At 38.6% G+C, this 72,089-nt stretch overlaps 3 protein-coding genes across 6 annotated transcripts; all 3 read left to right on the forward strand.

The window, feature by feature from the left end:
* Nucleotides 1-3,503: 3,503 nt before the first annotated feature.
* On the forward strand, nt 3,504-4,867 carry tomboy40. Its single transcript, XM_017087870.4, has one exon. The coding sequence runs from the start codon at nt 3,630-3,632 to the stop codon at nt 4,653-4,655; it is 1,026 nt and encodes a 341-aa protein (XP_016943359.3). The 5' UTR covers nt 3,504-3,629; the 3' UTR covers nt 4,656-4,867.
* A 10,256-nt stretch (nt 4,868-15,123) lies between these two features.
* Nucleotides 15,124-24,943, forward strand: bin3 (bicoid-interacting protein 3). Its single transcript, XM_017087867.4, has 6 exons — nt 15,124-15,920; nt 16,225-17,536; nt 19,739-19,937; nt 19,999-21,092; nt 23,001-23,147; nt 23,220-24,943. Exons 1-6 carry the CDS (start codon nt 15,307-15,309, stop codon nt 23,997-23,999), a joined length of 4,146 nt encoding a protein of 1,381 aa, XP_016943356.4. The 5' UTR covers nt 15,124-15,306; the 3' UTR covers nt 24,000-24,943.
* Nucleotides 24,944-28,214: 3,271 nt separating this feature from the next.
* On the forward strand, nt 28,215-54,849 carry Pld (Phospholipase D). 4 transcript variants are annotated; one of them, XM_017087937.4, is made up of 10 exons: nt 28,215-28,863; nt 33,455-33,496; nt 47,239-47,842; nt 48,730-49,228; nt 49,922-50,698; nt 51,103-52,340; nt 52,402-52,527; nt 52,623-52,960; nt 53,022-53,266; nt 54,293-54,849. In XM_017087937.4, exons 3-10 carry the CDS (start codon nt 47,346-47,348, stop codon nt 54,392-54,394), a joined length of 3,822 nt encoding a protein of 1,273 aa, XP_016943426.3. In that variant the 5' UTR covers nt 28,215-28,863; nt 33,455-33,496; nt 47,239-47,345; the 3' UTR covers nt 54,395-54,849. The 4 variants fall into 4 exon arrangements, with proteins under 4 accessions (XP_016943426.3, XP_016943422.3, XP_070850979.1 ...); XM_017087933.4 differs by lacking the exons at nt 28,215-28,863; nt 33,455-33,496 and adding exons at nt 38,992-39,126; nt 40,000-40,315; XM_070994878.1 differs by lacking the exons at nt 28,215-28,863; nt 33,455-33,496 and adding exons at nt 39,112-39,126; nt 40,009-40,315.
* The last annotated feature ends 17,240 nt before the right edge of the window (nt 54,850-72,089 follow it).

The following is a 72,089-nucleotide window of genomic DNA, read 5'->3' on the forward strand; positions in this document are numbered from 1 at the left end:
GACGTGCGAGTCTTGTTTTGAAAAAAATTACGCCACCTATGTTTTTTTACTGCTGGTTACGGATCTTGGTATTTAATTGTCTTTGCTTTAACCACTCTAATTCCAGTTTAGTAGGTAATCTAAATTTTAAAGTTGTATTTTTAAAACTACAAAATACATGAAGATAAATTGGAAACAACAAAATTCAAGAAAAACAAAAGAAATCACTATAGTCGATAGCCTCGACTTTAGCAAATCTGCTTTTTTCACTTACACACCTAGCCTACAGCGCCACCTATCTTCTTCTTCTATAGTCTATATAGTCGGAACCGCTGCCTTTAATCTCTTACATACTTTCCGACGAATATAGTATTCCCTTAACTCTACGAGTAACGGGTATAAAAAGAATTAGTTGTGTTATAATTTTTAAATAGCGAAATATTTGGAAAAAAGGTGCAGTTTCGCTGGCACCGGTGTGTGCCTTTGGCGTATGTGGTTGGGGTATCCTACCATTTCTCTGAGTGCTTAATTGTGTGTAAGCTGGTGTGCGGTTTAAGCTTTTGTAACGGTCCACAGACGCATTCGGCTTCTGACACGGAACCAACGGCGGCGTCTCCACACAAAAAGCGGATGTATGTTATTTACGTGGCAAGTTTGCTACCCAATCTCTACCTTTAAGCAACCCATGGTGGTCCACTATTTTCAGTACCCTGAATCTTGGGACAAAGTTGGGTTATAGTTTTAAGTCGATGAGCTTTTTTTGTGTACGGATGAGTCGCTGGGGGTGCAGATGAAACTTTCTTACTGTTTGTGGGAAAATAAAGTTTCTCGACATTTGCTCTTCCAATACTGGGCTAAAAGTATATTAAGTCTGTGGTACATGAGTGGGCCAGAAGGAGAAGTTTTTAGCTTGATAGGCATAGCATACATATTCCTGCGTCCGTTTTAGTCACTTTAGGAAAATATTTTATAAGTAACGGAAAGTTACGTTACTTGCCAGGACTTCGGCTTGCGAATGCTCAAAAACGTTGTAAAGCGGTAAAAAGAACACAAAAATAATTTCAACACAATTTCATTAAAAGAACAGTAGTTATGTTAATATATATATACATTTAATGTGTGTATGATAAGAGTAAATAAATAAATAAGTTTAGATTGAAAAACAAATTAAAATTAACAAGAGAGAACGCTGTAGTCGATGCCATCGACTATTAGATACCCGCTTCTCAGCTAAGAGGAGTGCGAGGGAGATGGAGACATGCAAGTCGCAAAGCGAATGTTCTTAAGGTTGCACATTTTGTTTGCGTTTAACTTTTTAATGAATGGTCCGATTTGAACCGTTCGATTTTTCTCATGTAGATGGATATTGATAATCAAAAGAAAATATCATTTAAACTAAATAAATATTAACTTCGGCACTCCAAAGTTTCTTGCATGTCGTTTCCGTGGGAGCATTCTATGTACAGAGCTTTCTGATTTTAGAAAACTAAACAATTATAAAAATTTTAGATAATGTTCCATTTCAATTTACTGCCGTACATACATGTTTACAGAAAAGGAAATATAACAGTCTATGTATTATTTTGAAATTAATTCTAAAATATGTCAAAAAAACCAAAGTTATAATTTTTCAAACAAAAAAATCTACTATTTTTCCGATTATTCCTATGAGAGCCATTGAATATAAATCTCCGATATTTCTAAAATTTTATTCAAAATTCTTAAATATTAAAAGAATGATATTCCCAAGAGTAGAAGGTAATATGTCAAAACACCAAAGTTAAAATTTTTCTTACATTTTTTCAAAAAAGTTTTTGATTATTCCTATGGGAGCTATATTTTATAGTTGTCCGATCCGGGGAAGGTTTCATACCGGTGGCTTCAAAACTGAGAGACTGGGTAAACGTCTCCTTCACTGCGTTGCAAACTTCTGATTGAAATCATAATACCCTCTGCAAAGGTATAAAAATGTGGGTGCTGGACAGGTTTTACCGTTATGGGCGTTAGACTGGGCGTGTGCCACGTGCTGAAATAAACTCGCACTATATCAGAAATCAGAATTTTTTGGCTTGATTTAGCCTTAACCCATTTGCATCTGCCCAATCAAATATTTGCTTAATTTCGTTGTACACTCACTAATTAGACTTAGAATTCGACTAACATATAATTGGGCATCTTCTGCATATAGGTAGGTGCACATCACTTACAGAAATACATTTAGGAAGATCAATTACATACAACGAGCAATGCAGTGGACTTAAAACTGGGCCTTGTCGGACTCCCTGAGTGAGAGGTAGAAATGACGAATTAAGCGACCCGGAGACATTGGCACGAACTTGACGTGAAATTGTACAGTGCGGATCTTTGTACACAGAAGTTCAAGATTAGTCGAGTCAAACGCTTTGCTAAAACCAAGAAGTGTTAGGAGAGTTACTTTGCGTTACATTTTTAAAATGGCAGTTGTATAGCTTTTGTGCTTTAAGAACCTCATTGTTTGGAACTAAGAAGTTTATTGTTCTCCAGGTAAGTTTGCATTTGCAGGGCAACAATTAAGATAGTTACGTTCACTTGATGTGTGTATTTTGTTATTGAAAAAGTAAATAGTTATTTAACTATCAAAAATAGTTATCCTAACGTAAAATCTTCCACACAAAAGTATGCAACAACAGCTTTGTTGTTTATAATTCCCAACTGGGTCTAGCGTCTTGTAAACCTAAACCTAGACTCCCCAGCCGAATTCTGAAAACTTAAAACATATTCTCTGAAGTCTTCAGCACACTTCCACACTAGCTGAAAGTCACTTTTAAAAAGTGCAATACTACCCTTTTTATAGTTACATACAATTTGTATACTAACCCTTACGCTTACGTATTACGTCAGAGTAACTTTTTGATGGTTGGGAACCGTTTTACTATTATATTGATCAGTCTTACCAACCAGTTTTTTGTGTGTAAGGCCCATCCGCTATAAATTGATTACTATGAAACCTTTGCAAGTTTATACCCATCAATTCGGATTTGCCTAAGTACAGACATGTGTACGTCAAGGCAATGCAGTTCTGGAAATAAATATATTAATAAACCATTTTTATATTATGCAGCTGTGCTCTAAAATAATACATCTGTTTTTTTATGCATAAAATTAATGCATACTAAATGTTAAAACAAATTTATAACTTTTATAACGCTTAGTTTTTGAATATCATTTTTAAATATTTTGTAAAAATTTAAATGAGCGTTTGTTTTTATTATAAACACTTATGTATGTATCTACATGCCAACAAAATAAAATCGGATTATTCATTAAAAAGTTATAACCAAATAATAATCAATACGAGTATTTTGAAATTCAATCGAGATTGCCCACCACATGCAAATAAAGTGTGTTTACTATGGGTTAGTTGGCGATATATAAAAAGAAGATAGGTGGCGCTATATGCTAGGCGTGTTTGTGAAAAAAAGTCGAGGCCATTTTCTCTTGTCTTTTTTTACCAACCATGTAGTTTAAACCTAGGCAGCATATGATTTTATTTTCATAGTTATTTTGAAGTTTAGTTATAACATACACGTTTAAAGTCGGAAAAGAAACAAATTTCGAAAGAAGCAGTTTAGTAAAATTGTTATTTGCACTCAAACGCTTATCTTTCGAAAATGGGTAACGTGATGGCGTCCACAGAAAGCGTAGGGTCGTCCCCTGGGCGTGGGAATGTGTCTTCCGGATCGCGCTTGCAGGAGGCGTCTACCACCGCAGTAACCGGAATGCCGCCACAGATGGTTAAGGAGTTAGAAGTGGAGGCTCGTAAGACGGAGCTGTCAAATCCCGGAACAGTTGAGGAACTGCACAGCCGCTGCCACGACATACAGGCCAACACCTTTGAGGGGGCCAAGATCATGCTGAACAAGGGGCTGAGTAACCACTTTCAAGTAACGCACACCATCAATATGAACTCATCGGCGCCAAGTGGATATCGCTTCGGAGCCACCTATGTGGGAACCAAGCAATACGGTCCGAATGAGGCCTTTCCAGTTCTCGTTGGTGAAATCGATCCGTTGGGCAACCTCAATGCAAACGTGATCCATCAACTGACCTCTCGACTGCGGTGTAAGTTTGCATCTCAGTTCCAGGACTCCAAGTTGGTGGCAACCCAGTTTACGGGGGACTATCGCGGAAGAGACTACACAATATCCTTGACAGTGGGCAACCCGGGAATCCTGACGGGCTCCGGAGTTGTTGTTTGCCAGTACTTGCAGGCAGTCACCCAAAGACTGGCCCTTGGATCAGAGTTGGCCTACCAATACGGACCCAATGTTCCTGGACGGCAAGTAGCTGTGTTGTCGGCGGTAGGACGCTATGCTGTCGATGATTCCGTGTGGTCTTGCACTTTGGGACCTGGTGGCTTCCATCTTAGCTACTACCAGAAGGCCAGTGATCAACTGCAGATCGGAGTCGAGGTGGAGACGAATCTCCGCCTACAAGAGTCTACGGCTACGGTTGCCTACCAGGTGGATATCCCCAAGGCAGATCTAGTATTTCGTGGGAGTCTCGATTCGAACTGGCAAATTGCTGGCGTCCTCGAAAAACGCTTGCAACCACTTCCGCTTTCGTTCGCCATCAGCGGTCGCATGAATCACCTAAAAAACAGCTTTCGGCTGGGCTGTGGACTCATGATCGGATGAATCGCATCCATTAATGTCTAGTGGGGACCAAAGATTTATGAAGATTAAATTAAAAAAGCGATTGTTTTCATTTTACTAGCCCAATATACTCAAGGGCTGCCGAATCTTACATTTTTCGGATTTCAACAGTGCTCAGTTTAAAAATTAAAAATTTAAATGTCAGCAACGAATATCAAAAATTAATGCTTTTTATTATGTACTGTGACCAGCGATAATACAGAAATCCTTGTTATGATTTTAAAAATATTAATAGGTTAAAATTTCATAAAGTAAAATTTGCGCTACCTTTTTTGTGACTTGACAGTTATCATTTAAAGATTTAGCTGTTAGATGTGTATCATAAACAATTTTAAATTTGGATGTCCGAAAAGTTCCCGATCATGTCAATTGGTAGTTCGAAGTAAAAAAAAAATTAAAATATTAAGGCTTAAATCAGTCTACCGCCCACATAACCATATATTGAGATCGCGGGTAGGTGGCGCATTTCACTCTCGCTTTGCTGCTTGCATATCTCCATTTCCCTTTGGTCCCATTAGCTGAGTAACGGGTACCTGATAGTCGAGTATAATATACGCTTAAAGTATACAAGTTTTGTTAATTCCTATCAAAACATAGTGAGTTTATCATTTTATTGGCAAATAATCAACGCAATTCAAACAACTATCTATCCATCTAAAATGTTTTTTTGTTTTCATCAATAAGTATATATTGAGATATAGACCTGTCACACAAGGGAATAGTTGCAAAAAAAAAATAATAGCACCACTAACAACAAATTTTTAAGTGGTCAACCGTACTTATTTTATTAAGTTTTTTGACTGTGTCAAGTAATTTTTTAAAAGGCCATACAACACATAAATACAAAATAAGAACGAAATATTAATTTGGCTAACGGCTAAAATTATCTAAACAAGGTACGAAAACTATCTTAAAAACTCAAGAAAAGACGCCTCTAAAGGCCTGTAAAATATTAAACACATAGAGGTGAACTGATTACTTTGTTGTCCATAAGTTGTGATTGATCTAAGACATGATGAAAACTTAAATGCAAATCTGTAGAAGGGCATCTATGCAATTTATTGCAGGATTTTTATTTGGGTTATGATCAACCGAGTACACAATTGACTTTATATTGATTTATGAGTACTTTCGAACTATCGGCCCTTTCAGAGTTTTTACTTCCGAAAGATTCACACGCACTTATATTTCCCAGACCTGTTCTAAGACTTACTTCCGAAAGACTGCACGGATTCGAATTTCCCTCTGTTACTCTGTATACTTCCGAAAATTTCTCACGGAAACTTTTCGCCAATAATTTGGCTGGCTTATTTAAATCCGACAGCATGACCATTCATTCTTGAAAAATCCTTCGCGATTGCTTTATACACATACACTTGTCAGAAAAAGTATGCGTACAAACATTTCTGGGAACTTAACAGTTAAAAAAAAAACATGTTAAAAAATCTTAAACCTTCCGTTTAATAAAACTCTTAAATTTTAAAGACTTATACTTTTTCTTATATAAATTAAAATAATAAATTAAAAATTAAATCGTGGAATGGAATAAAATATCGGTGGAGGACACAATAAAATTGGTCCAGTCAATGCCAAATCGGTTGGCTGAAGTTCTAAAACGAAAGGGGTATCCGACCTCATATTGAATTCCAGTCCTTTTGCCAAAAACATGGAGTTTTTTAGGATTTTTTATTTTGTACGCACACTTTTTCTGATGCGAAATCAGACCATTTTGTAAATTTTAATTTATATAAGAAAAAATATAAGTGTTAGAAATTTAAGAGTTTCATCAAAGGAAAGGTGAATAAAGGTACTATCTGTAAAAATTAAAATGAAATTTTTAAGATTTTTTTAACATGTTTTTTTTTTAAACTCTAAAGTTTCTAGAAATTTGTGTACGCATACTTTTTTTGACAAGTGTAGATATTTATATTATATTCGTTGATGTAAAATTTTTCATAATTGCATCATCTGAATTTTAATAACTTGCATTCTTGATTTATTATTAATAAATTCGAGGGCACCTCAAAACCTGGTATATTCTAACCTACACAATTTTTGCAAATACGCCCCTGTTCTGAAATTCGATCGCATTTGTCTAAAACGGGCGAGGGTTGTCATGGTACGAAAAAAAAGTATTTTGTTAAGATGAAATCTGAACATTCTTTATTTTGTTCGTTGTAAAGTACCAAAGGGTAAGAAAGATTATTGATCAGAGATATCTAAAAAATTTGTCGTTTAAAATACCACTTAATTTAATGTAGTAATTGTGCATAAAGTTTACAGCAGGGATATTTTTGACAGCTCTAGAGTGAAAATTATAAAACACTGCCATAAAACAGCTGTATTATTTTTACAAATATATTGCAACTTGTGCTCATGCCAATTATTGTTTATGTCAAAATAACAATAGACCGTTATATTTTGTTTTCGTTAAACATATACGGTACTACTTTTAAATGGAACATTGCCTTATAATTCTGTAATTAGTTTTAAATTTTCTAAAAATCGGAACGCTGTGTACATACAATGCTCCTACGGGGACGACCTGCATGGTTATAGAAACCTCGGAGTGTCGAAGCTAGCTTCCTATCTTGCTTAGTTTAGTTTTGGGCCTGATAAGATCCTTTAACATTCGTGATGGAAAAATGGGCCAGGACTCTGTGTGGACGTTAATTCAAAACCTAACTAGTCAAACCGTTTTCCACACCGTTTTCCGTATGGTTCTTTTAATGTTTCTCTTAAATAATTTTGAAAACTTTATATCTAAATGATAATAAATTGTAATTTTTAAGATCAAAAACTTCTTATACAATTATTAAAGCCTATATAAAATTACAAACCAGTGGCGTAATTGAGCTCTTTCACAACTGTAGTTTTTCTAACTTGGCGTACTTGTTAAGTTATTATTAAGGCTATAGTCACATAAACAGTTTAATACTTTTTTGGTTACCCATATTCCATTTTTGTTTTCATTGTTTTATTACGATCCAATCATTTATTGTTCCAGCCAACCGCAATCCACCAGAAAGCTTTTAGCCGACTTAGCAATTCATGAAGAAGTTGCACAAAACGAGAACTCTCTCCTCTCCAAAGCTGGGACTGTAATTGAATGGCCCTAGATATCTGAATCTGTTGTCTTCCTTTCCACGCTGCCTTTTGTTGCCAATTTCCCCTAATTTCCTCTCATTTCTCAGTTGGGACCTCGTTTAATAGAGCGTGAACAACAATTCGCTCGCTCATGCGGTTCTGGTTTTAGTGTTCTGTACTTGTCTGCCTTCGCATCCATCCCTCTACTTGGCATTCAAGCCGTTAGTCGCTAACTTTAGTACCTGCATTTTCAACGATTTCAATTTGGTTTCCATTTAACCCCGAAAATTGAACCATGCCACTTACGCCCTCAGCAACTCCCCCCTCCCCAATCGCTTTTCTGGCCAATTTGCATGTACACTATGAATTTTAACGAATTCATTTGTTTGTGAAACGTGTCCAGACAGACCAGACTGAAAAAAGGGGTGGTGACGGTCGGCTTTGGGCAGCAGCATTATCAGACTTAAGAAAGGAAAAGGGAGGGAAAATTGCTTACAATTTGCGGCCAACATTTTATTTGCCATTGTTGACACATTTGAGCGTTGCATTTGTTATGTCTTTTCCTTTTTCACACCCACTTTCCCCATTTTTACTCTTTATTTTTGGCGTTTAGTTGCGCTAAAACTGGCATGTTTGCATGCTGCCTTTTACTCACAAAAAATATGTAAAATCAACGATTTTTAATTGCATAAACTGCGCCAACCTATAAAAAGTAGATAATGACCAAAAATTGCACTTCACATATAAAATTTTGAAATGACCATACCAATTGTATTTTAAGCATATTTGACTGAGGATCCAAGGCATTTATTACATAAGAGGCAAATGTACTTTGGAAATGCTTAATGTTTAATAATCAACACAAAATCCAAATACGGGTTGCTTACATTTTTTGATCAATTAAATAGTCTGTCTGACCCGACAAATAAATAAATAAATAAATTGCCTGCTCAAAGTGATTTTTTGATCGCGGCTATATCTACGGCCTACATGTTTACGTTTTTTTTTTAAATTTTTAAATGCCCTTAAGTAACTTAAAAAAGAGAGCAATTACAAAAAAAACATGAGATGGATTTACCTTCGTCTCTCGCCGAAGTCATGACATGGCGGTAAGGCTGCAAGGGAAAGGTATAATGTAGGTATAAATTCAAAAATAAATGTGTTTTTGCCTTTAATCGATGGATGTGGAAGTTAGTTTGGACAGTAATTGGTAAATCATAGATGGGAGACTTGCCTGTAGCGTATATTCTTGTTTCTATGTATATTTACTATACAAAAGTAGTTGATTAACTATATTTTATGGGTTGGGCCCACTCAACGTTTTTTAAAGTAATATAACTATTTCTTATGGCACAAGTCCGACTAACAGTCTAAGTTGAATTGTAGCAAGTTTTAGTTTCGTTAATGCTAAAAGGAAAAGCACTCGCACCGGCATTGAAAAGATTACAAGGAAAACAGCAGGTCAGGAGATTGTGGAATTGCGAAGACATATTATTGCACCTGTGCCATATGACAGGCGCCTTGACTGACGACCTTGCAGCCGAGGCATCTGCAAAGGGAAGATGGGGAAGATTCCGTGGGAAATTATACCCGTTACTCGTAGAGTAAAAGGGTATACTAGATTCGTCGGAAAGTATGTAACAGGCAGAAGGAAGCGTTTCCGACCCCATAAAGTATATATATTCTTGATCAGGATCACTAGCCGAGTCGATCTAGCCATGTCCGTCTGTCCGTCTGTCTGTCCGTCCGGATGAACGCTGAGATCTCGGAAACTATGGGAGCTAGGCTATTGAGATTTGGCGTGCAGATTCCTGAGCTTCTTACGCAGCGCAAGTTTGTTTCAGCAATGTGCCACGCCCACTCTAACGCCCATAACGCTTAAATCTGTCTACCGCCGGTAGGTGGCGTATTTAAATCTCGATTTGCTGCTTGCATATCTCCATTTCCCTTTGGTCCCTTTAGCTGAGTAACGGGTATCTGATAGTCGAGGTACTCGACTATAGCGTTCTTCCTTGTTATACCCGTTACTCGTAGAGTAAAAGGGTATACTAGATTCGTCGAAAAGTATGTAACAGGCAGAAGGAAGCGTTTCCGACCCCATAAAGTATATATATTCTTGATCAGGATCACTAGCCGAGTCGATCTAGCCATGTCCGTCTGTCCGTCTGTCTGTCCGGATGAACGCTGAGATCTCGGAAACTATGAGAGCTAGGCTATTGAGATTTGGCGTACAGATTCCTGAGCTTCTTACGCAGCGCAAGTTTGTTTCAGTAGACTGCCACGCCCACTCTAACGCCCACAAACCGCCCAAAACTGTAACTCCTACAGTTTTGATGCTAGAAAGAAAATTTTAACTGAAATGTATTGTTCTCATCAATACCTATCGATTGACTTAAAAAAAAGTTTGCCACGCCCACTTAAACGCCCACAAACCGCGAAAACCTGTGACGCCCACAATTTGCATGCTAGATAAAAAATTTTAACTGAAATGTATTGGCGTCGTCAATACCTATCGATTGATCCAAAAATAAATTTGCCACGCCCACTCTAACGCCCATAACGCTTAAATCTGTCTACCGCCGGTAGGTGGCGCATTTTAATCTCGCTTTGCTGCTTGCATATCTCTATTTCCCTTTGAGTAACGGGTATCTGATAGTCGAGGTACTCGACTATAGCGTTCTTCCTTGTTTTTTTCTCTTTCCGCACGCTACAATACAAAATGCCAGTGTAGGCAAGAAGCTGTACGATTTTGGTGAAGCGTGCCGAATGGTGCGATGCGTCACTACGTGTACTGCCGTCCACATTGTGTAGTCATTGGACGCAACTCTTCATTATATCATGGAATCGAATTTGCCACCATACCATATCTCACTCTCCAGCTTCTCACTCCCACAGACTCGTGTTTGTATATTATTCATTCCCACAGGATTCAATTTGTCGTTTTTTTCTACCCGCAGTTCTTGTTTTGTTGTATATGTTGCTTTTGTTGAAGGTGATGCTAGACCTTATACTGAACGAAGTTGTCCTCATCACATTTAAAACTGACGGAAACAAGTTGAGAGAGCTATGCTTTAAAACGTCTGGACAAATTGACTTAAATATTTTTTGTTAAATGTAAATCGCAGTTCCAAACGAGTAAAAACAACGAAGCAAAACAACAACTTTTCTTCATTAACATGTTTACAAAGTTAACAAAATTGACATTTCCGCCGTCCAGGACGCAAAGCAGCCCGGCAAAAAAGAAGGGAGAATTGAAATTTGATGGCTCCACCTTTGAGGGCTTTGCAATTGTTTTGACTTTGCGCCTTCCCTCTCCATTTCTTATTGACCCAGTTTTCTGACACGCCCCTAAAGAAGAAGGTTTCAGAGGAAGGGAGGCAACAGCGCGTCGCATATTTAAATTTTAATTAAAATGTTCTACAGGGCCAGCCGCCTACTCAGGGCTTCCTCCTTCCGGATTGCGTTGTGTTCCCATTTTGCATTCGCGCGCCTAAAAATATGCAAATAAAAATACCTTTGTGCGAGCCTCGTCAGAAAAAAGGAAAGAGAAGTGGTTAAATGGGGTAACGAATCCTGCTCTGATTTAAGATAACCTGTTTTCAGAAGCTTTGTAACGACCCAAGAAAAAATATGAAGTTGTGGTCCAGTAATTATCTCCTCTTACTGACGCTACAACAGAGCGAACTACAACCGAGTTAATTGTCCTAAAAAATGTAATGAATGAAATTTAATAATGTATGACTTACTATAGAATAGAATATAGAATCAGTTTTCAATGTTTTTTTTTTTAATTTATTGTGAAGAACCGTTTAAACTTGGAACTTTGAATTTGTATAATGATTTCAGTCAGTTTGCATCGCGGTGAAGGAGACGTTTCCGACCCCATAAAGTATATATTCTTAATCAGCATCACTAGATGAGTCGATCTAGTCATGTCCGTCCGTCCGTCCGTCCGTTTCTATGCGAACTAGTCCCTCAGTTATAAGGCTAGCGGAATGAAACCTTCCCAAAAGTCCTATATATACATGTGTATATGTAAGTCAGAACTAGCCTATATCCTATAACTTCCATAAGAATAATCGAAAAAATTATGAAATTTTTTTAAAACTATAGCTTTGGCGTTCTGTATAGCTGCCATAGGAACAATCGGAAATTAAACAAATTATAGCTCGCTGTTTTTTGACATATTATCTTATACTATTGGGAATATCATTTTTTGTATTTTTAAGAATTCCGAAGTAAATTAAATATTACGCAATGCGCCACAGCCTTTTAATAATTGTAAGTCGCAGTGTGCCTTTTGGGTTGATTCTTTTTTGTCAACATAATTCAAGAATCGACAAATGAGCCAAAGATTGAATTTTGACTTTTTGGTATCGCGGAGTGACGGGAGCGCGAGAGCAAGTGAGAGAGAGAGATAGAAGCAAGGTAACAGCACTCTAAAAATAGATTCTTATTCGTGTGAGCTTTGTTTGCAAAAATTACGCCGCTTTTGTACCCTTTTTTTACTCCTGGTTACGCATCTTGGTATTTTTTAGTTTTTGCTAAAACCGTAGTAAGTTTTTTCCAAAACACATTTCTGGTACTCTGGCCATTTTTGAAAATGTTTGGAATTTATTTATTAATGGAATCTCATGGTTGCAACTTTTAAAAATAGCTGAAACTTGTCCTTGGATAGTCGTTTGTCGAGAAGAAATGCATTTGAGGTGTATTTAAGCAATTTAGGTTGACATGCTGGCATTTTGTGAAAGAAAATTGTCTAGGAGTCGCAGCACTATTTGACCAACTCGTTTGCTTTTACATTCAGTTTCTTTTCTTCTGCACTTGTTGTTCTCGCTTTTGCTGTCTGCGCCTGTTTTCGACTGTTGGATTTTTTTGGGTAGAGTTAAAGGAAGCAGGCGGGGTTCTTGTGTCTGTCCTGGTTGTTAGTTGCAATCCACAGAACCGCCGAAACGAATGAGGGGCACAACTAGCTGGGGAAGAGGAGAGCAGCAAAAGCCTCTCAGTTCCAGCCACAATTTGCCATGTAAATATTAATGCCGGGCTAGACACGGTCACAAGGGGCATGAAGATGAAACCGGCGTATATAGCATAGCTTCGTTTGCACTCAATTCTTCAAAGGCTTGCGTGGGCTGCTATTTAAGTTTCTGGCCTAGGTCACTTCCAGCCATATTTGGACCAATTGGCCCTTTCCCAAAAAAAGTTGGGACTTTTATCGATAAAAGCTCCATACAACTTTATCTGTGACCAGTAGTCACTGACCACGTTTGACATTGATGAACGATTAGTCAAAAACTTACCTCGGCAGAAAAATTGAACTAAAAGATTCGATGTGGACTATCACGATAAGAGTGTCGTACCAGAGAACATAAATGCCGTGCGTGAACTGATCATGCGACATACTGTCAGTTAGAGGCATCCTTGGGCTTTTCTTCCACCAGCATACGATTCTATATGGCATGAACAAATGGTAAAGGTTTTTTCTCATTGTATCCCGTACAATTTGACAATCTCTCAAAAAAGGCTCGAGTGAATTGTAGCAAAGAAATTTAAAAAAAGTCGAGGTGTTCAAAAAGCTTTTATAAGATCGTCACAGGTGTCGAATCATGGATGCTTATGGGGTCGAAAGAAAACAGTAATCGACCTAGTGGGTCTTCGCAGTCGAGACAAATCCAACGAACGTTTTTATTGGCAGACGCACTTTGAAACAAATGATCGCCTGTTTCTTCGGTAAAACTGGTCATGTGGCAACGTCAATTCTGAGTGGTACACCGCCTTTTGTTTGCTTATAACGAATGACGTACAAGAGAAGACGGATCAAACGTCGAATTGATGGGTCAACCGTCGTACAGCCCTGACTTGACACCCAATGACTTCGTTTTATTCCCGCACATCAAGAGATAAATGCGTGGTCAACTATTTTCGCCGCCAAAAGATGCTGTTGAAGCGTCCAAAAACCATGTTTTAGATGTGTCTCAATCGAAGTTAAACAATAAAACCATTTTTGATTATAAATACTCGAATTTTCATTATTATATTTAGCTTACTCTAACGCCCATAACTCTTATATCAGTCTACCACCTACATAACCATGTATTGAAAACAAATAACTCCCTTTTGCTTCTCTTAGCTGAGTAAAGGGTATCTGATAGTCGAGTCAAGCACCACAGCGTTCAACCTTGTTAAAAGCTTTATTTATTTTAGTCTTACGGCTTTCATTTCATTATTAAGTTGGTATATGTGCATGGTTGGGTGGTGGTATAAATTCAGACTTTTAAATGTAGTTTCTTTTATTTTGCCATCCACTACGTATCTAAGGCACTTGAATGAAACTTCGGCACCTAAAACATAATATTTGTATTACTCTTATAAATTCATATATCTCTTACATTTCTAAGGTGCTTAAGATTTGTTGCGAAAAACAATCTCACTCTATTTCTTACATATATATTACATATAACATATGTGATTCAGGCCTGTGTTAATTATTCAATATGTACGAAAGTAATTATAGTTGTGTACATACACACGTATGAAAAGGAGTTAATACAATGCATTACCGGTCTCGTTTTCTTAAGAAAGAAAGAATAAAATAACACAAATGGTAATATTATTTTACTTACGTTATAGGTCTTCAGGGCTTTATTAAGTTAAACTCACGGAGTAAGTCCTCCAATTATTCGTCACTTTCTGTTGCACATATCAACTTAACCGCGCACTTTGCATAAAAACGAAGAGCGACACAGAGTCGCAACCCACTTCGATAACTTCCCGATAATTTCAAGAGAGGAGTTTGGTCCTCCCACTCTCTATTTTTCTACGCTTTTCTCACATCCCTCTTCAACAACCTCGCTTTCGTCTCGATATCGGAAAGAAAAAGTTAGAAGACAAAATGCTCAAACTGAAAAGATCCGATCTCGGTTATTTTTCGTATTTAATAGCCATTTAGAAGCCAGAAATATATATAGCAACCCTCGTAGTTGGTTGGCTGGCTGTGTTTCGGGCTGCTTTGTCTCCTTTTCTGCTGGTTCTCCAGGTTCTGCTCCTTACCGGTTTTGGTTTTGTTGGAAAATCTGCTAAAGTTGCAGGCAGAACATAGTAATTCTATTCACTTTATAGCAACGCAGTAAAATTCCACAATTAATTTTCTTCAATCTATCTTTTGTCTCTTGCAGGGGCTATCGCAAGGAAGTGGATCATAAACCCAATCACCAAAATGAATAATTTCAATAAAATATTTAACAGTGAAAGTGAAAACGGTTAAGGTACTCTTTATGCCTAAGAATCCAATACCAAGTGCAGTAGAATGTTGAGCCCAGTTGGCTGCCCAATCTGACAGTAAACATTGATGGACATTTGTAATAATATATCAATTTATATCAAAAGATAAATTGCACTGCTTAAAGTGAATACAAGATAAAATACTTCAAAGTGGTATTGAAAAGTGCGCTCACGCAAAACTGAATAAACAAAGTAGGAGCTAGAGGGCTCGCCATTAAAATTTAATATTTAGGGTTAAGCCATGCCAGGATTCCACTAGTGAAATATGGAAAAGCGGCCAGGCGACAGTCCCGGAGATTGTCGCGTAACCAGATCAAGCATGACGCCCACGCTGCGTCTGGATCAGAGTCCCAGGCAGGAGCCCCATCCCCAGCAACCGGAGAGTGGCACAACTGCAGCGCCTGGAAGGTCCAAGTCGCCCCTTCCCGGAAAATCGCAGGCGGCGCAGCATCACCAGTTCCGGGCTCCCCAGCAACAACAAGGACCCAAGAACCGGAACAAGGCCTGGGGCAAGAGGCAGCACAAGGCCGGCGGGAAGCACAATGCCAGCGCCTGCGTCGGCGCCAGCAGCGCCCAGGCGCAGTCCTCGGGCTCCACCGCGCCGACCATTCCCCTCCTGCCAGCAACGGCGTCGGCAGCCCACAAGGCCGACCTCGAGAACATCCAGAACATCCAAAACAAAAACCAGATTACTGGCGGCACCAACCATCACGGCAACGCCGGAACCGCCCATCACGGCGGCGGCAATGCCCACCACGCCGGAGCGGGCGGAGGTGGACACCATCACCATCATAACACGCGACTAGCGCAGAACGCCACCGCTGGTGGAGCGGGCGGAGGAGGAACCATGCAGCTCTATAAGAAGATGCTCACACACAGGTGATTATAAGAGGATATGACGAATGCATAGACTGTAAGGTTTTCGAAAAGAAAAGATCCTACACAGTGTTTTCTATAGCGAAAGCTAGCTTTCCTTGAAATAGAAACTTGGACATGTTTAGTTTCAAATCGCTTAGTTTTTTAAAAATATTCTTTTGATATTTTTAATTATTTAAATAATATATAAATATTATACACTAAGTAACTACATTTTTGTTGTTGAAGCTTAGCTTAGTAACGAAACCTCTACTGCAGCAATGTTTTAAGCTACAAACTTACTCCACATTTTTGTTCTCTTTCCTAGGGGTCACCATCACCACGTGCTGTGCGCTGGGAACAATGCGAACCACACGTGCTGCTTGGTCACGGGCTGCAACGGCAGCTCTGCCGGCGGAGCGGGCGTGCCCGGAAGCGGAGGCGCTGGCGTCGCATCGGCGGGCGGCGGAGCTACCTGCAAGGAGGCGCAGAGCAGCAAGGACACCAGCTCCCTGAGCGGCAGCAGCAGCGTCGCGGGCAGCGCGGCAGCGGGAAGTGCAGTACACTATTGCTGCGGCCGCTCGAAGTTTTTCCTGCCGGAGAAGCGGCTGCGCAAGGAGGTGATTGTCCCGCCCACCAAATTCCTGTTGGGCGGCAACATCTCCGATCCGCTCAACCTTAACTCGCTGCAGAACGAGAACACGTCGAATGCCTCCTCCAGCAACAACACGCCGGCAACCACGCCCCGCCAGTCGCCCATCACCACCCCCCCGAAGGTGGAGGTCATTATACCGCCCAACATCCACGATCCGCTCCACTTGCTGGATCCCGTTGATTCGATGGAGTACGAGAAGCAGCTCACTTCGCCGATGAAGCGGGGTGGGGGCGGCGGTGGAGGGGGGGCGCTGCACCACCGGCAGCACCACCACCGCACGCGAAAGAACCGAAAGCGCCGGCGCTTCGACTCCAACAACACATCGCACGCTGGTGACGAAGGCGTTGGCGGGGGCGGGGGCGGTGGCGGTGGCGAACTGGCCGACGAACCGCCACAGCCCACAGTCACCTCCTCGCTGGCGGCGTCGCCGGTGGCAGCGCCCGTCAACGTCGGCGGCAGTTTGCTGCTGAGCGAGTCCGCCGCTCCGGCCGCCGGCGAAACGGCGGAAACGGGACACCAGCAGGCGCATGTGCGGTCTCCGCAGTCGGCCGCCACGTCGGCCACCGCAGAGCTGCCAACGCCGACGCCGACAGAAGCAGCGGCAGCGGCGGCTGCTGCGGCTGAGGAGCAAGTGGAAGAGCCGGCGTCAGCGCCGGCAGCGCCGTCATCGCCGCAGCGGCAGCAACATGTGGCCGCAGCCGCGGAAGATGCTGCCACTGCTGCGCCGCCCGCTGCTGCTGAGCCGCCGGGGGAGGAGATGCTGCTCAGTTGCTCGACCACGTCGGCCACACTGGCGGTGGCTTCGACGCTGGCAGAGCGGCGGGCGCAGGCCAGCAGAGACTTGCGCCTGGATTTGTCGAGCACGTGCTACGGCGTCGGAGGTACGGGGTTGAGCTTCGGCGGCGGCAGCGCAGCCAGCGTGGGCAGTGGTGGTGGCGGGAGAAAGCGGAAAATTAGCGAGAGCAACAATTCACAAAAGAGCAAGGTGAGCACGGGCGGAACGTGGTGGGATCGAAATTGAGTTGAAGCGGACATAGAGGCAGCGTTCGGCAGCCTGCCGTTAGGCGCCGCCACACAAACAGTGCACAACAGCAGTCGTCACACCTTCATTGATAAGCTGCCCCGTGCAAATTACTCTTACTTATTTAGGACTAAATTTAATTACATGTATGTATTTCGAGTCGACCGCTGACATAGAGGGATGGAGAGAGAGAGTAAGAGAAAGAGAAATAGAAAGAGGAAGAGAAAGAGAAAGACAGTGGAAAAAATATGATGAAACGATGTTGGAGCTGTTGCGTTTTGGCAGCAAGTCAATCGCTGCTTTTGTTTTGCTTACTGACGGTTTTTTGTTTCCCGATTTTAGTGTGTTGGCTTTGCCAATTTGTTTTTGTATTTATACCGGATAAGCAAAGGTATACAAGCTCGAATATCATTTAATTATTGTATTCAATTTATAGACATACCCATGTCTATTAGACAACCGGTTAAACATTTAATGTATTACAAATTCTAAAATGTAAAAAAAAACAAGGAAGAACGCTATAGTCGAGTACCTCGACTATCAGATACCCGTTACTCAGCTAAAGGGACCAAAGGGAAATGGAGATATGCAAGCAGCAAAGCGAGATTAAAATGCGCCGCCTACCGGCGGTATACAGATTTAAGCGTTATGGGCGTTAGGGTGGGCGTGCCAATTTTTTTTTTGATCAATCGATAGGTATTGACGAGACCAATACATTTCAGTTAAAATTTTTGAAGTTTGGAGGCGGTTTGTGGGCGGTAAGGTGGGTGTGGCAAACTTTTGTTTGGGTCAATCGATAGGTATTGACGAGAACAATACATTTCAGTTAAGATCTTTATTCTAGCGTCAAAACTGTAAGAGCCACAGTTTTGGGCGGTTTGTGGGCGTTAGAGTGGGCGTGGCACTCTGCTGAAACAAACTTGCGCTGCGTAGGAATCTCAGGAGTCTGCATGCCTAATCCCAGTATTGTAGCTTTTATAGTTTCCGAGATCTCAGCGTTCATACGGACAGACGGACATGGCTAGATTGACTCGGCTAGTGATCCTGATGAAGAATATATATACTTTATGGGGTCGGAAACGCTTCCTTCTGCCTGTTACTTACTTTCCGACGAATCTAGTATACCCTTTTACTCTACGAGTAACGGGTATAACTAGTTCAGAGTATAACTTTGATCAAAAATAAGGAAGCTATAATTTTTTCTTTCAAATTTTCTATCCCTCTGATCAAAAAACAATTTTATTTCAAATTCCGAAATGGTTAAACAAAAACTTGGGGTACAGTAGAATAGAAACAAGTATGATCAAAAACAACGAAACTAAATTTTTCCTTTGTTACTTAAGAATAGTTTTACCCAGAGTAATAGAAAATATGATCAAAAACAACAAAGGTAGAATTTTTTTCTATAATTTTTTTCGAACCTTTGTATGGAAGCTGTAATATATAGTTGTCCGATCTGGCTCGATCCAACTAAAATAGTACAAGACTTTTGAAAAAGTTTCATTCAAATAAGTTTAAAATTGAACGACTAATTTGAGTAGAAACGGAAAGATGGAGATGGCTAGATCGACTCGTCTAGAATATATGTACATATATAGAATAGAATATATGTATGTATATACTTTATGGGGTCTACATGTTAAATATTTTCCGACGAATCTGGTATACCCCTTTACTTTACGAGTAACGATTATAAACAGTTCTAGGTCGCAGCGACTAGAGTGTTGGGACTTGGCATGCAGATTCTTGAGCTTCCCGTGCAGGGCTAGTATGTATCAGCAGGGTGCCACGCCCACACTAACGCCCACAAACTAACATAACACTAAATCCGGTCTAGCGTACACATTTGTTCTTTTCTTTTTCTTTCTCTTGTTGTTTTAAATGAGTTCCCGAACTTACGACTGGGTGCATTATACCCGTCAATATAAATGCCCTGCAGTTTTTTTTTTAAGTTGGTAAGCTGAGTAACGTTTATCTGATGTTAGGGTAACTCGACTACAGCGTTCCCTCTTGTTCTGTCCCAATCCGGTTAGAATGCCAGGAGTGATTTTACGGAGGAGACCTCAGGGCAGAAAGAACCTAGCATGATTTATTATTAAAAGCATTACTACTTCGCGCCCAAGCAACTCGACTCAAACAAGTTTCATTTACTTTCGCTTGCCACAGAAATTTCATCGCCACGATGCAATGGATAAAATCGTCAGTCCGGTGGTTCCGCAACCCGGTGCCTGGAAGCGCCCACCGCGCATCCTGCAGCCAAGCGGAGCTAGGAAGCCGAACTCGCGCCGGTCGACATCCTTCAGCGAATCAGAGCTGCTCAGTCCCGTAGAGGAGGGGCCGCCCAAACAGCTTCCTCTCACCGAAGGTAAGTAAACTTACGGCTAATTAAGGGTTCCACATTTAATGCTAAACTCTCTGTCCTTCAGTTGAGATACCCCGTGAAGACACTCCCGATTTACCAGAGCACGGGCTGGGCAGTCCGCTAAGCACCACTTCGGCTGCCACTTCGCACACGGCTGGCGAGCAGGATTCCCTGGCCGGAGCGGACAGCAGCATAGGGGATGCTTCGGCGTCAGGAGACGTGGCCCAGGTCCAAGTGACCAGCAGTATGATGCTAGAACCGGCTCTGATTCCGCCGCTCAAAGTTCTGCCCAAGTTCCGAGCCGATGGGTTGAAGTACCGGTATGGCAACTTTGATCGCTACGTAGACTTCCGGCAGATGAACGAGTTTCGGGACGTTCGCCTACAGGTGTTTCAGCGCCATGTGGAACTGTTCGAGAACAAGGATATCCTGGACATTGGGTGCAACGTGGGCCACATGACTATCACGGTGGCCAGACATCTGGCACCGAAGACAATTGTCGGCATCGACATTGATCGAGAGCTAGTTGCCCGAGCTCGAAGAAATCTCTCGATCTTTGTGCGCATTCCCAAGGAGGAGAAGCTGCCAGAGATCAAGGCAGAAGCAATGGTGGAAGTTAAGGCGGAGTCAACGCCGTCTGAGAAAACGGAAGCCGTAGTCGAAGAGGCTTCGGAATCAGTCCGCAAGAAAACGAGGCGCGGAAAGAAGCGGCGCAAGGTGCACCAAGGAATACAGCACCATCACCATCATCATCATCATGATCTAGAACAACTGCAGCAACAACGGAAACTGGACGCGCTGCTTGTTAAGCCGCACGAATTCTTCCCCATCTCTTTCCCGCTGACCTACGGGGGAATCCCCCATTTGCCGCCATCAAACAAATCGCCAAATATGCTTGGCCTCAAGAATCTTTTTCCGTCAAACGTCTTCTTCAGACATACCAACTATGTTCTCAAGGACGAGTCGTTAATGGCCAACGATTTGCAGCAATACGATCTCATACTGTGTCTGTCGGTTACCAAATGGATCCATCTCAACTTTGGGGATAACGGTTTAAAGATGGCCTTTAAGCGGATGTTCAACCAGCTGCGTCCCGGTGGGAAGCTTATACTTGAGGCCCAGAACTGGGCGAGCTACAAGAAAAAAAAGAACCTGACGGTAAGTGTTTATTAATTACTGTTAACGGCAGTACATGTAATGACGAAGCGCACGACTGGAGTGTCGGAAGGCGACTACCATATGTAGCCACGTACAAACAAGAGAGAACTCTATTGTCGAGGTCCTCGACTCTTAGATACCCGTTACTCAGCTTAAGCTCTTACAGTTTCCGAGATCTCAGCGTTCATACGGACAGACAGACAGTTGGAAACGCTTCCTTCTACCTGTTACATACTTTCCTACGAATCTAATATACCCTTTTGCTCTACGAGTCACGGGGTTGAGCTGTTTGGGCGGGTGGGAATAATTGTCCCAGATTATTAGCAAAATTTTATTCTTGATTTCACATATGGTCTCTTAAAATTCGATGGTCCTTTAAAAATAATTCCAAAAACAATATTTTGGGGGTCTTTTCAAAATGAAAATTGTCATAACCAATAGATTTTCCTAAACTATTGGCCGGAATCAATCTTTTTAGTTTTTCTTAAAACCACGTTTTACAAATTGGTGTAAATCCTACAGCTTCTCAAAAATTTCTGATTATGAAGGTTAATGACTGAAATGGGAGCTAATTCAATTTTGGATACTCCAAAGTGGGTCTTATTTTTAAGTTTTTTTTTACAATATTTATACCCGTTACTCGTAGAGTAAAAGGGTATACTAGATTCGTCGGAAAGTATGTAACAGGCAGAAGGAAGCGTTTCCGACCCCATAAAGTATATATATTCTTGATCAGGATCACTAGTCGAGTCGATCTAGCCATGTCCGTCTGTCCGTCTGTCTGTCCGGATGAACGCTGAGATCTCGGAAACTATGAGAGCTAGGCTATTGAGATTTGGCGTACAGATTCCTGAGCTTCTAGATAGAAAATTTTAACTGAAATGTATTGTTCTCAACAATACCTATCGATTGACCTAAAAGAAAGTTTGCCACGCCCACTTAAACGCGTTCTTCCTTGTTTTTACTTTAAAGTTAAAAACAAGGAAGAACGCTATAGTCGAGTACCTCGTCTATCAGATACCCGTTACTCAAAGGGAAATGGAGATATGCAAGCAGCAAAGCGAAATTAAAATGCGCCACCTACCGGCGGTAGACAGATTTAAGCGTTATGGGCGTTAGAGTGGGCGTGGCAAATTTATTTTTGGATCAATCGATAGGTATTGACGACACCAATACATTTCAGTTAAAATTTTTTATCTAGCATGCAAATTGTGGGCGTCAGAGGTTTTCGCGGTTTGTGGGCGTTTAAGTGGGCGTGGCAAACTTTTTTTTAAGTCAATTGATAGGTATTGACGACACCAATACATTTCAGTTAAAATTTTTTATCTAGCATGCAAATTGTGGGCGTCACAGGTTTTCGCGGTTTGTGGGCGTTTAAGTGGGCGTGGCAAACTTTTTTTTAAGTCAATTGATAGGTATTGATGAGAACAATACATTTCAGTTAAAATTTTCTATCTAGCATCAAAACTGTAGGAGTTACAGTTTTGGGCGGTTTGTGGGCGTTAGAGTGGGCGTGGCAGTCTACTGAAACAAACTTGCGCTGCGTAAGAAGCTCAGGAATCTGTACGCCAAATCTCAATAGCCTAGCTCTAGTTTCCGAGATCTCAGCGTTCATCCGGACAGACAGACGGACAGACGGACATGGCTAGATCGACTCGGCTAGTGATCCTGATCAAGAATATATATACTTTATGGGGTCGGAAACGCTTCCTTCTGCCTGTTACATACTTTCCGACGAATCTAGTATACCCTTTTACTCTACGAGTAACGGGTATAAAAATCACTTGAAAACTGCGTTTTGTTTTCAAAAGACTGCCAAACATTTTTTTTCTTTTCTTTGTATTTTTCTTTTAATCTGTATCCCTTTGTGAACTTAAACTAATAACGATTATCTTTTTATCTTTGCAGCCAGAGATTTATAACAACTATAAACAGATAGAGTTCTTTCCCAACAAGTTCCATGAATACTTATTAAGCTCGGAGGTGGGATTCAGTCACAGCTATACGCTCGGCGTGCCAAGGCACATGAACAAAGGCTTCTGTCGACCCATCCAGGTGAGTAATGATTGAAATGCAATTATCAATTTCTCCCTAACGATTACGACTTCTGTTTTATCCAAATCTTAGTTGTATGCTAAGGGAGACTATACCCCGAATCATGTGCGTTGGAGCGATGCATACTATCCGCAAACCCCTTATGAGGCATATCGTGGCATCTACGCCACCCTTCCCGCACATCGGATGGGAGGCGGCGGCAGCAGCGCAGGCGGTAGCCACAGTGGGCATGCTCAAATGATGCACCTGAGCAGCTCCAGTCGGTCGCAGAACTATGATACGCCGCACTATGCAGGCAGCGCCTCCGGCTCGGCCAGCTGCCGGCAAACCCCAATGTACCAGCCCACCTATAATCCTTTGGAGACGGACTCATACCAACCTAGCTACGACATGGAATATCTCAACCACATGTACGTGTTCGCTTCGCCGCTCTACCAGACCGTCTGGTCTCCCCCAGCCTCGCTGCGCAAGAGCAGCTCGCACACGCCGGTGTTTGGGAGCGTGCGCGAAGCGGAGCTAGACGGCGATGGCAGTGGTGGAGGTGGCAGCGGGGGCGGCAGCTACCACCGGCACGTATATCCACCCAACGATGACACCTGCTCGCCGAATGCCAACACTTGCAATGCGTTCAACTCGATTCGCGACGCTGACACAGATGATTCCAACCAGCTGCCTGGGGGAAGTCGACGGCATGTGTACGCCACCAACTGCGGAGAGAGCTCCTCGTCGCCGCAGGTTAATCACCACGAGGCGGCCGGTGAGTTTGTGGACGCCCTAATGGAAGACGAGCATAAGTCGTCAACTGGCGGAGGGACTGGTGGAGCGGCTTATTGTGATCTTTCGGATGCCTAGAATAAGAATGCTTAAGGCAGGAAAAATGTGTCAAAAAACAAAAAAAAAACCGAAAAATATTAGGAAAACCACGAAGAGTTTTTGAAAAGAAAAAAAATCAATGTAACCGTAAACGAGACGCTTATGTTTTCTATGGTATAATGTGGGTATATATTTTTATATATCGAAATTTAATGAAAAGAATATATATACAAATATATACAGATCTATATATACATTTTGAACAGAGATGCATGTGTTTAGGTATATTGTTATCTGTATCGATAAGGCTAACCTTTTTGCTAAAATGCTTTATAGTGAACACATGATTTAATCCTGTTGGCAGTTCAATTGTAATCCTAGTTTTTAATCCACCATAAGCAATACAAACACTAACACGCTCACACGTATATACCTACATATACAGGCACACCCACCAACACTCACACACACGACAAGCGGTAGCTTTAAATAATATTATATATAATGCTGTAAAAGTGTTTAGCAAACGTGAAAAATTCCATGAAATTAAACTATTTTTGATTAAAACTTTGGCAAAGCAAAAAAATATATGCTTTAAGGGAATGTGAAACAAAATGAAATAAAGCAACCACAATGGCAAGCAAAGAAAATACAATTTATTATTATATTTATTCCTAAGATCGTTTAAAATTATGTTCAAGCCTTAAAAGTGGTTATAGCTAGGGAAATAAGGCATAGGAGTTTAAGACCTACTTTTAATTTAACATGATGAAAAACGACCCCTACCGTTCGATCAATAGCAAAAAAACCCTCGTCTACCTTGTAAAAGGCAAGCGGAATTTATATTTCCTATGTTTTTAAAACGTTTTAATGAAATATTTAATTTTTTTCTGAGAAAATAAAAATTAATGTAGTTGAAAGAATTAAAGAAAGATATCTACATATAGAAATAAAAGAATATTCTATTTAACACTTTTGACAAACATGTTTTTTTATGTTTGGGAGGATCGACAGCATTAGCAGTGCATATGTTCGCGAGAGGCATTGTTTAGGGACCTAGAAAACAATAGTCAGCGATATCGCATTTGGTTGGCGGGAGTGATTTCTGTCGGAAAAATGATACGATTCTACGAATACGTGACTTCCAGTAGTGACTTTACCTTTGGCGAAAATGTAAGAAGTCATTCACAAGTTACTTTCACGACACTTTCAGAACTTTCTTAGTACTCATAGCTGGCAAACGGTTAATGGGAAAACAACATTATTTGTTGCTGTTTATTATTTATTATTTATTTTTGCTTTATATCCTTATATCCCAGTGCTGCAAGCATAAACTTATTATTATTGCACTGGTCTCAATATATGGGGTTTTTGCTTAAGACTAATACATAATTTTTGACATTTAGTTTTAGTTGATTCTTAAACGTAACAATTTTATATAATTGAATTCATTAAATCTTATAATTTTAGATTGCTTATTTAGTTTTAGTTTGTTTTTTTTATTGTTCTATGTTTTTAATAAGTGCTTAAATATTAAATTAAATTGAGTTGCGCTCCTAATTGTTGTTGTGAGGTAGACAATTCCATAATCGAATAGCGTTAACAAAGAATTGCCTCTCTGAAGAAAGGAACTGTGTACGAGGATATTTAAAATTCTTTGTTCTTTAAGATATTGCAGGAATCAGTTTGTAGTATAGGTAAGAAGGTTCTTGGCTAGTCACAGTTTTATAAAATGTGTTAGGGTTCTGTTTTTTATCCAAGAGTTTAAATTAAGGTCAAGAATGTTATGCTTTAGACCACAACGTCTTGAACCAAACACATAACGTTCAGTTGAGTTCAGGGCTGCAGATAGTGTTCTCATGTCGTGTGAGTCACAATGACTAAATATTTCTAATGAATAGAAGAATTAGATCTGATTTGGCAATTAAAATTTTCGTTTCAAAGGGCAAAAAAGATTTTAGGCAGACAGCGGCCGCATGAGACTATTGAAACGTCCGGTTGCTTTCCCAATGTGCTGGCCCCAAGACAGCATTATCTACATAATCAATTGGAGTGATATTAACTAACAATTTTTGGATAATAGTTGTGTCAATCGTTCTTCCGCTAAGTGTGACACACTTCCGTTTTTATTGTTATTTGCCAAGCCATTTTCTTTGCCCATTGCTCGATTTTGGACAGCATATGAGTACTTTTACTAACACAAACAATTATTGCCCTTACAGGGCTACTTACATAGATTTGTACGTTATCAGCGTATAAATAAACTTTACATTCGGAAAGAATACTTGACTCAGGGAAAAACGCGTGCTAAGATCAAGTAAAAACAGCCTTGATTTAAGAACGATTTCATGCTTACCACTTAAGAACGTTCGTGCTGAAAAAGTTCTCACATTAGGACACATTTTGGATTTAAATATCTAATAATTCCCAACTGCTTATTCTGAAAGTGCTCGGTATATACATATGTACATAAGGGGCTTAAATTACACAGTGTTTATGCCTGTCATTATTTTGATATATCTCGTTTATTTCAGTTTCCAATAATAAATTCTTTTACTAGCATAGATTTAAAACCCAACTTAAATTTACAAAACTTTCTTACTTTATTATTATTAAATCGTTATAGTATTTAGTACAAATTTGTCCAGACTTTAGAATGATTCATACTTGATTGTAGACCGAAAGGTTCTAAAGCCTAGTATTTTCGGTCTTGAAAATTCGTGCTGGAAAGCTGAATTTTGTTCTCGGGTTCTGTATTTTTCATGTTTGGCGAAGTTTTGACACCGAAAATACTTGATTCAAGCACGATATACTTGATTTTTTTTTCTAAATGTAGGTAAGTCATTAACTACCTGCAATCTGTTAGTCAATAAGTTTGAATGCTGTACCTGAGAAATTAAATAGACTTCTTAATTTAGTGCATAGAATCTATAGTTAACAGAATCAACTGCCTGGCTGTGGTCAAGAAGCGTCAGAAACGTTACAGTTTTGTCAAATTGTTGGCGAATATCTTTTACAATGTCAATTATGACATTTATGCAACGAAATCCGGATTGTTTTTCAATTAGAAGTGAGTTTTTGCTTAAGGATCGCCGAATTTTTTTTTTACAGAAAAGGTAATATTGATATTGGCCTAAAGTCTTTGTTTGCCTTTGGGATGGAAAGTATTTTCGCTCTTTTACATATTGTCGGGAAGGAAGAGGTGGTTAAAGCTGTGTTCAATATAAAAGTGATGTATAGATATATAGATATATTATATATAATATATATAATATATATAATATAGATATATAATATAATATATATTGTCAAGGCCCTCAGCAATAGACTGAACTTTCAGAACACTTGCAAGGACATCACACTAATCTACGCACACAAAGCTAGAACTATTATCACAGTTGGTTATTATGTTCAGGTACGCGTTACTATTACCTTCAGAAACTTAAATTCTTGTAAAACTTTAGGTTTCTAAAAGGACAGACAAAAATCATTTATTGATATTTTTTAAGCCGATTTTATTTTAATTTCCATAAATAAGCTAACATTTCTTTATCAGCCTACTGTTCACACAAAAAATTATTAATTATTATTATAATAATTAATTATTAATTTTAGTATTATATACTAGCTTTATTTTGTTAAAATAAATAAATAAATAATATCGCTATAGTGCAGGCACTCGACTATTATTTAACCGTTACTCAGCTAACCAATTTAACTTATTAGCCGTTCAATTCAATATTGGGTCGAATAGTTTTGTTTAAAATAATTATATTCAACTATATTTACATATTTACGTTATTGTTTTTACAAAATATTCTGTTTCGGTTTTTGCCATTTTGGGTCTGCATATTAAGATAGGTATTGACGAATCTTAATAATTTAACTTATCCCTAAAAATCATTTATATATGGGCAAATCCAAGAAATGGTGACAGGGAAAGTTTGTTTTCTAACGCTCACAAATTGCAAGAATCCGTGCCGCCCACCTTATTATCTAGAGTCTAGATTCTAGACGCAAAAACACATATGTACTTGTGCAAAGTGGAAATGATCTGACCAAAAACGCTCGTATCGATGTTTTCAGCTTCACAGCTTTTGAATTTCAACGGCCCAATGGACATGGACAATTGAAAGACCGAGCTTCGTATTAAAGTTCGCTGATCAGCTGCTTGCGGCGCGTCGTTATCAATCCGTCTCGCTCGCGCCACAAAGCTTTCCAGGCAAAAGCCCACTCTCAAAATGCCACCAGCTCAGTCGGGTTAAGTTTTGTAGCGCGTGGAGGCGAAGAGTCGAAGAGTGCGAGCGAAAGGCATTAATTGAAATTAAGCAAGAACAGGCAAAGTGGCAGTAGTTGAATTCCGAGAAAGGCTGAGAAGCGAAGAACGCGTGCCAGGCTCAAGTTACTTTCTCCCTGACTCTTTCTGGCGACCTTTTCGATGTGCTTCAAGCGGGAGATCCAGTGATCGGTCACATTTCCACGTTCGTCTGGCAATCAGTTCAGTTTTGAAGTTGACTTGGCGACGGTGGTCGACGCTCTCTCAGTCACAACAACAGTCACAACAAAAGTCACAAGCACAGATTTCAAGTTTGCGAGAAACTCTCCTTCAAAGTCAATAACAAGAGTGTCGGGAGAGTCGAGTGTGCGCGATTGATTACCATTTTATTATTTTCAAATTGATTTCATATGTGTACGACTAAACGTGTTTGTGGCGCCTCAATTGAGGGGCTCTTATTGCATTAATTATTGGAGTGCTAGGTCTGGCATATGTGTGCATATATTTATGAATACGTACATATGTATATGTATAGACATTTAACCCACTGCCCAACTAGCTTGAGAAGTTGCCCCACTACTTCTTACAACGGAATAGGAACTTAAATTGTTTTCATCAACTACAAATGTGAGTGATTATAATTTGCTATTAATCCTAATAAATTGATCAACTGTTTTGCAACCTTCAGCGGAATTGGACCCGCATAGATGGGTCCTTCGGTATGGATCAATATGTGGGTGGAACCTTCGTGCTAGTAATCTCAGTGCATGTGATTCCGAGAAGTCTCTATAAAGGCAATGTCGAAGGTGCCAAGATAATAACCACCATTTACATTAGCGCTATAAACAGGGGTATGGGCCTATGAAATATTCAGACTTCTTGCCAACACATATGTAACTTGCCATTTTAAAGAGCTTTTAAATTTGTGCGTTGGAGATTTTAAGATTACAAGTGCGTTGATAAGTCTTATTCAGGTTAATGTCACTTTAATTAATTAACTACAAGCAATATGATTGGCAAAATAAAATTCACAGCAAAAATGTGGGTGAACTTCTGTTAAGCTCCACCATCTTCACGTTTTTTGGGGTCTTAACTACGGGAAAAATATTTCAAGTTTGCGAAAATATCTGTTTCCTGAAAAATAACTATAAAAACAGTGTTTAAAAAACTTAACTTAACTCAATTTGAAAAAAACCAAAGATATTAAAGAAGGGCGTATTTAATATTTAATACAAACTTTCTGTAAAACGTATAGTTTATAGGAAAAAAGCAGAATAAGATTAATTTTCCACAATATTTTGAAAATAAAACCGTTGGAGCAATCTTGCGTCATTGTGCACGATATATCGCACGAAAGTTTGATGTCTCATCGATGTGTCGATATTGATATCGATGTGTCGCGATGTGTTTATATAGCCTCTGCACATCCGCTTAAAATTGCAACAGCGATTCTGGTTCACATAGAGAATAGCTAAGGCTTACAGCTGATCGGCATAAGCAAATTAAGTTGCTCAGGATAACTAAATACAATTTGAAAGCTAGCGTGTGGAATGTTTTTAGTGTCAAATTAATTTTTCATTAGCCGCATTCAGCAGTACAACATGATACCTGATCACTGATGAAATTACTAATAAACAAGGAAGAACGCTATAGTCGAGTACTTCGACTATCAGATACCCGTTACTCAGCTAATGGGACCAAAGGGAAACGGAGATATGCAAGCAGCAATGCGAGATTCTAATGCGCCACCTACCGGCGGTAGACAGATTTAAGCGTTATGGGCGTTAGAGTGGGCGTGGCAAATTTTTTTTTTGGATCAATCGATAGGTATTGACGAGACCAATACATTTCAGTTAAAATGTTGTATCCAGCATGAAAATTGTGGGCGCCACAGGCTTGGGCGGTTTGTGGGCGTTAGAGTGGGCGTGGCAAACTTTTTTTTTAATCAATCGATAGGTATTGACGAGAACAATACATTTCAGTTTAAGTTTTTATTCTAGCATCAAAACTGTAGGAGCCACAGTTTTGGGCGGTTTGTGGGCGTTAGAGTGGACGTGACACTCTGCTGAAACAAACTTGCGCTGCGCAGGTATCTCAGGAATCTGCATCCCTAATCCCAGTATTGTGACTTGTATAGTTTCCGAGATCTCAGCGTTCATACGGACAGACGGAGAGACGGACATGGCTATATCGACTCGGCTAGTGATCCTGATCAAGAGAATATATACTTTATGGGGTCGGAAACGCTTCCTTCTGCCTGTTACATACTTTCCGACGAATCTAGTATACCCTTTTACTCTACGAGTAACGGGTATAAAAAGGAGCGTAAAAATAGTATGCTCTTGATACATACATAATACATTGCTGCTGGCGTGTACCGATGAGAGAAATATTGATAAAAATTAACAGAACTTCTATTAAAAACCATGAAGGTAGTTTAATTCCTCACAACTGTTCGGAACTTTTTGATTTTTATATGTCTACGAATGCTCTACTGCAGTTGCGGTGGTAGCCGATATTTTTTTGTTATTTTGTTTTAAAAACTTTTACTTATAAAGTGATTGTCAAAAACTTACAAGCTTTAAGCGTTAAGCAGAACAAACTTGATAATTGATAACTGATCCATATATTGTGGGCACTTTTACAAGTTAGAACCGTTTGTACTCTTAAGTGTTTATAACACCTTTCTCGTATACGGTTATTTTTGTATACCCATTTCTTAAGCAACAAACTTCTTGCCAAGAAGGACATGTAGAGACTTTTTCCTCTCTCTTTCTAGCACGTGTATTTCGTTTGGAAGAAAAAGTCGCTGAAGCGAAAACCCCCTCCGTGTGAATAGGCCCTAACAGTGATTTCGTACTTAGTTAAATGGACAAAAGGATCGTATAAAAAGTAGAAATGGTTCCATACCAATAATACTTTTATCAATTATTCAAATCTATATTATGTCATTTTAATGACGTGATACTGACATATAGAATATTTCCTTAGCGTTTTTTCCATTAAGTTTTTGAAATGCCTTTGCATTTTCATCAATTTTCATTCGTGAGTTACCAGGATAATCAGCAACATGGCACTACGAACGTACCAGTGAAAATATGGTAATGGTCAACCAGGACCGAAACAAAAAAACTTCGTTTTTGGTTTCGTGTTTATATAAATAAATGGCCATATTTTCTTAATACAGTGGGACCACTGCATATTTCATTTGTTTTGTTGAAGAAATATTCCTGAAAACAGAAAAAATTTACTTTATTTTTTATAATTTTTAGCTACTTTTAAAGGCATTGGTTAATTATTTCGCAAGGAAAACATATGATTTGTTTCAAATTTTTCTACCAAATCTCTTTATTGCAATCTTATAAGATAAAAATTCAAAATGAAAATGATAGCTCAATAAACTCCATCATTTACACTAAGCAAAGAGCTATCAAAATTCTATCGAATGGCAAAAAAAATTTTTTTCTTATTATACCCGTTACTCGTAGAGTAAAAGGGTATACTACAATAGATTCGTCGGAAAGTTTGTAACAGGCAGAAGGAAGCGTTTCCGACCCCATAAAGTATACATATTCTTGATCAGGATCACTAGCCGAGTCGATCTAGCCATGTCCGTCTGTCCGGATGAACGCTGAGATCTCGGAAACTATAAGAGCTAGGCTATTGAGATTTGGCGTGCAGATTCCTAAGCTTCTTACGCAGCGCAAGTTTGTTTCAGCAATGTACCACGCCGTAAATATGAACGTGGATATCTCGGAAACTATCAAAGATAGAGAATTGTACGCAGCGCAAGTTTGTTACGCGAATATGCCACGCCCACTCTAACGCCCACAAACCGCGAAAACCTGTGACGCCCACAATTTTTATGCCAGATAAAAAATTTTAACTGAAATGTCTCGTCAATACCTATCGATTGGTCCAAGAAAAAAATTGCCACGCCTACTCTAACGCCCATAACGCTTAAATCTGTATACCGCCGGTAGGTGGCGCATTTTAATCTCGCTTTGCTACTTGCATATCTATATTTAGCTGAGTAACGGGTATCTGATAGTCGAGGTACTCGACTATAGCGTTCTTCCTTGTTTTTTTTCTATATTTTTTATTTCTTTTGCTGTTGTTTCTTGTCTTTTTTAATTTGTTTTAATTTTTTTGTATATTTCTTTTTATTGCCTTGTTTTCACCATTTTTTAGTTATTTCGAATTTTTTTTATAGCGGGATTAAAAAAATGTACGTAAAATACATATCAATGTTTTTGAAAATGTTTTAAAAAACAATAAAAACAGGAACGCATTAAACCATTTTCAATAGATCAATGCGTAACGTGTACTTTATAGAGCGATTTTTCATCGTGGTTTAATGAACATGATGGTACTTTTTACATAAAGTAAAAATATTTAATAAATAGATTCAAGTTTTGCTGTTCAAAGATTTAAATATCGTTAGATATTTATTTATTTATGGCGAACAATATTTAGCTAATTACTACTTTAACATTTATTTGGGAGGTCAAAACACTTGCACTGATTGTACAGCAGGAAAACTTTTTTCAACCATAAAAATTGCGGTAGACAAATTCCATCTTTCTACTTGTTTTAAAATAATCTTTTTTATCACTCAAAATGAAAATGTTTGTCCCTTTGTTTGTGGGTTTGTATGCATTCCATCTTAGTTTTATGGTTTTGGAAACCCTATGGGTGTATAAAGTAGCTTGAATTAGAAAACGTTTGTTTTACGACTTTTGGGAAAACTCTTGTGCAAAAAAAAACTTCTGATATCAAACAAAAACACCTCTTAACGAGGTAAAAAGTAGTGACAAACGCGCCTTTAACAAAAATACCTGATATCAACAATTGTGACGAAAAATGATATTACATTCGATAAAATAAATAAACTATATTAAATTTTTGTATTCGGCACGCTACAACAGAAAATTTACGTGTAGGTAAATAAATATTTACTGCTGCGGGCCGAAATCATAAATTTAATATAGTTTATTTATTTTATCGACTTTCAAAAAAAATAGAACACTAATCGCCCTTAAGTTAGGCTACGCCTAAATATAAGAAAAATCGCCTCATATACGTATGATAAAAATGTATTTTGTAATAGTATTTGGTACATTATAGAAAACTTTTTAAATCACTGAAAAAAATTATATATATTAATCCTCATTTTTTATTTTTAAAATTAAGAATTTCATTTTTTTTTTAATTGCAGTATATAAAACGAGGAAATCGATCAAAAAATTAAGATGATCCGGTAAGTCGATATATATATTTTCTTGATCAGTTCATTCGTTTCTACGCGAACTATTCTCTCAGTTTAAAACCTACCGGTGTGAAACCCAAAAAATCAAGTATTCCGCGCTTGAGTATAGTGTTTTCAGTGTAAAAACTTTGCCAAGCATCACAAATCCCGATCTTGAGAGCAAAATGCTTTCAAGTACGAAATTTCAAGACAGAAAATACCCGATTTCAGTAAGTTTTTAGAAAATGTCGGTCTACTTTGAAGTATGAATTATTCTTAAATCTAGTGATATTTGTACTTAAAAAAAAATACGGTTTATTAATAAAGTATGAAAGTTGCAGGCATATTATAAGGACAATTAATTCTTAAATCAATATATATATATATATATTGTAAATTTAAATTGGGTTTGATTATGTGCTTGTAAAGGAAACATGAACTGTAGACTAAAATTGACTAAACGACATTAATTTTAGAGGCATTAATTACGACCTGCTGGTCAAGTGCATTAACACCGTGTTTTCTATGCGCCTTATATACTGAATACTTTCAGAATAAACAGTTGGGAATTTTATAGTTGATCGTTATTAAAATCCCAATTGTGCTCAATTTAAGACATTTCCAGTACGAAAGTTCTTTAAATATTAAGATTGAAGTCTTTTTACATTAAGACTGTGTACTTGATTTTGGCACGGTGTTTTTTCTGCGTGTATATGTCAAACCGAGACGGATCGGTCCAGTGCACAGTGGTCGCCCCCATAGGCCAAAAATAAAAAAACAAAAGATAATATTACTGCTAAAAAAAGGTCAGTACTGTCTCATAACACCTCAAAATTTTTTACTCTGCTGTTATTTTGGTTTTGCTCCATCTGTCCTCTTCAAGAATAAGTGTAAAACATAGAGCAAAACATTTTATTGTGCTGCAGTGTGAGCGACGCGTCGCGACGTTTCAAGTGAGCTTGTGCAACAATAAATAAAAACAATTTAAAGAAAGATTTGATGCAAAATGGAAGTATTTAATATTTCAAATACAGGTATTAAATATTATTTTAAATTATATTCATGTACTAAGATTGTTGTGTCTATTTTTAATAATTAAGTTTATATTTGTCCACTTTTGTATAAAATTTGTTTTTAAGTTAAAGTTTCACTAAGACTTTTAGTTGTGAAGTTAATCGAAGTTAATGATCAAACTTATAATAAAATATAAACGAATATTTACAGATTATTTAGAGAAAATTTCAGCTGCTAGTTTTTGCTAGCCGCTGCGTAAGCTTGAAAAGAACCACGTGGTCTCGCCGTTTTCGAGCATTTTTTCCTTTGTGTAACTGTGCCTTTTGTGGCGTCTATCTCTGCCTCTGTCTAAATTTATATTATACTCTATTTAATTTATAGGAGCTTTTCACGAATGGAAGTTTAGCCGGATTTGTATAATTATTAGGTGGTGTTCCAAGACAGGTACAAATCCAGTCAAGATTCAATCCTTGAAATTGAAAATAGAGAATGATGGCTACATAATGGGAGCTGAATATTTGGATCAATTAGAAAAACGCGTTAGTTACTGCTGCAAGAGAATTGAAAATATGAAATATTCTGGGTATAAAATTAATGTTGACAAATTTAGGACATTTGCACTCCAAATAGCCGTTGATTTAACAAGGACATATTCATGGTACTACCTTCCGCCTACCGATCATAAGATTTTAATTCATGCACCATCCATAATTGAAAACGCTCTGGTGTCGATTCGGGAATTGTCGGAGGAAGCTGCTGAGGCAAGAAATAAGGACATAACAAGCAACAAATGAAGACCTTCTCAATTGTCTACTCCTTTCATCGGATCCGTTTATAACAGGACACCGAAAGTTACCACCTAAAACGAAGTCTGTTTTTAATAAACATGTTTTTGATCTTTTAGAATAATACAATAATAGCAAAATTATTATTCTGTCTAAAGTTTTGATATGCTGATTTATAGCAGGGGGTGTAACTTCAATAGTTGGTTGAATATAAATGTTTTTCTTTTTTGTTTTATTTATTATATTTTTATAGAATTTTGGAAAAAAATTAAATTTTTATCTACACTAGAAGTATTCTTGGCCGCTCGTTCCATACATGCCCGACCACTGCGCTATGGAAGCGACAAGATATAGTGGTCCGATCCGGTCAAATTTTATACCCGTTACTCGTAGAGTAAAGTGGTATACTAGACTCGTCGGAAAGTATGTAACAGGCAGAAGGAAGCGTTTCCGACCCCATAAAGTATATATATTCTTGATCAGGATCACTAGCCGAGTCGATCTAGCCATGTCCGTCTGTCCGTCTGTCCGTATGAACGCTCAGATCTCGGAAACTATGAGAGTTACAATACTGGGATTAGGCACGCAGATTCCTGAGATTCCTGCGCAGCGCAAGTTTGTTTCAGTAGAGTGCTACGCCCAGTCTAACGCCCACAAACCGCCCAAAACTGTGGCTCCTACAGTTTTGATGCTAGAATAAATGAAATGTAATGGTCTCGACAATACCTATCGATTGGTCCAAAAAAAAATTTGCCACGCCCACTCTAACGCCCATAACGCTTAAATCTGTACACCGCCGGTAGGTGGCGCATTTTAATCTCGCTTTGCTGCTTGCATATCTCCATTTAGCTGAGTAACGGGTATCTGATAGTCGAGGTACTCGACTATAGCGTTCTTCCTTGTTTTACAATATGTTTATAATATTTTTATAGATTTTTGGTGAAAGTTTCATGCCGATAGCACGTCTAGAAGTATTTATGGCCGCAGCTCCATACAAGCCCGACCACTGTGCAGTGGTTTCATTTCCGTTTTTTTTTTAAGGGCGTTTGCGGGATAAATTTAAAAACAGCGGGCATCGGGAACTCTAGCTTTTTTAGCTAGTGTGATGAGCTTTTTTTCTCCAATTTTACCTATACTACATTTAAAAAATTGTTAAAAATTGAGATGACGGTTAAAATGCTAAGAACGTATTTCTATCGGCACAGTATCGATAATAAATAATATAGAATAATATCACAAGGTTAACTGAAAAATAAAAACAATAAAGGTAAGAAAATTCCGCTGGCATAGTCGGATCCCAATTTCTAATTTTCAATATACTCGTATTGTGTTTTGAAAAATTGTAAGTAAATAAATTTAATTTGGCAAAAATCGGTTTTGTACTTCAGAGTGTTGTAAAAAATTCAAAAAGATCCAGAAGATACCAGTGGAATTCAATTACATACATACAATGCTATATTGTTTTCAGTTATGCGATGGGCTGCGCTTTGTGATGCGCTACGATGCTCAAAGCAAGTCACCTTTTTTTCAAACGGGCACCGAAGTCAGACAAATTTGTATATACTTAAAATAAGAATAAAAACAAGGAACAACGCTATAGTCGAGTACCTCGACAATCAGATACCCACCCGTTACTCAGCGAGATTGAAATGCGCCACCTACCCGCGATCTCAGTATATGGTTATGTGGGCGGTAGACAGATTTAAGCGTTATTGGCGTTCGAGTGGGCGTGGCACATTCGCGTAACAAACTTGCGCTGCATACAAAGCTACGGAATCGAAATCTGAAATCCCAATTCTCTATCTTTGATAGTTTCCGAGACATCCGCGTTCATATCTACGATTTTTTGAAGTTTGTGGGCGTTAAAGTGGGCGTGATGTCTATCGATAGGTATTAAAATGAACAATACATTTCAGTTACAATTTTTATTCTAGCATCAAAACTGTAGGAGAAACAAAACATTTAAACATATTTTTAAACTACATTTTTTTTTTAATATTTGTTTAAAATTACTGGTTTAAAGAAAACAAACAATTGTAAAATTCAAAATTCATTTTTATTTAAACAGAGATCTTAGCGTTGATACGGACAGACGGACATGTCTTGATCGACTCGGCTAGTGAACCAAATCAAGAACATACAGCTGTGTTCATTAAAATAGCAGTGCGACAGAAGCGAGACTATATAACGGTTTATTAGCATAGTCCTTTTTGTTAGTTGCACACGGGCAAATCATTTTGGCTGTTCACTGAAATAGCAGTTTTTAATTTTCTTCCAGGAAAAGACCCGAAAATGTTTGTTGTTTGGTAAAAATTTGGTTTAATGAAGACCATTATTTTAGGTATAACCATTAAACACTAAAACAAGGAAGAACGCTGTAGTAAGCGTTATAGGCGTTAGAGTGGGCGTGGCAAATTTTATTTTGATCAATCGATAGGTATTGACGAGAACAATACATTTCAGTTAAAATTTTGTATCTAGCATGAAAACTGTGGGCGTCACAGGTTTGGGCGGTTCGTGGGCATTAGAGTGGGAGTGGCACACTTTTTTTTGGGTCAATCGATAGGTTTTGATGAGAACAATACATTTTAGTTAAATTTGTATTCTAGCATCAAAACTGTAGGAGCCACAGTTTTGGGCGGTTTGTGGGCGTAAGAGTGGGCGTGGCACATTGCTGAAACAAACTTGCGCTGCGAAAGAAGCTCAGGAACCTGCAAGCCAAATTTCAATAGCCTAGCTCTTATAGTTTACGAGATCTCAGCGTTCATCCGGACAGACAGACAGACGGACAGACGGACATGGCTAGATCGACTCGGCTAGTGATCCTGATCAAGAATAAATATACTTTATGGGGTCGGAAACGCTTCCTTCTGCCTGTTACATACTTTCCGACGAATCTAGTATACCCTTTTCCTCTACGAGTAACGGGTATAATAATAAACCTTCAAACTCTCAAAAATATAAAAAGCAACTGTAGTTCTAGTGTGTTCTGTTAGAGCTTTTACAGAGAAATAAAAGCACAATCTCTTGAATTGATTACTTTTAACGTTTTACATCATTTATGTGGCCAAACGTACATATGCAAAAGGAACTTATCAAACTATATGTATACATTTTCAGTTTTGGCCCGGAGCAGGTGTCAATCAATTATGTTGTTGACAGTTGCACCGCGTGCGCCAATCTAATCGAAAGCATAATTGTAATTCGATTTATTTCGCTTGCGGGGCTCATTGGGGTCGTACAAATAATGAGTGCTGATTACAGCGATTGCGCCCGAGTCTAGTGGGGCTGATAAGATAGCCGACAAAAGATACAAAGCGGGGTTACATGCTCACTTTTAGCGAGGTTGTGACTCATGTTCCGACAATAGAACCCGTAGTCGATCAGCATTTCAGAAGGTTTGTGAACCCCGCAAAAAGCTTCAAAAGCTTAAGGCCTTTGGAAATATTCTGCGGAAGAACGGGTTCTTTCGGTTTGCAGATGACCTTGTGACATCAGATCCCCAGCGTTTCATCATAACATCTTAGGATCGTGAAAATGTTCTTTGGGGTATCGCAGAGCCAATGGCTTGGGGGAATTACGAAAAGCTTTGCCAGATGTTTTTCGGCTAGCAGCTGTTACCAGAAAACTCCGCTCCCATTCTCATCCGCCAAGCTTGCGGCAGTGGCGCTCTCGCATAACCGTTAACCATATGAGCGGAGCGCCACAAGCTTTGGCCAGCGGCGCGAAGTTTAGTTAATATTATTAAGCGGAGTGACGGCAACGTAGTCGCAGCGTTTCTTGTGGATCGCCGATCGCCGATCGCTTGGCGGTACAAAGAGCTTTTTGGCGGGGGCTCAAAGTGTGAGTGCGAGGTGTCTTCAGTCTGGTTCTTCCATTTCGCGTGGCACTTCTCCGTTTCTTTCTTGGCGAACTTAGTGCGATGTCGCGGTAATTTCGGTTCTACGACATCCGTTAGGAGGCGGACTGAAAAGTAAACAAAAATGCTGCTTATCACACGCAAACGTGACAATTCCGCAGAATATCTCCGCTTTTGTACGCTTCTGTGAGATACAAAGATACAAAATATTGACGCGGACAAGAACCGAAAACACCGCATGCTGCAGAAAAAAAAGACACAACTACGGGCCATTTTACTCAGATGACTCCAAGTGCCAAAAGTGAAATATGCGAAAGCAGAAAATGTCCCAATAATGTGTGCGTGTGTTCGTTGGGCATTGTGCAAAACATTTACGAGCTGGAATCGCCAATAGCCAAATACGACTGAAATTTGTATAAACAGCACAGGAAACATTCAGTGGTCGTTGTAACTGCAAAACTCGTGTTTTGTGTTTACGCAAAGATAACGAAATGTCACGATAAAAATTTAATTAATATTTTTTCAATGCAAGACATTTTTTGATGTGGCCGGAAGAGGGAAATTTGCAAACAAGTCGAGAACTAAAGTCTCAAAAAATCTTAAAGCCATCAGAAACTCCAAAAGAACATCGTAACTGATTAGTTCAATCACACAATTAAAAGTTTCAACGATATTCATAGCAGTCTATAGATTTATATTAGTACCGTAAGAAATAGAGATGCACATTTCGTGGCACAAAATGTCTCTATTGTCTCTCTTCTTCCACTTAAACCATCCTCCATGGCACATTAACCAGCCCGTTCCCTGCCCTAATTGATATACGAAAGTGCGGTATTAATAATTTCTGATCGATTTAGCCACCGCAGGCCGCCAGAACCGACACCGTGTATAAATGCAGACCGCGGATGCAAACACAAAAATGAGCTGGAGGCTGGCACAACAAGCACCTCAAACACCAAAGTCCGATTGCCAAAAATAAAATAGAGCCCACTTGGCTTGCCCAACGGACTCGCGCACTTTCGACGATGGCCAAGACCGCGGGTACGAAATCCGGGCGCCACGACGAGTCTCAAAAATTGCATCTACCCCCGGAGGCGGCGTTGGGCGCCAACCTGCAGCAATTACAGGTGCGACGACATCGCCGTAGCATCTCACAGCTGATGGCCAGCATGGGTAATGTCTAGTCTAGAGACAGATACATGTTTGTACAGTGTACTTTAAAATAAAAGATAACTACCAGTTCAGATGGTCATTTGACCATAAAAAGTCCACCCCAATGTACATACATTTGTACATAGGCCATAGACTAATTAGATTTTGTCGCTGCGATTAATTTTCGAGATTTTGCGTCATCGTGAGATGAGATAACAGTGAACTAGTTTATAAAATATCTTAACCTTTAAAACTGGTTGTCGTTTTATTTTGAATAGTGAAAATTAAGAAGGCTAAATCTGAAGACTGTTGAAGGAGTGTTAAAATTAAGGGTGCGAAGTCCGAGGGAAATCTAAATTATTGGACAACAAAGAACTGATAACGGGTAAATTGCCTCAATAATAAATTCACAAAACACTAACAGTTTCCTTTGACTTATATAACCCACCAACAACTTGTGCCTCCCATGGCGTGTTGGGCTCGGCCTAGCGGTGCCATTAGTAAATGAATCATAACCGATTTTAAAATGCAAGACACGCTACAAGCAAATATACTCACAAATGTACATAGCGTTATAAACATATTTTGCCTGATTTACATTGCATTTACACTTAAACATTGCAACAGGAAGTTTTGGTTTCTTTGTCATTGTGTGTAGGTCACAAGGAATAATTGTTTGTTGGGTTTAAAGACCTTTTCAGGGTGACTGTTTTTACCAGTTACACACAAACAACCAAAACCACTAAGCGAAAACAATCAAAAATGTTGGCCTCCATCCTTCTTGTAGAGGTTTGTGCGATAGCATGCCAAAAATTCTGTAAAAACGACGTTCTAACCCTCGAAAAAGGTGTTATAAAATAATTTTTATTTTTTCCACGTAAAGCGCTTATCAATTAAAAAGCATTGGCGTTCTTGTGGTTGGTACTTTGCTTTGTTTTCCAAGATAAGAATGTACGCATGTATTGTATCTATGTATTTCACGAAATTTTGTTTGATTATTAATCATCATCATATCTTAACACCGAAAGAAATGAGTTGACAATTTTAGAGCTAATTTACTCAGCTTAACGAATGTGCTAACAAATTTAGCAAAGAATGCACTATGAAAGTGAAAAGGTGCTAAGAGTTCGGAGTGGTCCATTGAATTAGTTGTTAAATTTTATTAGACCCTTTTTAATTTCGCCACACGCACCGTACACGATTTTTGTCTTTTCTAAAAATTTACTTTAAAAGCTAAATTTGATACAAATAACAAAAACATATATTTAAGGCCTCATAGTCACCTCAAACAAAAAGACAACTAAAGGAAAATCTAAATACAAATATGATTCATTACTTTTGGGTAGAGCTTTTATGGATTTTAAAAAGTGTCCAAAACTACAGACTGGTTTTTCAAAAAGCGTATTTTTCTAAGTTTTAAAAAACTTTGTATTTTAATGTGTCTCACATCTAAGGATGAAAAGCTATATATGTATGCCAAAAGTTGTTGGTGATTTTAAGCTGATAGCTCGATGATAAGGTTTTTTCGACACCTGGAAAGGAATGTATGGCAGCCGAACGAACTTGACCATAAACCAGTCTGGGTTTATGACGAATTCTCAATAAGACTTTGATAGCAACCTTGAAGATAGGGTCTGCTAGTGATCCTCCGATACTACAATGTAGAACACGGAAAGCAACAGTCCTAGTTTATTTAAATTTCCATAAGTGATAAGAGAATACGATGTAACAGGTAGAAGAAAGCGATTGCGAGCATATATTCTTGATCAGGTTCACTAGCCGAGCTAGAGAGTTGAAGTTTCAGATTTAGATTCCTTAGCTTCGTACGCAAGTTTGTTTCAGCAAAGGGCCAGGTCTATATTCATATCTACAAATTGTTAAAGGGAGACCATTCATTAGGTGGTGCCCTGCGATCTCGGAAAAAGTCGCTTAGCTTCTTTTCTTGCATGTCTCCATCTCTCTTGCGCTCCCTTTGGCTGAGTAACGGGTATCTGATAGTCGAGGCACCAGACCATAGCGGATTCTCATGTTTTCTAGTTGTATATATATATACAAACAAAATGGGGGTGGCGGGGTTGATATGGTACGTCCCAAATATGTCTAATATTAGGAGCTGAGTATTTTTATTTTTTCAGAATGTTAATTATATTGTATAATATTCAGTCTAACAGGTTTTCATGCTGGCGAGTACTGGTGACTGAGACCATCGACTCTGTCTAACAATATGGACTTGAATTTAACCAGGCAAGAATATACCGTGTCTGTTTAGAGGACACCTGTTATTGATTGCTAATCAAAGTACTTTACTAAATACTGATTTATGTAGTTTATTACTGCCACATCCATAAACCAACTTAATCATCACTGTATTGTTGTACCTACTGTGCAGTATCCCCCACTTTATCTATTGCGCGTTTTTATTTGAGCTTGCTATCTAAATGTTATTCATCTAAAAGCGTAATTCTGATCGAATCGATAAATGTATTAAACTCTTTGTCATGTGGTTTTCAGGTAAGGAATATACATTTATTTCTTATCACTTCGTAAGCGATTCACGTGTACTTAACTAAAAAAGATGGCGTCCTCTGTACTTTGCTTTAAATGGTTTCAAGGTTTGAGCGTGGTCCCAGTGTCAAGTTCACCCGAAGAGCTGTACTAAAATAAAGTAAACTTGTAAGCTTGACCTTGAGATAGCTTCTGTTTTAAATGGAGATATCATGCGCTAATTGCTACAATTTAATAGTTATTACTAAGGGCGTTAAGGGAAGCAAGTATAAAAGCAACATGAGAGAACGCCATACTCGAACGTCTCGAATATTTTCCGGTAGCAAAAAAATTTTCGTAAACATTTATATCAATTTTTCGTTGTCTTGCGGGAGAAAATAATTGTTATAATTGCATTGGGAGAAAAGTATGAAGCATTTCCTATACCATAAAGTATACATGTTCTTGATTAGGACCACTAGCCGAGTCGATCAAGCCATGTCCGTCTGTCCGTATCAACGCTACGATCTCGGAATCTGTAAGAGTTAGAATGTTGGGATTAAGCATGCAGATTCTTGGGCTTCACAAAACATTACGTGATTAAATGCTTCCCCAAATCCAACCGCCATTCTACCGTGCTAAAACTCAAAGCTCTTCAACTCTACATCAACAACTTTTTAAAATCAAAAAGTCGAGTTTTTCTTTTTTTTCCATGGAATCCTTTGTGTACTTCTAGTCCACGTTTGTCCACCCTTTAGAATTTTGAAAAATTTGTCACTTTAGAATATATGCCACTTTTTGGTTTTTCACTTAATTTTATAAAATCGACAAGTTTGTTCTTTGTTAGTCAAGCCGTTAGAATTTTGAAAAATGTCACTTTTTAGTTTTTGTCCACCCTTGTACACGGTTAGTCCACCTTTGCCCACCTCTTAGAATGTTTAAAAAATTAATTCTTTGACAACTATGGGAACAAGCTTGAACTTTAGTGAATGCCGCCTAAACGCATATAATTCCAAATATTTCGAAACTCCTTCATCGGAGGAACAAATATAAATGTCGCGTTGCTTTATTCGGCTTGACATCCCCACCTTATAAAAATGATCTGCCGGAAAAACGTTTTTAAGGGAAAATTGCCGAACGTGAAGGATTTGTATATAAGATGATAAACTTTTCGGCATAAAAACTTTGCCAAAGATGAAACGTCCAAGTGCAATTCTGCGAAGTGCCGACCAAACCCCTATTATTTGCCCGCATTGATGCCACCCCTATTGCAATTTAGCCGATACTTTGTTTTGTGGACTATTCCTTAATGACCGTAATAAAGAACAAATTTTGCTCGAAGTACGATGTCGGCTCCTTAGCTCTGGTGGAAGCATATTTGAAGGACCTGAAAAACACGCACACGAGTGCGTGCAGAAAAATTTTTATTTGCTGCATCGAAATTCAAATTGGAACGCGCAGCCATGAAGCGCAAACACGTGAAAGTTCACGATTTTATTAAGGATAATCAAATTAAACAAAAATTGGTGAAGATAATAATTGAGTAATGGGCAATATGTCGGAAGAAAGCGACGTACCTTTTATAGGAAGAAAAGTGGAAGGTGAAGAACAACACAAAAATGCCTTTAGATTATAATGTCAGAGAAAACGATGATAATAAAGGCATTTCTCAGACAATAACTTTGAAAAACAAACATAAAGATAAAGCTTTACCAGAAGAAACGAAAAAAAAAACAGGGGAAAGTACCTCAAGGAATGTTCTAATGGCGAATTAGTTTACAATCGACCTCATCGAAGGAAAAGGGATGAGATATTATATAATGACGGTGCAATGGGCCCTATCTGGATTTAAGCACAGCTTATTTAAAAACACTTGCCCATTTTATTCTCCTTTTATTATAAAAACCAATTGGATTCTAATTATATAGAAAAGCGAACACTTGCTTTGATTAAAAATATGCCGTCGATGGAATTTCTGCTAGTCTGTATTGCGAATGGGGACTTGATTTGATGCCTTTTTTTATGAAACATCGTACTGTTCCACACTAATATCGGATCTTTTATTGATCAAGCTCTGAATGGAATACCAAGTGCATCAAGTCGCCGTTTTCATAAAACAAATGACAAGGATAAATGCGAGAGCCACTCATCTTTATACCATTGCCTGGAGTTTATGGATTCTGAAAATTTCAAGGATTCCGGGATTTCCAAGGCATTGCTCACCTTTGTTAATTTGTCATTATAGACATCAAATTGGTAACGCCATTTCTATCCAGCTTACCAGGATCAGCAACATTGCTCCAGTTGCCACAGTAAATATTGATACAGAATAGAAAATACATTCTGAATGGTGCCATTGGATACGCCCCGGCGCCAGGTACTGAAATCGAACATTATATTTCATATTGCCGCAGAGTAACCTAATCTTGGGAAGTTTACAACGATATGTGCAGACAATGGGAAAATTTACAGCATGTACTACAAAAATGATTTTTCATATATATACGCAGACCGAATAAGATATATTAAGTTAAATACGTGTCTTATAATTTATTTATTTTTAAGAGGTGGGCAAACGTATTTTTTATTTATTTTTATATATAAATATATTATATAATTATAGTTATATTTAGTTTTAAGATATGTGTGAACGTTTTTTCCAAAAAAAATAATAGATAAATAACAAGGAAGAACGCTATAGTCGAGTACTACAGGTACCCGTTACTCAGCTAAAGGGACCATGGAGGAGATGGAGAAATGTTTTGGTTGGTTTGTGGGCGTTAGAGTAGGCGTGGCAAACTTTTTTTTAGGTCAATCGGTAGTTCTTGACGAGACAAATACATTTCAATTAAAATTTTTGGTAGCATGAAAATTTTGGGCGCCACAGGCTTGGGCGGTTTGTGGGCGTACGAGTGGGCGTGGCATATTCGCGTAACAAACTTGCGCTGCGTGCAAGGCTACGGGATCTAAATCTGAAATCCCAATTCTCTATCCTTGACAGTTTCCGAGATATCAGCGTTAATATTTACGATTTGTTCAAGTTTGTGGGCGTTAAAGTGGGCGTGGCAATTTTTTTGTGTCAATCGATAGGTATTGATGGGAACATTAAATTTCAGCAAAAATTTTCATTCTAGCATTAAAACTGTAGGAGCCACATTTTTGAACGGTGGGCGCACTGGCGAAACCAACTTGCGCTGCGCGAGAAGCTCAAGAATCTACATGCCAAATTTCAAATTTCTAGCTTTTTAGTTTCTGAGATCACAGCGTTCATACGGACGGACAGACAGACGGACTGACGAACATGGCTAGATCAAATCCACCTTTTGATTATCGAAAATTTTCAAAATTAAAAAGTATTTCAAATTCGACGTGTTAAAAAAATCTAAAACGATACCCGTTTTCCAATTTCAAAAATTTTATTTTACCAAACCCAGCTTCTTAAGGCTCAGCCCACCATAATGCCCAGTTAGGAATTATAAACAACACATTTCAGAAAATTCGTAAAGGTACTGTTGCGTACTTTTGTGTGGAAGATTCTACGTTAGGACAACTGTTTTTAGTAGTCAATCAACTATTTACTTTTGCAATTACTAAACACACACACCACTTAAACGTAACTATGTTATTAGTGGCATAACCATTAAATAGTAGACAAAGCGAAAACATACACATATACATCCATTTTTAATAGTAAAGTACAATTTTTTTATATTTACCAAACTCTCTGCATTGATAAATTTCACCAACCAATATTTTTGTGTGTAGGTTTTACTCTGGCTAAATTTTATAAATACTTAACTTAAGGAAAAAACATCGTGCTTAAATTAAGAACTATCCGTTATGATTTAAGAACAATTTCTTGCTGACCATTTTAGGAGCGTTTGTACTGAAAAAAATCTTACATTGAGCACATTTTGGATTTGTCCGTAAAATCTTAAAATTTCGAACTGTTTATTCTGAAAGTGCCCGGTATATAATGCGCATAAAATACAGAGTGTTAACGCCCGTGAGCGAGAAGTCGTAAGGAAACTTATATTATTAAAGTTATTTAGATATATCTCGTTTATTTCATTCTCAGTTTTCAATACTTATTTCTTAATTAATTCTTACTTACCGCAATTTATATTTGCAATATATGTATATTGATTCGTCCCCAAATCATGCATGCAAATTTACTTTTTTAATAATAGTACTTGTTTTTAGTACAAATAAGACTACGTTTAAGAAATATTCATACATACATACATACGTACTGAAATCGAGTATTTTCTGTCTTAATTCGTACTTGAAAGCATTACTTTGTTCTCGAGATTGGGATTTTCCATGCTTTTGATACTGAAAATATTTGATTCAAGCACGAAATACTTGCATTTTTTTCTGGGTGTATGTATTGTATTGTAAAATATAGTTATATTACTTGTCTTTCCTATATTAACCACGGCTTTCGTTTTTAATTGTAGTTGAATACCCCACGGACGATGTTTACCGGCCGACGCACTACGGCGGCTACGTGAATAGAGGCTACGATGATTTAGACAGTTCCTATTACTTTGCCCAGTTTGAGGCGATGGCAGAGGGTCGCGATGGGGGATTGGCCCTGCCACCCTACGAAAGCACAGAATCGGAGGTAGAACCAGGTAGCGGAGAAGCGGAAGTCTCGGCGGATGACTCCAACGACGAGCAGGAGGAAGTGATGCCGGACTCCACGGATGACGCGGTGGCCGAGCAGCAAAACCGCTGTCTGCCAGAGTTCCAGTTTTCGTTGGTCGACTCCGAGTACGACGAGACTCTGGCCTTTCCTGACTCGGTCACCATCCTGTCCAACGTGGGCGACAAGCCGGTGCTGGTGGAGCGCAAGGAGACGGACGATGACGAGGAGGAGTTCGACGACGAGGAGAACAACAGCGTAGTGCTGCGCCACGAAATACCATTTACCAGCATCTACGGGCCGAGCGTCAAATTTAACTCGTTCCAGCGCAAGGTCTTTATTCCGGGCCGTGAGATTCACGTTCGGATCGTCGATACGGAGCGTAGCGTCACAACACATCTGCTGAACCCCAATCTGTAAGTGTACACACGAAGAAACTATGGGGTAAAGTTGACCAATATAATAGGTAAATGGGTCTGTCCCATCGAATTGTCAATTTGACCAATGAAATACACACAGTTACTATTTTATAGCAGTTTAACCATTAAATAGTAACCAAAGCAACAACAGAATACACATCACTATTGTGAATAGTTTTTAAATTTTGAACTAAGCAAGTAGTAGTAGAGTAGGGTCAGTTTCATTGACTTTTAAAAGTATCCCAACTTACTGACCTCTTTTGAAATTTGCCATATTTGGCACTTTTAAAAACACAAAATTTTTGCTTACTTCTCAGGGTGTAACCATTTTGTTGGGTAATGTTTTAAAGTAACTATCATTTTGTGAAAAAGATCACTCTAACGCGCACAATAGCCAATTTTTAAAGCTACCGTTGATTTATAACATTGTGTACAAATATTTAATTTATTTCGTTTTGTGGTGCAAAGTTTTCAGTTTGCATTTATACCCACTAGAGTAAGGGTATTTGGTACTCGTGTGTAAGAAGTACGTAACGCTCTTAGTAGCTAGGATTATATTGTAGTTATCGGATAGAATGTAACTGGTAGAAGAAAGCATTTCCGACCCTATAAAGTATTTATATTCTTGATTAGGGGGACTGAGGTTCTTAGGGAGCACAAGTTTGTCTCACGCCCACACTCCACTCCACGATGGCTATCTGTAACGGCTATCTGGTAGTCGAGTCAATCGACTATAACGATTTCTCAATAATTGGGAAATTATAATTAATTGGCAATCATTTTAGCTTCTGGAGGTGATAATAAAAATAATTCTAATAGATCACTTATATTTAGCTCTCACAATCCCTAAAAAACGCTGATAAACTCAATATTTGTCTGCTCAGGTACACAATTGAACTGACCCATGGCCCCTTCAAGTGGACGATCAAGCGGCGATATAAGCATTTCAACTCTTTGCACCAACAGCTCAGCTTTTTCCGCACCTCGCTCAACATTCCCTTCCCCAGTCGCAGTCACAAAGAAAAGCGTACGACGCTGAAAGCCACCGCCAGCCAGTTGGCCGATGAGTCCACCCTGAAGGATCTGCCTGCTCACACCAAGGTCAAGCCGTCCAGCACGTCTACGAGTGGCGAAGGCCTCAGCAGCAAAACCGGCAATGCCATGGCTATCATAAGTCCCAGTCACAGTTCGATTCTGGCGGGTCTCACTCCTCGCCGAATTCACCACAAGCGCAAAAAGAAGAAAAAACGGAAGCTACCCCGATTCCCCAATCGTCCTGAGAGCCTGGTCACCGTGGAGAATCTGACTGTCAGGATCAAGCAGTTGGAGGATTACCTATACAACCTGCTAAACATCAGTCTCTACCGATCTCACCACGAAACGGTAAGATAAAACTAAGGCATGTCCGTCTCTCCGTGTGGATGCTAACCTCTTGTGAACATTAGTTATACATATATGTTCTTGATCAGAATCACTAGCCGAATCGATCTAGCCATGTCCGACTGTCGGTATGGACGCTGTGATCTCGGAAACTATAAGAGCTAAAGTGTTGGGATTTCTGAATTAGATTCCTTAGCTTTCCATTCAGCGCAAGTTTGTAATTCGCTAACAACGCCAAGGTCATTCAAGCGCCCACATTTTAAACGATTTTATAAAAGTCTAGAGAGATTTTGTATTGGGTATTAATATCCATTCAACCACCGGACTACTCATTAAAAAGCAATAAGCAAATAAAGGAGTAGACACCTGGTGGCGTGGTGCACAATCTCAGGAGTCTGTAGCGTAGTCTCTTGCTTAAAATAAATCTAGTCGGTTGAAATTCAAGCGGGCGTCTTATGGCTTAAAATAATAGCAGCACATAAAATATTATATAAATTTTAAAAAATATTCTGAATAGATTATGAGGGGTGCCACAGAAAAATCTTAATCGCTAGGTCGTGTAAAATGCTAAGTCGTGTATATTGATGCATATAAGAGAATTTTACGCCGAATGGACGTCGTGGGATTTCTGTGGCACCCCCGAATAGTTTTTATAAAAATTTAAATTCACCAGCGTATTACATTTATTTCTTTCAGCTGAACTTCGTTGAGGTGTCCAACGTATCCTTTGTTCCGGGCATGGGTATCAAGGGCAAGGAAGGCGTGATTTTAAAGCGAACTGGATCAACGAGACCAGGACAAGCGGGGTGCAACTTTTTCGGATGCTTTCAAAAGAACTGCTGTGTGCGCTGCAACTACTTCTGCTCGGACGTAGTGTGCGGGACGTGGCGCAGCCGCTGGTTCTTTGTGAAGGAGACCTGCTTCGGCTACATACGTCCGACGGACGGCAGCATCCGGGCAGTGATTCTTTTTGATCAAGGCTTCGACGTGTCCACTGGCATCTATCAGACGGGCATGCGCAAGGGACTGCAGGTACTGACAAACAACCGGCACATCGTGCTTAAGTGCTGGACACGGCGGAAGTGCAAGGAATGGATGCAGTACCTCAAGAACACAGCCAACTCGTATGCCCGCGACTTCACGCTGCCCAATCCGCACATGTCTTTCGCCCCGATGCGCGCCAACACGCACGCAACATGGTACGTAGACGGCGCCCAGTACATGTCTGCCGTCGCCGACGGCTTGGAGGCCGCCCTCGAGGAGATCTACATCGCTGACTGGTGGCTCAGCCCCGAGATATACATGAAACGACCCGCTCTGGACGGCGACTACTGGCGCCTGGACAAGATTCTTCTGCGCAAGGCCGAACAGGGAGTGCGCGTCTTCGTGCTGCTCTATAAGGAGGTCGAAATGGCTCTGGGAATCAACAGCTACTACAGCAAGTCCACGCTGGCTAAGCACGAAAACATTAAGGTGTGTCCAAAAAACTACACCATTACATTTTCGGAATCTATAGTTATACCCGTTACTCGAAGAGGGAAAGGGTATACTAAATTCGTCGGAAAGTAACAGGAAGAACAGTGATCAGGATCACTGGCCGAGTCGATTTAGCCATGTCTGTCTGTCCGTCCGTATGAACACTGAGATCTTATAATCAATTTAAGCTATCGATTTGGAACTTGGCATATATATTCTGGAGCTTCTTGCGCAACGCCCACAATCGCCCATAACGACTTTGCTCTTACTATCAATAGCCACCTACATGCCGTTCCAGTAACACGGGTTTTTCTTGCATTAAAACCATCTAACACACGGCATGATTTTATCCCATCTTCCTATCTTAAAGCTTAATTAAACTTACCGAATTTTCGTTACAGGTCATGCGACACCCAGACCATGCCAGAGGCGGTATTCTGCTATGGGCTCATCATGAAAAGATCGTGGTTATCGATCAAACCTATGCGTTTATGGGGGGTATAGATTTGTGCTATGGTCGATGGGACGATCACCACCACCGCCTAACGGATCTAGGTAGCATATCCACCGCCTCCTTTTCTGGCAGCGCGCGTCGAACGCCCAGCTTGTACTGCAGCAAGGACGACACGGACTCGGCATTCGGATCGCGCAAATCCTCGCGCAATGCCCACTACGATACATCGTCCAAGGAGAGGTCACCATCTTCACCGGCGGATGAACCCAGTACTAGCATAGAGCTAAAAACTTTGAAACCCGGTGATCGCCTGCTTATACCCTCAATGCTGGTCCCGAGCCCGGGTGAAACGCCCGATGAATCGGGCATTGCGCTGGAGGGGATGAAGCTCAACACCCCTGAACTGGAGCGTAAGAACGTACTCGATCGCCTGAAAAACAACGCGATGAAGGGTGCTCGTATGGGTAAAGACTTTATGCACCGACTTACAACCGCCGAGGCGGCGGATGAGAAGTCCGGCGAGGTATACACGATCGAGACCGAGGAAGTCTCGGACCACGAGATCAACCCGAACATGGCTTCTGGAGGTCAGGAGGTGGCAATTGCCGCCAGCAGCACGCAAATACTCAGCGAATTCTGCGGCCAGGCCAAGTACTGGTTCGGTAAGGACTATTCCAACTTCATACTCAAGGACTGGATGAACCTCAACTCGCCGTTTGTGGATATCATTGATCGGACAACCACGCCGAGGATGCCTTGGCACGACGTGGGTTTGTGTGTGGTGGGTGCATCCGCCAGAGATGTCGCCCGCCACTTCATCCAGCGATGGAACGCCATGAAGCTGGAGAAACTGCGCGAAAACACACGATTTCCCTACCTTATGCCGAAGAGCTACCACCAGGTGAGGCTGAACCCCCACCTCCATCAAAACCGCCAGCAGCGGGTAACCTGCCAGCTCCTGCGCAGCGTATCCGCCTGGAGCTGCGGATTCATTGAGGCGGATCTGGTGGAGCAGAGTATCCACGATGCCTATATCCAGACGATCACCAAGGCACAGCATTATGTTTACATCGAGAACCAGTTCTTCATCACCATGCAGCTGGGCATGGGCGTGCCCGGGGCGCACAACAATGTTCGAAATCAGATCGGGGAAACTCTCTTCAAGCGGATCGTGCGGGCGCACAAGTGCGTTACCCATTGCATTTACCTAGTGCATCGCTGATCTAACTTCCATTTTTTTTTTTAGGGAACGAAAACCTTTCCGTGTTTTTGTGATAATGCCGCTCCTTCCAGGCTTCGAGGGCGACGTGGGTGGCAGTACTGGCATTGCAGTTAGGGCCATTACACACTGGAATTACGCATCCATTTCCAGGTGGGGTTTTAATCGCAAGGCTCGTGTTAGGAAAGCATTGCAGTGTCAAAGCAGCAAAAGGCTGAATTCTTAACTATTTTTCTGAAATTTTCCAGAGGACGCACTGCAATTTTAAATCGCCTGGAGGAGGCTGGCATTGATAAACCGCAGAACTACATCTCGTTTCACAGCCTGCGAAATCACTCCTTTTTGAACAACACGCCCATCACGGAGCTGATTTATGTCCACTCAAAGCTACTTATCGCTGACGATCGAGTGGTAATATGTGGCTCGGCGAACATCAACGATCGCTCGATGATCGGAAAGCGGGACTCTGAAATTGCGGCCATCATCATGGACGAAGAGTTTGAGGATGGTCGCATGAACGGCAAGAAGTATCCGAGCGGAGTGTTTGCGGGACGTCTGCGAAAATATTTGTTTAAAGAACATTTGGGTTTGTTACTTGTTTTAAATTAATTTCCAATCTTCATATTTAACGGATAACCTTCTTTCAGGCCTCCTGGAGGGAGAGAGTTCCCGTCGTTGCGAGCTAGACATCAGTGATCCGGTTTGCAACCAGTTCTGGCACGGCACTTGGCGTAGGATCTCGACACAGAACACTGAGATCTACGACGAGGTGTTTAAGTGTATCCCCACGGACTCTGTTAAGACCTTTGCCAGCCTGCGCAAATACCAGGAGGAGCTGCCGCTTGCCAAAACTGACCCAGAGCTGGCCGCTAACCGAGCCAACGACATACAGGTAGTGTTCCCTTTTTTATTGCACCTAACAATTAGTTTACTGGAGTAAAGTTAACCAGTAGTATAGTAAACAAGAACGAAAGTTAACTTCGGCAAGCCGAAGTTTGTATACCCTTTTAGCTATAATTATTAAAATTAAAAATACAAAAAATGATATTCCCAATAGTATAAGATAATATGTCAAAAAACACCGAAGCTATAATTTGTTTCACATTATTTTTCCACCAATTTCCCGATCGTTCCTATGGCAGCTATATGATATAGTCGTCCGATTCTGGTAAAATTTAATTCAAAATTCAAAACAAATTAAAAAATGTTATTTCCAAGCTTAGAAGGTTATATGCTAGAAAACACCAAAGATATAATTTTATAAAAATTATTTTTCCGATTATTCCTATGGGAGCCATAAGATGTAGTTGTTCGATCCGGCTGGTTCCAACTTATATACTACCTGCAAAAGATATAAGACTTTTGGGAAAGTTTCAGCACGATAGCTTTAAAACTGAGAGACTAGTTTGCGTAGAAACGGACGGACATGGCTGGATCGACTTGTCTAGTGATGCTGATCAAGAATATATATACTTTATGGGGTTGGAAACGTCTCCTTCACTGCGTTGCAAATTTCTGACTGAAATCATAATACCCTCTGCAAGGGTATAAAAAACATTTGTCTATAAAGTGATTTTTAAAACCTTACACTAGGACCAATTCAAAAAGACTTGAATTCCATAGTAGAGTTTTTCAGCTAAAGTGTTTAACTTTTTTGACGTCGTTATGTATCATGAGCGTTCAAAAGAACAAACTTGATCACTGATTACTGATCCAACAGCGATCAGTGATCATGTCATGATCAGTTGACCAAAATATATATGATTGCCGAGACAATCAACTATAAAAATTCTTCTTGTTCATTATAACTGCTTGTATACACTTACAATTCCAAAACATTTCTTTCGATTTTTAATAATTTACTTACCTTATTCTTAAAGCATTAGTTATTAATATCTAACTGTACCTTTTATTTTAGGGTTACCTGGTCAACCTGCCATTGGAGTTCCTCAACAAAGAGGTGCTCACGCCGCCCGGAACCAGCAAGGAGGGCCTCATTCCTACCTCTGTATGGACATAGTCTGCCAAAAGTCTCAAAGAGACTACTAGTGTTTAGAATCCTAAGGCACACCTTTTATTTAATACCCACCAAAGGCGCTTGTCATTGCCAAGTCATACACTTTGTATATTGTATATAAATACCCGAAATAACTCTAGATTCTATCAAGTACTCGTAGGCTTGCCGTACGATTAGTTAAATTATTTTACAGTGTTTGATATGTCTTCAACTAGTTTTTAGATTCTTGTTGTTAATTTTTTGTTTAAACAGTATTTTATACCGATGTACTCACGTTTATTAATGTGAAATGAAGTGCAAATTAAGAAATAGCGTTTTTTATTTAAATGCACTGAGCATACCAAACCTAAATTAACTATAATCACTATATACGAGTCAATTAACGGTTTGTACTGCCAGTTAATATTCCGAAGCTTTATTGTAAAACGTTCAATAAATAAGCTCCGATAAAAATCTAACCGATTGTCGTGTGTACATAAGAGGTTAGTCTGCAGTACGGATAAATCAACACAGAAATAATAACGGAACAATACCCGTATGAAATTTTCTTCTCAATTATCACATATCACTATATACCAGTTACTCGTAGATTAAAAGGGTATACTATATTCGTCGGAAAGTATGTAACATAAGGTATATATTATTGATCAGGATCACTAGCCATTTCCGTCTGTCCGTATGAACGCTGAGATCTCGGAATCTAAAAGTTAAAATTTTGGGATTAAGCTTCTTAGGCTTCTTGAGCAGCGCAAGTTTGACTCAGCTGGGTGCCACGTCCACTCTAACGCCCATAACGCTAGAACCCGTCTAGCGCCCATATTTTTTAATATTTTGTACAAAATTAGGTACAGTTCGAAACTCGAACAGCTATAAAAAGCCATTATTGGTATCAAAGTAACCTCCGCTAAAATGATATTTTTCATATAAGTGATCATATTGATTCCAAAAATATTATCCCAGGTGAGGTGTCACTTTCACATACACCTATTAAATTGATATACGATTTTTATCGGTGTAGGCAATTCTTCTTTGTGATATAAAATGTTTAGGCTCTGCATTATTTTCATTCCGTTTTTGGTAATAAGAAGTGTTAGTGTGTACCAACTAAATAACAAGTGATTACTGTTACAATGCGTATGGCTTTAAAAACTAAATTTTTATGAAAAGACAGGCAAGACAAAGCGGCAATAAAAATATCACTAAAGGTTCTTATATGAAAGCTTAACTTGTTTGAAACTACGTGGTGTTTTTTGAATATCAGTGCCTTTAATTGATTTGTATAGCTGGAGAAACACCAACACCATCGATGCTTTAATAGAAAAACATCGATGTTAAATTAAATTGTTCTTTTCTTTTAAAAAAATAAAAAGAGTTGAATGGTAAATGAAACACTTTTATGGCTTTTGTTAAAACAAAAGCTTTGTTCTGCTAAACAAAATAAAATTCAAAAAATTATTATCTTCGGTGAGATCAACTAAGGAGATTAGCTTACCGAAGAACGTCAATATATTCACCACATCCGGCTTCATATTTGTGTTCTTAACACTTTCCACATATTAGGTCTTTCGCGCATCCTCGAGATTCGCAGTTTTCCTTCGTTGTCTTTGAAATTAGCAAAGGTGCCTTTGGATGTCTCCTGCAGTTTTTAAGGTAACAACGATTTCATTTCTTCGTAGTATCCGTCCAAGTTCTCGGTATAGTCCGGAAGCTGCTCCTCGTTCTCCTCCTCAGCCACGTTCATCTCAAGTAGCATGCGCCGTTTACTGCGAGGTTATCCTCAAAAATGGCCTGAAATTCGTAGTAGAACTCCGTGCTTCGATTTTTCACCCTTATGTTATCATTAGACATAAGATTATACATATACAAAATCATATTGTAAACGGCTGGTCGAAATCAGTTTTTGATTGTACAGAAACTCGTTCAGAAATTCACACAAAAATAATACATGCACATAGCACATGTTGTTTTTGCATATTTGACATATCATGCATATGATAATCATATCCAATATATTTTCCATTTTATTATCAAAGCAGGTTTTTGTCAGAACGCTTGAAAATTTAAAATCACAAAAATAATGGCGAGAACTCAAAAGAAAACAAGGAAGAACGCTATAGTCGAGTACCTCGGCTAGATCGACTCGTCTAGTCATGCTGATCAAGAATATATATACCTTATGGGGCCGGAAACGTCTCCTTCACTGCGTTGCAAACTTCTGACAGAAATCATTATACCCTCTGCAAGGGTATACAAATCACACAGTATCAAGAATTGTTGCTAAAAATCTTTTCAATACTTTTATATATTTAACTGACTTGGTTTTCCACAAATCTATGCACTAGCACTGCTGAAACACATGTAAATTAAATAATTTTTTTAGTTTTTGCTCCACCTTTTCAGTAATAAAATGAACACTATAGTCGAGTATCTCGACTATCAGATACCCGTTATCCAGTTAAAGGGACCGAAGGGAGATTGTAATGGGCCCCCTTCCCGCGATCTCAATATATGGATATGTGGGCGGTAGGCAGATTTAAGCGTTATGGGCGTTAGAGTGGGCGTGGCAAACTTTTTTTGAGTCAATCGATAGGTATTGACGAGGCAATGTGAAGAGTACAAGTTCCGTTGTTAAGGAATTTACCTCTAATAATGAAAAATATAATTAAGTACACAGAGAAAACAAGGAAGAACGCTATAGTCGAGTACCTCGACTATCAGATACCCGTTACTCAGCTAAAGGGGCGAAAGGGAAATGGAGATATGCAAGCAGCAAAGCGAGACTGAAATGCGCCACCTACCCCTGATCCCAATATATGGTTGTGTGGGCGGTAGACAGACTTAAGCGTTATGGGCGTTAGAGTGGACTAATACATTTCAGTTAAAATTTTTTTTCTAGCATGAAAATTGTGGGCGCCACAGGCTTTGGCGGTTTGTGGGCGTTAGACTGAACGTGGCAAACTTTTTTTGGGTCAATCGATAGGTAATGATGAGAACAGTACATTTCAGTAAACATTTTTTATAGCATCAAACCTGTATGAGTGGGCGTGGCACCCTGCTGAAACAAACTTGCGCTGCGTAAAAAGCTCAAGAATCTGCATGCCAAATCTCAGTAGCCTAGCTATTATAGTTTACCTGTTACTTAATTCCCAACGAATCTAGTATATCCTTTTACTCTACGAGTAACGGGTATAACAACGGTCATACACGCTACTGTGGCAGGCTCCGCCGGTAACACAATTATACCTTTAAATCTAGTTATACCCGTTACTCGTAGAGTAAAAGGGTATACTAGATTCGTCGGAAAGTATGTAACAGGCAGAAGGAAGCGTTTCCGACCCCATAAAATATATATGTATATTCTTGATCAGGATCACTAGCCGAGTCGATCTAGCCATGTCTGTCTGTCCGTCTGTCTGTCCGTCCGGATGAACGCTGAGATCTCGGAAACTATAGGAGCTAGGCTATTGAGATTTGGCGTGCAGATTCCTGAGCTTCTTACGCAGCGCAAGTTTGTTTCAGTAGAGTGCCACGCCCACTCTAACGCCCACAAACCGCCCAAAACTGTGGCTCCTACAGTTTTGATGGTATATAGAACATTTTAACTGAAATGTATTAGTCTTGTCAATACCTATCGATTGACCCAATTTTGCTACGCCCACTCTAACGCCCACAAACCTCCCAAGAAAAAAGCTATGACGTCAGAGCCAGACAATGCGAAATGTTTTTACGCGTGTATGTGTGTGTATGTAAATATATTTAAAATAAAATAAAAAATATTAAAATAAAAAAAAATCTGCATGCGAGATCTCAGCGTTCATCCGGACGGACAGACAGACGGACATGGCTAGTTTTCAAGACGTGGAAAAAAGTTTAAAAATATATTTTCACAAAATTCGGTTATTTAATATTAGCTCTTTAATTAAGCAACATCGAAAATACATGTTTTTCGCGAAAAAGATTCTTTGGAAAATTAGGGTTTTGCCTCTTTTTTTAATTTTTCGTTTCAAAGCAGCTTCTGCACAAACACACCGAAAGTTAAAATTTTGTATTCTTTGCGCGGCGGCAGACGGCGTTAATCGGAATTCACTTACATCATCTGGTATTTTTCTGGTATTTTCTTAGCTGTACCGCGGTACTTAGTTGAACATTCCTTTCATTATTCCAGTTACTCGTAGAGTAAAGGGGTATACTAGATTCGTCAGGAAGTATGTAAAAGGTAGGAGGAAGCGTTTCCGACCCTATAAAGTATATGGGCATATACGTCAATTGGTCAACCAGGACCGAAAAAAAACCTTCATAACCATCGTATTTTTTTGTGTATTTTCATAAATAAATATCCAAATCCGCCTGAAAACTGAACTAATTTAATTTTTTCACTTTCAGCTACTGATTTTCAATTTAATAATAAGGAAAACATTTCAAGGGGAGCGAAGTTAATTGTTAATTTTTATTTTGCTTCTTATCCATGTTCTAAATTAGAGATCTGCAACGAGTAATAAGTTATCGGGTAGTATCCGATAATTTAATCGGATCGTATATGAACGGCTCGTTCGGATCAGCTGATTGGAATGATCGTTGGGCATAGCTTGTATAGAGTATGTCTGATCGTAGTGATCGCTCGCTACTTGCGCATGATCGATCGCGATCGTTCAAAAGCACTGAGTTGATCGTTTGTATATTTAATCGTATATTTAGGTTCGTTTCAGTTTGGATCGTGCTCGTCGAACTGAACTTTTCGTTTGCGATTGGTACGATCGTATTTCTAGTAAATTTTCCGGCACGCGTCGTTCTCCATTTTTGGCGATAGATTTAAATGCAGCAATTTCTGAAGAAATAAAAAATTGCAATTACACATTGGCTGGGCAACGCAAAGGCCAAAGCTTTGTGTGGAACATTTTAAGTGAAACTGTGAAGCCAGACAAAAGAATATTGGCAGGATTTGTGTATTGCAGAACTTGCTCAAAAGTTTTAAATTACACTGCAAGCCAGACATCAAATTTAATGCGACATAGCTGTTGCAAGCAACTTAGGCAGACGTCAACGCTCAGAACTTAGAACAACTTAGGACAAATGATAAATGCACAACATGGATTGTTGAAGACTGCCGAACATTTACAGCTGTGCAAGGAGGTTGATTTCTAAAACCAGTAAAGTTTTTATTCAAGATTGGGGCTACATATGGGGAACACATCGACGTAGAAGATTCGCATCTACAAGCCTACAACCCTGCAACTTTCTTGGCGTTACATGGCTCCAACATGGTAAAAGCGTTAAGCCTAGTACTCACATTGACGAAAACCGCGAGCTAACCATAGAAGTGAGCGACAGGCAAACAGGCGGCTAAAGCTTTTCGTCGAGTCTGTTTTTCAGCGCGGTACTCAGATGAGCTAAGGAAATACCAGAAAAAATACCAGATATCGACAGTGAATTTTCGATGAACGCCGTTAGCCGCGGCCCAAAGAATAAGAAATTTGATCTGTGGCGGTGTTCGTGCAGAGGCGGTGGGGAATTTAAAAATAAAAAATGGAAGAAAAACACCCAAAACGACTAAAGGAGGTCAGTGCAAATGAAAAAAGTCGCCTAATCCAAGCTGTTGCCCATTATTGTGGGACTTGACCGACAGGAAGCAATACCACAACGGGGTAAATCCGCAAAATAGTTAAAGTGCTGGAGGAGAACCACTAGAAAATCCCAGTGGGAAGGAACATGGGACATCGCTCGATCTCCGACGAGCTCTCCATTGAGGACTCCACCTCCACCAGCTACTTGACAGCTAAAGCGGAGATGGAGGTCTCGCCGGCTTCTATAGGGGGGAGAAAACAATGTTGCCCGCGAAGGGACAGCTGGAGGAGCCATCACCAGCCATTATTGGCCAGCTCGGAGCTGGAGTACGATGGCGCGGGAAAGATGGCGAAGCATCCGTGGGCCGAGAAGGAATAAAAACATTCTTTGAAAATTTCATTTTTTATTTTAATTTCTTTGTGCACTAGCAGACTCTTCTTTTTTAAATTGAAATTGAAATTCCAATTCATTTGTTTTCCGTTTGACAACAAGCTCAGCTGCTTGACAGTAAGTCCATGTTACATGCATGGCGGGTAAACTTTGAAAACTTCGGTCACACTACAAAGAATAAGATTTTTCGACTAGTGAAACTCTTAGCCGATCTGAGTACTAGGCTTTAGAGTAGGGTTGTTGGATTTTGAAAAAATATCGTATCGATGATACTTGCTGTTTGAAAAATATCACACGATAATATTAAGAAATATCATAAAAAATATCGATATATCGATTTTTTTTTATATTTTTTAATGTTTAGCTAAATTTAAAAAAATGGTGTCTTGTTGCTGTAAATTTGGGTCTTTTATAGGTATTTTATAAAAAATAATAAGAAAATAATAGCCAATCCCTTAAACTCAAACTCCCACAACATCATAAAGTTCCTAAAAAGTTCAAAAATAATGCACAAAATATAAATAAACATCAATGTAAATACAATTAGAATCTAAGGATCCCATAAATAGTATAATCTTGTAAATATGTATATAATCTCACAGTAAACTTACAACTTAAGCCCCGAGTCAAAGGCCTAAGCTGCTATGGCTCCAAAAAAAACCACTGTTAGCGCTTAGTTGAATACTATTTGTTAGCATTAGATAAATAAATAAATAAAATAACAAAATTATTAGGGATATGGCACAGCCCATTGTTTTCAATTTTATTTATAAAGATACTGATTACATTCATTTGAACTTATTGTTTTTAATTATAATTCATGAAATTACATACATTTATACTTGTTTTTAATTAATTCGCAAACAAATCTGTTTTTAATGATTTAAGAAAAACTCGTTCGGTTACATGCTGGTCTGTCATACGACTACGGGAGTCACAAACAACACATTTTATGGCAGAAGCCAACCGTTCCGATGAAACCGAACTACCAGGCGTGATCAGGCAACTTAATGCCACCTTCGCTAGCATGGGCATAGTTGATTTTTGAGAGATCTACAGAGTCTCGGAGCTCTATGGTCCTGTTGTGCAGATCTAGAAAAGATTCCTGTATGCTTAAAGCGACCATGTCCTGTTCTCCGCAATCCATTTCTTCTACAGACGAAGGCAGTATTTCTGATCGCTTTTTTTCAACCATCTGCTTTATGATTTCATCAGTGACATTTTTTACGTGAAGAGGCATATCGAAATTCATTTTTTTAAATCGAGGATCAAGCATTGTGGCTTTCATGAGTATGTTATTCTGCAGCAAACCAATCAATCGCTTTTGTGATATTTGTAGAGGGGTATCTTTTGTTAGAATGCCCTCAGCGGTAACCATATTAGCTTCTTTTAATTTTGTATTAATCATAGAAATCATAGGAATCACTAAGCTGACGGTCACGTAAGAATCGCCGCTCACATTATCAGTGGCTTCTTTAAAAGGTTGGAGAACATGGCAAAAATCGCGACAAATATTAAGCTCCTCCACTGAGAGCATTTCTGTGTGCATTTCGCAGAAGTAGCATTTGATTCTGTATAAAAATCTTTTGCCGCACTCATTTTCACATACACTTCTCACTTTGCTTTCTGGCTTAAGAGTGACCAAACATAAAAAATCGGAAATATCATAAAAAAATATCGTCAAAATCGTCTTTTTTTGCCCAAAAAATATCGCGATGATAATATTTTTTTAAGAGAAAAAATATCGATATTTTGATATATTTCCGACATCCCTACTTTAGAGACAAATATTCGCCTTAATTGTAGCAGCCATTTATTTTCAAATGTTTTGGAAAAATCCTATCTTGGCACTACCGAACTTTCAGGTGTCTTAGAGTCTTGTAAAAAAGTTGTAAGGCAAAAAAAAACCAATTTGCAGCATTTGCTTCCAAGTTCAGTAATAAGCCAGTGCCCGACTACATGGAACTAACATTACAAAATGGTAAAGTCCATTATTAAAAATTGGGGTGAAATCAACACTGTATTGAAAATCAAGGAAGAACGCTATAGTCGAGTACCTCGACTATCAGATACCCGTTACTCAGCTAAAGGGACCAAAGGGAAATGGAGATATGCAAGCAGCAAAGCGTGATTGAAATGCGCCACCTACCGGCGGTAGAAATATTTAAGCGTTATGGGCGTTAGAGTGGGCGTGGCAAATTTTTTTGGGTCGATTGATAGGTATTGATGAGAACAATACATTTCAGTTAAAATTTTTATTCTACCATCAAAACTGAAGGAGTCACAGTTTTGGGCGGTTTGTGGGCGTAAGAGTGGGCGTGGCACATTGATGAAACAAACTTGCTCTGCGTAAGAAGCTCAGAAATCTGCAAGCCAAATCTCAATAGCCTAGCTCTTATAGTTTCCGAGATCTCAGCGTTCATCCGGACAGACGGACATGGCTAGATCGACTCGGCTAATGATCCTGATCAAGAATATATATACTTTATGGGGTCGGAAACGCTTCCTTCTGCCTGTAACATACTTTCCGACGAATCTAAGAATGCAAGACAAGTGCTGCTTCATGCAACTAATTTAAAACGTATGTATGATCTACATGCATGTACATCAACATGTACGAATTTATGTTACAATCGAACATTTTGATGTACATACATACATATGTACTCCTGGTATTATAAGAAAAATATTTTAAAAAAACTTTTAGCACAAGTCAGGCCAAAACACTTTGGCTACAGTAGCTCCCAAACGTTCATTTTGAAATGGAAACTTATTTCTGAAACAGGTAAGAGCTAATTGTTATGAAATTAATTGCTAACGAAGTTTATTTTTCAGCCTCTTTGTTCTTATACTTACATATATACAAATGAAATTTTTCTTTAATTTTGTTATTAAGCTCTATAATAAATAAATTAAGGAATAAATACTATGTATATTTATGTATAAGTGCTTTATAAAATAAAATTAAAAAAATATTTTACCCTTTTTTCTGGAAATGGGTGAAATGAGCTAAAGTACAAAAAGTTCTTCATTTGAGAATTAAGAAGTTTACTATCAAGAACTTCTTTCTCAATTTGAGCGCTTAAAATTTCTCAGTATGAGAAAAGGGGATACTCGTTTCTAAAATTTAAATTAATTAAAATTTTTTTCTTCAAATGAGTGCAGTTTGTACTTATATTGAGGAAAAATGTTCAAAAAAGAGCACAAATGTACTCAATTTAAGTACAAATTTTTTGAGAAATTTATACTGAAAGTGAGTATTTTAAACATACACAGAGAGAATTATTCAAGTAATTTGCACTCAAAGTGAGAATTTCTGTTCATGCTGAATTTTTCAGTACAAAAATACTCAATTTAAGTGCAAATTACTTGAATAATTCTCTCTCTCTCCTGATGTGCCTGGGGCCGATGCAGCAGCGTGGTGTAAAACAGTGGATATGATCATATCCGAGTGTCCACTGGAAGGAGGAGCACTAGTCATGGCGCTTAGCAAATCGCTGCTTGGAAACTCTTCGCAATGGCTATCCCAAATTTGCTTCGGAATGTCATGGATATGTTTTTACACCGCTATGAGGGCATCGAGCCACCGTCTGCCGTATTGCTCAATATTCTCAACGGACGACAGAACGCAAACGAGTCCTTGTCAGTATATGACAGCAGGCTGGTGACGTCACTGCTGACGAAGTGGAAAGGAAAGAGCCAAGAGGAGATGGCTGCTTCTTTAGTGTAGTGAGCGACAACTTTTATGAAGCAAATGGGTGAGAGTTTTATCTCTTCTTCGATTCGGATGCCGAATGCTCTTTGGTCAAGGAAAAACTCTGCAACAAGCTGGCTGGAAAAAGGATTTATAATAAAGAGGAATAGGTGATAACATTGTTTAAAGTAACTTACAAATATTGGCAACTGTAAATATTTCCGAATTTAATTTAGAAGTCCCTTTTCAAGTAGTAATGGATAATTATCTTAAGTGCGATATTCTAATTGGGCGAGAAATATTGCAGCTAGGTTTTGGTGTCATGATAGATGCAAGTAAATACACAATGTACAAGGGTGGTCAAAAGTATTTTCACAAAACAAAAGTTAAATATACTCATAATTTGAACTTACATCTTGTTAACTTTGGCATCAATGGAAAGGTAATTTAAATGCCGTTTGAATGATACAATACATTTCCTAGCGCATTCAGTACTTATTGAAAAGGACGAATTTGTGTCAAAATCTACTTTCTTAACTTTTTTCCTCGACTTGAAATTTTAAATTTTTTGGTGCAAAGAGTTTCTTCAAACAAAAATAAAAGAACTGCAAAAAGAATTTTTCAAAAATGATTTTGCTTATAATTTTTATGATTTTTATAAAGTAAATTTAAAAAGTAAATTTTCACACAAATTCGTCCTTTTCAATAAGTACACAGAGAAAATTATGACGTTCTCAAATTGAGTATTTGTATTCTCATTTTAAGGATGTACTCAATTTAAGTACAAAATTTGTGGAAAAAACTCATGATGAGAAAAGTTGCATTCATTTTAAGAAAAAGAACTTGAATTGATCACAAAATTCTAAGTTTGAGGAAATGTGTTCTTCAGTTTCAAACTTGAGAATTAATATTCTCATTATGAGTAATCGATAAACTCAAAAATGAGTTGATAATTCTCATAATTAGTTCTAGAGAGTTCCGTTCTGCGAACGAGACGAGAGATGACCGGAGGAGTTGGACCTTCTATCGGCCCTTTCGTACCCTGAGGGTAAGTTTTTTAATCTAATTTGTTTTTGTAAAGTGCATCACGGAAAAAAGGTGCAAGAGTACATATATGTACATGCGTATATACATACACACCTGATCATGTTAATAGGTACACACCGGAATTTCTTATTTATAAATGGTTTTTGGTACTTTTAGTGTTGACAACTTTTTAATTTTTGGTTTTTTGTTGTCAATGTCTGGCGACACTGTGACAAAAAGTTGAAAGATTGGCTGCCCCGTATATCAAAGCTTTTCTATTAATTGCGAGTCCACCACACATTTCGGCTGATCATAATACTAGGTACAGTCTCCGTTTCTCACAAGTATCGAGTGAATTATTTTGTAATCAGTGATCTTTTGGTAACTAAAGGTAAATTAAGTATAGCTTCTGTCAATACCGAGAATTAAATAATTATTTTTTTTTAGAAAAAATGAGTCGAAATTCTCATTGTACTAAGGAAGAAGCTCGATTGGTTCTTAGTCTGAAAAAAGAAGGCAAATTATTACGAGCCATCGCCAAATTAATGAACAGGTCTCATCATTTTGTTAAAAATGCATTAGAAAGAAAACCAAGACAGGAAACCCGTGAAAGGCCACTAAAAACAACAAAAACCCTTGAGCACTACATAGTAACTTTGAGCAAAAAGGACCCATTTAAGTCATCGAAGGCTATTGCAGCCGAAATTGGGAATTCAGTTAGTGCTCCAACTATCCGAAGACGACTACAAGATTCCAGCCTACCAGGAAGAATTGCCAGAAAAGTCCCACTTATGCGCAAAAAAAATATCACCATGATTCAAACTTTTTCAAGGGACCACAAAGACTGGGTAGGATGCAGAAACATAGAAACAGAAACCAAGATTAATTTGTTTGGAGATGACTGTGAAAGGAATGATCGACGCCCTAACGGAAAGGAATTCCATCCACGGTTTACAAAAAAAAAAAGTTAAACATGGAGGTGGCAATATAATGGTATGGGGTTGCTTCTCCTGGTACGGCGTAGGTTGAATTTATCAGACTACGAACAAAATGAATGCTGAAGAGTACAAATCTATATTGGAAACAGTTATGGTACCGTATGCTGAGGAAAATATGCCATTACGTTGGGTATTTTAGCAAGATAATGATCCAAAACACACATCAAGGCTGTTATTTAAATTTTTCGAGGACCAAAAAGTTGACGTTCTGAAGTGGCCAAGCCAATCCCCCGACCTTAACCCCATTGAAAACTTGTGGGGAGACTTAAAAAAAAAATTGGCGAAGCATTCACTTTCAAATAAACAAAACTTATGGGAAGGTGTCCAAAAACTGTGGTATGAGACACCCGTAGAGACCTGCCAGGATCTTATTAAAAGTATGCCAAAAAGAATAGCAGTAGTGGCCAAAAGTAGAGGTGGAGACACTGGATACTAAGTAAGAAAATACTAATTTACCTAAAAAAATAATACGAAATGGAAATTAAAATTTTTTTTCTTACCAACACATGAAGTGTACCTATTATTATGATCACACTGAAAACGTATCTGACACACAAATGATCTCTTTTATGTTTTATTATTATCCTATGTTACAGTTAAGTTTATTTTATTAAAAACAAATAGAGAACAAATATTAAGTTTGAAACAATGAATAAATCTTTATTTTGTTACCTTTAAGTCAGAGTTGATGTGTGTACCTATTAATATGATCAGGTGTGTAGTTGCATGGTTAGATGCAAAAGAATATATGTATACACGTATGTATGTACATAAAAGTGGTGTATGTTAAGCAACAATGTGAATCTAAAATAAAGTGCATTAAAAAAACAACTACAAGTTTATAATTACATGCATATGTACATATGTATATACATATATGTACATATGTCCATTGAAATAGCTAAAACATTTAACACGTGCTCCTTTACCCAACAATAACATACGCTGCAAAAATGTTGCCTAAGCATGATGTACATGCACGTACATCAACATGTACGAATTTATGTGTGACTATAATTTGCATGAAGCACGGTGCTTCAGTTGCAGTCACACATACATTCGTACATAGATATATATATATATATGCGTAGCCGAAAGCTATCTAAAAAGGTTAAGTTACCTACGATGGACGAGAATTCTTCTATTCAAGCAAATTCACAAGTTTTTGAAATCGACGAATTCGAGGCAGCAGCAAAGAAAGCATTGCTAAATAGAGACTGCTCAGATTGGGATTTAGTCTGTGCCAACTGGAAGGATACTTTTCCTCTTAGTCAGCGGGAGTCTAAGGAAATGGACAGTGTAACATTCTTTCAGCAGTGAACACAATTTAGCCACGCTAAAGTAACCGATCTGGTAAGTTTGAATTAAATTATTATTTTACATATCTTAACAAAGTTTCAATTTTAAATTTCTTACTTTTAGATTAACATTGATTTCAGTTTGCTATACCCAAAAATGCAAAACTTGCTTTTTCTCAATGGGATAACTTTAAATCAAAGATTTTCGGTTATTATATGGAAAACATAACAAATGAGTACTGCAAGAAGCTGCTAACTCAAATTTGCGAGACTTCCCACGTTGGTAAAGTATTTTTGAAATGGTTTTGAAATATTTTTATGTAAGTAAATCTCGTTTTTCAGACACGAAGGATTATCTTTACACAATTCTTCTCAATGCTGTCCTTCCAACGACTTGTCGTTTTTCGGATCATATGGGAAAAAAAATCAGGAAGGAGACAATTTCGGATTGTCAGGAGAGCATGGTCCTCAAATTAACCAATCTGAACAACTACCAGACTAAAATCAATACGATGATAAGCAAATACTACAACGCAGGAATGAAGTTGCAGCCACTTTTAATAGTGGAAGGATTGGAGGATTCGGACATAAAATCATTTTATGTTTATTTTGAAAAACGATTGGTAAAGTTTTCTTCATTCTTAGAAAGTTTTGATATGTGCTTCAAACTTTTCCAAGTGGAAAAAATTTTTTTTAACCTTGACATAATCTAAGATTCAAAATCCTCATCTCTGGCTTTGCTACTGAACTTTTTAAAATCATCTTTATCTGTATTATTATTACAACCTATTTCGACTTATCAAAATAAAGCCAAAATGTTTGTTTGCTTTAAATGTTTCAATTCTTTCGATACTCCTCGAGATTTGGTGAGCCATTTCCGAAAAGTGCATTGCACAGAAAAAAAAATTGATATGATATGATGGTCAATTTGATGAAATCCAGTATCAATTCGGCCTTGATACGGCGCATATCAATTTGATATGTTCGAAATGGTAAAAACGATATTTCGTTAATATCATTTTCACATTAAGCGGTATCAATTTTTTAAAAATCATTTTGTTGTAAATTTGATATTATTGTACATTTTATATTATAATTTCAAATGTACATTGTAGTAGATTGAATATTAAAAATACCACATTTATATTATTGTTAATTTGATATAATCTCAAAGACAAATTTAAATAAAAAATAATATACCAAAATTTTGTTATTATACGTTTTATTACCTATTTACAGTTTGTTCAAAATATTTGCAGTAATTCTTATTTACACATTATTTTAGATATTTGCATTGGGTCTTTTTTTCGTACTTGTGTATACTTATCAACTAAAATTTCTTAATTGTGATTCACTTATATTTATAGTTTTTATACAATCTTAAAAGATTCCAGTTCGTCATCCACCACATAAGCTTGAAAGATCTGGCTAAAATTTGAAATCTTGATTAATTGAGTAATAACAAATAATTTGTGAAAGACACTAAAGAAAATGCAAAATTTTATGAAAAGCAATGAAAATCACGTGCATCTGTCTATACATACATATGTACATATGTACATGAGAAGCGACTTTGCAGGGCGGCGTAGAAAAAATAATTAAAAGGCGTGTTCATACATCTAAAGTTTAGATTCTAAACATAAATTTAAGCGCATTTTAAAATATGTTTTTGCTTAAATGCAATTAAGTTTATTGTTAGATGTACATACTTATTAATTTTGTTTTCACGCTGACACGTTTACGCATACGTACAGTGTGCCACTTAATTCATGATACAGCAGACGATTTATACTTTAGTTAACGATAACTCCTTTATTAAAAAATAAACAAAAAAAGTAAGGATGCCATGTTGCTTATTTCAGATATCTTAACAATATTACAAATTAAAATAACAATTTTTTCCTTTGGTTTACTTAGAAATTAGAAAAAACTTAAAAACGTAACACATTTTGTTCTACAAAAGTGATGATACACTTTCTATTAAGTTAACTTAAAAGTTAATTTCACAGCTTTAAATTAAATTTAATATTTTGTGGGGTATCCCTTCATTTTAATGACCTCATTAAGTCGTCTTGGCATGGATGAAACTAATGCTTCCAGATAAGATGGGTCCATTTTGTCCCACTCCTCCTGTAGCGCTGCCTTTAGATCCGTTTTCTTCCGAATCTCGCGACCCCTAATGTTTTTTTCCAGTTGATTCTATACGTGCTCTATGGGGTTTAGGTCGGGACTCTGCGGAGGTGGTTTAAGCAGGTGCGGAACATTATACAGCAGCCAGAGGCGAGTATTTAAGGCCGTGTGTTTCGGATCATTATCTTGGTAAAAGTAAAAAGATGATTCCATTCCAAGCTTATCTGCGCTTTCTTTTAAGTTCCTTTTAAGGATCTCGATATACATTTTGTGATCCATGATTCCGTAAATGAATTCCATGTTCCCGACGCCTGCAGAGCCCATACAACCCCAAACCATTACTCCTCCTCCACCATGCTTTACGGTCTTAATCGTATATTTTGGTTTATAGGCATCTCCAGGTCGCCGCCAAACCTTAAAACGGCCATCTGATCCAAATATATTATATTTCGACTCGTCAGTGAAAATAACATTTCTCCAGAACTCAACCGGATGACTTTTGTACGTTTTAGCGAATTCAAGTCTCTGAAGGCGATTTTTTTTTGAGACGTGCGGCTTCTTGCGTGGTGTATATGAGCCAAAGCCGAATTCTTTTATTGTCCTACGGATTGTTTCTGGGTGGACATCCTTATCTAGACTTGTCTTTACAACTTCACTTATTTTTACGGCACTTTGGAAAGGATCCTTGTCCACAATGTGTTTTATGGTGCGTTTGTCCCTATCATTCAATTTTGGTGGACGGCCACTTCTTCGAGTATTTTCAATCCGACCCTCGTTTTTAAAACGCCCTATCACATGTTGGATTGTGGACCGGCTTCTAGACATAATTTTCGCTATTTCTGCATAGGATTTTCTTTCTTTTACGTGTAAATTTAAAATTATTTTTCTTTCCTCAACCGTAAGCTCTTTACGCGACATTTTTGTGGCTCCTACTCAAGTTTGATATTCCAAGAATTGCACCAATGCAAAGGAAGGCACACAAAAACATAGGAAAAAAGCGCCGTTACAACTGTCAAAACAGAACAGAAACGAGCGCGATTATTCTTAAATGTAACATCACTTTTGTGGAACAAAATGTATAAAGTTTTTAAGTTTTTTCTAATTTCTAAGTAAACTAAGGGAAAAAGTTGTTATATTTTTTATTTATTTATTCTCAGGTTAAAAGGCAATTGAGAAATTGCCTATAACCTATGCTTTTTATTGCAGCTATAGCTACTGTGGCCTTAAGCTACGTTTGTTATATTACAATTTACATTTTTACATTTAGACTATGTCTAGGTTTTAAATTACATGGTATAATTTAATTGCCTTTAGAAAATTCATGGAAGCTATGATATTTAGGGTGTTGGGAGTAAGGAGTTCAGACGGGTTTGAGGGTAGGAACTTGTTTCTTTCCGATAGAAAGAGAGGACATTCTAGGAGAATGTGTTTGATTGTGATCGTTGTGTTGCAGCGCCCACATTGCGGTGCTGATTGTTTTTATACCCGTTACTCGTAGAGTAAAAGGGTATACTAGATTCGTCGGAAAGTATGTAACAGGCAGAAGGAAGCGTTTCCGACCCCACAAAGTATATATATTCTTGATCAGGATCACTAGCCGAGTCGATCTAGCCATGTCCGTCTGTCCGTCTGTCCGTCTGTCTGTCCGTCCGGATGAACGCTGACATCTCGGAAACTATGGGAGCTAGGCTATTGAGATTTGGCGTGCAGATTCCTGAGCTTCTTACGCAGCGCAAGTTTGTTTCGGCACAGTGCCACGCCCACTCTAACGCCCACAAACCGCCCAAAACTGTGGCTCCTACAGTTTTGATGCTAGAATAAAAATTTTAACTGAAATGTATTGTTCTCATCAATACCTATCGATTGACCCAAAAAAAAGTTTGCCACGCCCACTTTAACGCCCACAAACCGCGAAAACCTGTGACGCCCACAATTTTCATGCTAGATAAAAAATTTTAACTAAAATGTATTGGTCTCGTCGATACCTATCGATTGATCCACGCCCACTCTAACGCCCATAACGCTTAAATCTGTATACCGCCGGTAGGTGGCGCATTTTAATCTCGCTTTGCTGCTTGCATATCTCCATATAGCTGAGTAACGGGTATCTGATAGTCGAGGTACTCGACTATAGCGTTCTTCCTTGTTTTTTTATGTGTTCGTGCGTGAGCTTTGAGTGTCCCAGCCTTAGTCTTGAAAACTTAACCAAGTCTTGGCGGTTAAAGTTGTTTTCTTTTATGTTGTAATTTTTTAAGGATAGTTTGTTTGGGTTGATAAGTTTATAGTGGTCTGAAGTATTTTCCCATAGGGATGCGAATTGTTTTTTGAATTTTTGTTTGATAAATAGTTGTGTGTCCTTGTAGTTGTAATTGTTTTCGTAGAACTGTGGAAATAAGTGAGCTTCCTTCGCAGCTGCGTCAGCTGTGTCGTTTCCAGTTATGTTTGTGTGTTCTGGGATCCATAATAATTTTATGTACGATTGATTGCTGTTGAGGATATCTCTAATTCGAGCGGTATAGAAGGATTGATTGCTTATGTTGGCTATTGATTGCAGTGATGATAGTGAGTCCGAGCAAATGACGAATCTCTTCTTTTGTGAA

This window comes from Drosophila suzukii, chromosome 2R (assembly GCF_043229965.1).
Source record: "Drosophila suzukii chromosome 2R, CBGP_Dsuzu_IsoJpt1.0, whole genome shotgun sequence".
NCBI classification, from domain to species: Eukaryota; Metazoa; Arthropoda; class Insecta; order Diptera; family Drosophilidae; genus Drosophila; species Drosophila suzukii.

Bases quoted from the DNA above. Each gene is read 5' to 3' on its own strand.
- tomboy40 (XM_017087870.4), top strand. From the start codon at position 3,630: ATGGGTAACGTGATGGCGTCCACAGAAAGCGTAGGGTCGTCCCCTGGG.
- Pld (XM_017087933.4), top strand. From the start codon at position 40,168: ATGGCCAAGACCGCGGGTACGAAATCCGGGCGCCACGACGAGTCTCAA. The intron at 52,341-52,401 runs GTGCGTTACCCA...TTTTTTTTTTAG, and splicing joins CGGATCGTGCGGGCGCACAA to GGAACGAAAACCTTTCCGTG. The intron at 52,528-52,622 runs GTGGGGTTTTAA...GAAATTTTCCAG, and splicing joins AATTACGCATCCATTTCCAG to AGGACGCACTGCAATTTTAA.
- bin3 (XM_017087867.4), top strand. From the start codon at position 15,307: ATGGAAAAGCGGCCAGGCGACAGTCCCGGAGATTGTCGCGTAACCAGA. The intron at 15,921-16,224 runs GTGATTATAAGA...TCTCTTTCCTAG, and splicing joins AAGAAGATGCTCACACACAG to GGGTCACCATCACCACGTGC. The intron at 19,938-19,998 runs GTAAGTAAACTT...TCTGTCCTTCAG, and splicing joins ACAGCTTCCTCTCACCGAAG to TTGAGATACCCCGTGAAGAC.